General features: G+C 34.4%; 3 protein-coding genes across 3 annotated transcripts in view; all 3 read left to right on the top strand.

The window, feature by feature from the left end:
- Positions 1 to 3237, top strand: part of LOC127546848 (late lactation protein-like) — a 5244-nt gene extending 2007 nt beyond the window's left edge. The window contains exons 4-7 of the mRNA XM_051973778.1: positions 1054 to 1161; positions 2125 to 2226; positions 2437 to 2463; positions 3092 to 3237. Coding sequence (XP_051829738.1) covers positions 1054 to 1161; positions 2125 to 2226; positions 2437 to 2462 — 236 coding nt within the window. The 3' untranslated portion in view covers position 2463; positions 3092 to 3237. The remainder of the gene's footprint in view (positions 1 to 1053; positions 1162 to 2124; positions 2227 to 2436; positions 2464 to 3091) is intronic.
- A 29065-nt stretch (positions 3238 to 32302) lies between these two features.
- On the top strand, positions 32303 to 40870 carry LOC127546847 (lipocalin-1-like). Its single transcript, XM_051973777.1, has 6 exons — positions 32303 to 32362; positions 33083 to 33216; positions 36639 to 36709; positions 38778 to 38885; positions 39820 to 39921; positions 40845 to 40870. Exons 1-6 carry the CDS (start codon positions 32303 to 32305, stop codon positions 40868 to 40870), a joined length of 501 nt encoding a protein of 166 aa, XP_051829737.1.
- Positions 40871 to 47212: 6342 nt separating this feature from the next.
- LOC127547092 (beta-lactoglobulin-like) lies at positions 47213 to 54994 on the top strand. Its single transcript, XM_051973928.1, has 7 exons — positions 47213 to 47412; positions 49134 to 49261; positions 50278 to 50348; positions 51469 to 51585; positions 53041 to 53139; positions 53693 to 53711; positions 54772 to 54994. The coding sequence occupies exons 1-6, from the start codon at positions 47317 to 47319 to the stop codon at positions 53707 to 53709; spliced, it is 528 nt and encodes a 175-aa protein (XP_051829888.1). The 5' UTR covers positions 47213 to 47316; the 3' UTR covers positions 53710 to 53711; positions 54772 to 54994.
- The last annotated feature ends 17095 nt before the right edge of the window (positions 54995 to 72089 follow it).

Genomic DNA, 72089 nt, shown 5'->3' with positions numbered 1-72089 from the left:
AAATTGTGTTACAATTCAATTGAGGTTGCATTTCTCAATGAGAGAGGGACAAATTTCAAATGAATGAGTAAAAAAAAAATTATTAAGTGCTCATTTTGTGCAAAGTACTATGCTAAACTTGGGGCAGGCAAAAAGAAAAGTAAGACAGTACCTGTTCTCAAGGAGCTCATATTCTTCTCTCAACACATAATGAATGGTAAAATCAATATGATTGGTTATAGAACTGAAGCATGGGGAATAATATGATTGGTTGGAAGTTGGGAATGAGGGGCTAGCAACAATCCCTCTTTCCTCCAATGACTAATAATGTTCATTGTTTGGGTCCCCCACAAATGGACCAGACTTTTTTGGATAACTAATCAGATATCCTTGAAGGATATATTGATGATGTATGCATACATACAGATTCACTGGTGTCCATCTATACCTCTCAAGGATAAACGATTTCCTAGAGGCAAGAATAGAATAATGTTTAGAAGGAGAACAGGATTTCTGAACTTAACTCATTACAGACCAACTGAATTTCTGAACTAAGTTCAGAGACAAAGAACCATGACTTAGCCAAGTTATAGAACAACATCAATGAATGGTAAAAAGTATCAATTAAAAGATAATACAGAATCACTGATTGTTTCACTGACTCAAGAATGAATTTCTATGGCTTATAGCATGCCGCCTCTTTGATCTTGGTCAAATTAAATTCTTTGGACTTCAGTTTTCTCATCTGTAAAAAGAAAGATTAGAGACTAGATTTTCTTAAGGTTCCTCTAAATCCAAATCACTAAATCCTGAATTCATTTAATACATAGTAGTCCATAATAATTCCACAAGAAAAATACAAAATGATGTGTTGCATGATGTCCAAGGGGAAGGTCATTTTGCTATGAAGTCATGAAACTATCCTTAGTGATTCCTGGATTATGGTTGCTTTCTGGCCACAGGGTACCTCTGACCAAAATAAGGTTCTCAAGTACTCCTTAGACTCTACTATACAGATATTTTCTAAGAGGATTTAAAATGCTAACAGGGTATCTTCTCAATACTCCTTTATAGACAGATACCTACACTATACCTGTGCCGTAGTAAAAACATCTGAGGAGAATTACTGGATTCTATCCTGTCAAAACAAGTTTCATCAAAGGAGAATGATTGAACTTATGGGTAAGCGATCTGTGATACTGTGAATTGAGAGAAACGTATCTTTCAATAAGTGAGGCAGTTGCTAGAATCTGTCTGTTCAGATTCTCCTTTACATTCTCAAATATAAAATCCCTGAAAATAGTAGGAACAATTGATTTTGCATTTGATACTCATCAAAGTCCAGTGAAATGGATAGTGGACTCTACAAGTCACTTCAAATATTTCTTTAGCTAGGGATTTGATAGTAACACTGCTAACCCATCACATTCTCAGACTGTAAGCATTGAGATAGCTTTTTCTTCATGATTCACTAAGGGGACAGGGAGTATAGTGGATAAAGCACTGGGTTTGGAATCAGAAAAACTCATCTTCCTGAAGTCAAATCCAATCTCAGATACTAGTTTTGTGATCCAAGGTAAATTACTCAATTCTACCTCACTTATTCATCTGTAAAATGAGTTGGGGAAGGAAAAGACAAGTCACTCCAGTATCTTTGACAAGAAAACCCAAAATGGGATCATAAAGAGTCAGATACAACCAAAATGACCATACATACACACACACACACACACACACACACACACACACACACACACACACACACACACACACACACACAGAGATCAGAGTCTTATTTAAACAAAGCAGAAGATGGAGGGTGAGGGTAAACATGTAATGAGTCTTATACTGTATTTCTGGACATTTGAGAGTATTGTTTTAATTCATATTTGGTAGATTTGGATTTTTTTTTCTATATAGCTGAAGGTTTGGGATACATTTGAAATGGAGGTTAAGAAGATTTATTGGAGGGAACTAGTGCTGACTTGTTCAGCCACTACTGAGTTCTCTTCTGATCTTTCATGCTAACAATTAAATTTACTAAGCAGTTAAAATAAGGGACTCTTATAACAGGAAGTGTCTAGCATTAGGAGGCTAATTTTTTTTTCAGATCTCACAATTATCTTTCCTGATCTTTCTCTGCAGGTCCAGATACAAATGAGAACCCAAAAGCCATGCAGGAATTTTACAATTTTATCCACAGAGAAAGATTTGATGAAAACAGAATCATTATCCCCAGACAAATTGGTAATAAAAAGAATTTTAGCTCTTTCTTGCCCTGTCATCTATTCCCTGTGTCCTTATGTCATTTCCTTATTCTTTTTTAATTTTTTAGAATGTTTTACACTAATTTATTAGCAGGTCATCTCTAACCACACAGATTATTGTTCATTTAATGAGTTCTATCACAGGAAATTTTATTGGAAAATGAACTAATATATGTCTTTATTTTTGCAGAGGCCTGTACCCCAGAACGTGTTTAAGGTAGGTGTCCTTTAAAGACTTCCAGAGCATCTTCCAGAAAAATGTAGAAATCTTCAGACTTAAAATGCCATATAGTTCAGAGTTCTGATATTGTTTTCATTGTTTCAAAAAAAATACTGGGAATTTCTGTCCCAGTCTTTAGCACCTTTATATCTTAACAAATGCTTTGGGGCAATTCACTTTATTCTCAGATATTAGAGCATAAGGCCATTGCCCCTTGGGGAGTTCTTTCTGGACCCAGAGAACAACTGGCTAGACTCTATTTCCTTGGAAGAGTATATGACACTGTGGAAAGAGTGATGAACTTGAAGTCAGAAGGCCATGTTTCAAGTTCTGGCTTCAGATATATCTGTTTGATATTGGGAAAGTTATTTTAAGTCTCTGGAGCTTGTCTTTCTATTCTGTAGTATAAATATGTGGAAGGGGAGGACTAGATAATACTAAGGTCTATTCTAGCTCTAAGTCTAGATTGTTCTAAGTCCAATTATCCATTATTGTATTTGAATGCAATGATGAAATTTCTGAATTTTTGCTGTTCTGGAGCTGGGTCTTGCTGGCTCATGTAAAGCTTTTGCTCCTTCCTGAAATCGCAAGTATCATCACTGAATTTCCCTTTTATGTTTTTTAGGAGAAGATGATTCCTTTCAAGTCAAAATTAACATTGTTTAAGAAATTTGAGCCATCTCTTCAGATGACAAGTAATTACCTGCACCTGGATCCAGTGTAACCTCCTCCCTCATCACCTTCACACCACCCTCCAATTTCTAACATTTTATGTGCTACACAAGTGCTACATAAATTTATGAAGCAATCATACTTGGCTAAGTCTCTTTCTTTTAGGTTTTCTAGAGATAGTAAACAAGACATAGGTTACAGCTAAATCAAGTACACATCCCTGAAAGTCCAGGGGCTTTGGAATTCTAAAGATTCACAGGGAACTTATAGCTTCTATAGGGTGTGTTCAAAGGTTACATATATAAGATATTCAGAAAGATATCTTTGGTCAGTTTTTTTTTACTAGTTCTTAAAGTAAGATACAAATCTGGAGAGATAAATTATGATGAAAACTAATAAATTATGGGAAGATGGCAGCATGCTCGCAAGAGCCTGAATCCTTCACAAATGTTTCAGTAAAAATGCACCCAAAACTCTTTAAAGTCAGATAGAAAATTCCTACTCATCCCAGAGCTGCATGGAAATCGGGAATGTAGATAAACTAGAATAGGTAGAAAGACCACTTCAATGGCAATGAGAGAAGGTGCCTAAGTAAAACTCAGCAAGAGTGGTTCCTTGCATCCGTAAGGCAGTAACAGAAAAAACCCTGAGAAGAACTCAGCAAAGGGACAGCCCCAAAGTCAGAAAAAAAATGTTTAAAAAGTCCTACGCTCAGGCCTGTCAGAGAAATGCTTCAGTCACACTGTCTAGGAAAAAAAAAAAGAAAAGAAAGGCCTTAGGAAGATCCTAGTGTTGGAATGGCTTTTAAACTCCATGGTAACTGGGAATAATAATAATTTCAGCATAAAGCAGCACTAGAACTTTGACCACTAAAATAAAAAATATCCTGAGCATCATCTAGGCAGTTCTCTCCTAACCTAGCATCCAGTTTTGCTGGACTTGGGCAGGTAATAAGCTTGAATAATTCCGGAAGAATCTGGGGCCTAGTCTTTACCACAGTACACAGAGTGAAGTAAAGTCTAACTATGAAATCAAGTAGCATAGAAATAAAGTTTGGCCAAACACAAACCTTGGACTGAGGCAGTTGATGTGAGCAAACTAAACAGCAAATTTTATGAAGATATATTTTGGACTGAGAGAGACCCAGGGAAAAAATCCCAAAGAAAAATCTAATCTCAAAAGTTCAAGAAGAATCTCAAAGAAAAATATGTTGGGATATATACACCAAAATATACAAGAGCATCATAAGAGTGACTAGAAGAAATGAAACAAAAAATCCAAAAAGATATAGCTAAGAAGAAAAGAATGGCAAAGAAAATTGAAACTAAAACATATGGTAGAGAGCCTTACCCAAGAATTGAATACCTGAATATTAGCATAGATTATTCAGAAAACAACTAAACAAGACAACAAATATTTTAAAAAACTAACATTGAAAAAGAATGAAGAAAATATAAGGGATATATTATAAAAATATGTGAAACAGGTAAAGGAGAGATGATCTAAGAATTTTCAGTCTATATGAAAATCATGAACAAAAAAGAAACTTGTATGTGATAAATCAATAAATAAAAATGAAATTGTTCAGATCTTAGCACCAGAAATTAAAAAAAAAACATAGTAAGCATTTTCTGAAAGAAAATTACAAAATTGAAAATCTCAGGTAAACCTTAGCCAAGTGTCAGAACTTCTAGGTAAAAAGTACTATAAGCAATCAAAAAGAAAGAGTTCAAACACCAATTAGCCTAGATTGAATAGGAAGGACAAGATAGGTTAAGATAATAGTCATTAGCAAAACAAATTCCCCTGAGTAGAAGATCAAAGAGATTTAAAGGAAAGGAAGAAAGAATAAAATCTGGGAGGAAGGAAAGAATAAAGTAAAGAAAAAAATGACAATAGAGGAAACAGTCAATTTCATTTATAAAGCAGAGTATTAGGAAAACTCTCTCTCTTTTACCACTTTTTTATTTGCAAAGAAGAAAGAGAAAGCAAAGAGAGAAAAAAGTACAAGAGAATTAGACTGTGAGAAATGCACAATTAATTATCATAACCACAAATGTGAATGGTATGATTTCAACTCATAAGAAAAAATGGATTAGAAAACTTAATCCAAAAAAATGTTTATAAGAAACAAAGAGAATCATATACAGTCAAAAATGAGGAAAGAGAGGAAATTCTGTTTTGCTTCAATTGAACTCAAGCAAAGAGATCAGTCATGATTTCAGATAAGGCTACAGTGAATATAGGGAAGGATAAAAAATATGTTTAAATGCACCATTGATGTGAATCAATATAAAACTTCATATATGTATCAAATAATATGGTATTTAAATATTTAAAGGAAAAAAAACTAATTGAATTGTTAGGAGAAAAAGACAGTAAAACTATTTAAATGGGAGATTTCAATGTATCCTTTTCAGATACTAACCAATCTAATCAAATGATAAACAATGAAGAAGATAAAAACCTGGATAGAATTCTTAAAAAATTAGAGATGATGGCTCTCTAGTTATTGCTAGACGGGAACAGAAAAAGGATTTATATATGTATGTGTGTGTGTGTGTGTGTGTGTGTGTATGTATGTATGTATATATATATATATATATATATATATATATATATATATAATTTTCAACCATGAATAGCATATTTACAAAAATTGATCATGTATTGAGACATAAAAATCTGATCAAAAACTCAAAAGTCAGAAATACTAAATATATCACTTAGGATCATAATTCAATAAATGTTACGTTTAACACATGGTTTTTGAAGAAAAGCACATCTGTAGAGTAGACTAAAAAAAAAAAGAATCAGAAATAATGGAATTGATTAATGCAGTATTAGAGAAACCTGAAAAAAAAAACTTTTATTACTTAGGAAATTTTATATATATATATATATATATATATATATATATATATAAAACTAGATTTTTATCCAAATCCAGATTATTTTGCATACTGCTATGCATACCGAAGTTCTGACTTTGAATTAGGAGAAAGAATGCCGCGCAGTACATGATATTGAATACCTGTATATGGGACAGGATTAGTATTAGAGCATATAGTTCCAGATATTCTTCTGGAAGGGAGACAAATAAAAAGACTTTGAAGTTGTGGAAATATAATGAAAGTCAGCTCCTAAAAAGTCCCAGATTTCAATGATATGATAATACATTTATAAAGTCCTAGATCCATCAAAAAATTAATAAACAATAAATTAAATGAACAAATTCTTGAAGTATAAAACAAATAATCAGCATTCCTCTATGTTACCACCAAAATATAACAGAGAGGGAGAGAAAGAAAGAAATTGCATTAAAAAAACACCCAAGACTTCTGTAGGGTTTGGGGGAGTAGAGCAAGGGGTATAGAACTGAGTATAGGTAGAAATAGTCATCTTTGTTTTAGGTCTACTAGATCACCATTCTCCACTTCCCTCTGTTCCTCAATTTTCTAATTGCATACTGTTACAGCATATAGAATGTTGCCACAATATTTCTAGCTGTATTAGATGGTTCAGTGAATAGAGCACTGGACTTGGAGTCAGGAAAACTCATCTTCCTGAGTTCAAATGTGGCCTATTTCCCTCAGTTTCTTCATTTGGAAAAGGAAAGTATAAAGACTCTAGTATTTTTTCCAAGAAAACCTCAAATAGAGTTACAAAGAATCAGATATAACTGAAACCACTCAACAACAAGTCCTAAAAGAACAGTTTTGACTTTTGCTTTCTGAAGCTGTAGGAAGATGAGGGTGAGAAAGGACTTGAGTTTTTGCAAGTCAATATGGGTTAGTTAGTGCAATACTGCCAGAGTAAGGTGGCTGGTTGGGGAGGAATTACAGAATAAGTATAATAGGTCTTAAGAGTTCACCTTCTCTGCTGTTAGTTCATTGGATTCTTACCTTGTTAGAATTATTTGTATCTTAGATTATGGAGACAGTTGAAATTGTTTTTATTTTATGAATATAATTTTTATTCTGGAGAGATTTAAGAGACCAGGAAATTAGAGAGTAGTCAAGTCTTCCATTCTATGGTTTATCCAGAAATAATGCCATTTATTTTTAATGGTACAGTAGGTTGATTATTCGGGATGCTAGGAAAACCATTAATGTTTTAAGGTGCTGATGTTTATTTGTCTTTATGTTGCATAGTTACAAGTTTTAAATTTGGCATAGGTAATTTTTTTACAGGAGACTTTAAAATATTTTGACCCCAAAGAGGAAAACAAAGATGTTTTTGCCTAAGTCTGAGCTATTTTGTGCATTGTTTTATGTGCAGGAGATGTAACTCCAGATTAGGAAAGAGAAAATTGAATGTGACTTGATACTAATTTGTATAAGGAGTTGAATTAGTGCCAGAGCTTCCTTGGGAGATACATGCTTTATTCTATATATTTTCAGGAGGAAGATATGTTTAAAGACTTGGGAAATTCCAGGTACATAGGAGAAACCAGCTTTTCAGTTCAGGCTTGTCTCTCTAGATAATTCAAACTCTTCCCTTGGGTGAGATCAGAGCCTTTCTTTTGATTTGAGATTAAATTTCATCTTATACCCAGCAAAGAAATAATTTCCTATTGGGCATTTTCTAGTATTTTGCAATCTGTATAATTTCTCTGATTTCTGTTACCTTAGGTAAATGAGTTTGCTTACTACCCACTATCTTTTATGGAAGATTTAGTGGGTTAAGCTAGTAAGTATGAGCTAAAAACTAGTACTCAAGAAAGCAGCTTTTGTTTTAAACTCATGAAAATTATACTCTTAGACCAATAATGCATACATATATACATATGTGCATCTATAGTTTTGGGGAGTGGGATGGGTGGAAAATAGAATAATCATTTAGTATTCCTCTTGAACATAGGTGAGAAGAGAAAACAGCTAGGCACAATTCTATTCTAATCTTTCTTAGAAATAGATATTCAGATTCCAGACATATTTTTTCATGCCATTTGCAAGATGAATTTAGACAATCCATAAGGACATACATACCTTACATAAAGATCATACCAAAAACAATTAGAAGAGAGCAGATCATCTCTTTTACAGCTTTGGTTAGTAGGTGAATTTTTAACCAAACAAGGGAGAGAGACATAAACACATGTTATAACAGGTAGTGGATATCAGGGCTTCTTTTTTCCATTTGTAATCTCTTTTCTTGGAGAAATTTTTATGTGATCTGTCAAATCTGAGCTGAGGTATTTCTAATGATATTTGTGCATGCACAGTGAAAAGTGTGTATATTGTATATTTAAAATTAAGACTGCAGTGAAGGTGCATGATGCAACATGGGCAAGGGCTGCTAGAAACAACTCAGATTTATTATGATTTGATTTTTTTATTATAGCTTTTTATTTACAAGATATATGCATAGGTAATTTTTCAGCATTGACAGTTGCAAATCCTTTTTTTCCAACCTTTTCCATCCTTTCCCCCCACCCCTTCCCCCAGATGGCAGGTTGACTAATACATGTTAAATATGTTAAAGTATAAGTTAAATATAATATATGTATACATGTCCAAACAGTTATTTTTCTATACAAAAAGAGTTGGACTTTGAAATAGTATACAATTAGCCTGTGAAGGAAATCAAAAATGCAGATGGATAAAAATAGAGGGATTGGGAATTCTATGTAGTGGTTCATAGTCATCTCCCAGAGTTATGATTTAATTTTGAATGAAATTTTGATCATTTCATTCAGAAACCTTTTGTTGTCAAATTTTTTGTCACTCCCACTAATATGTGACCCCATTTGGTGTTAAGACAGTTTAAGAAGCTTTGTTTTAGATTCCATGAAATTGAAAAGCTTTCACTCTTTAATGCATTTAGAAAAGAAGGAAGTAATTGATGAGGGGGGAATATTCTAAATAGTTTTTTTACATAAGAGTTTGGTATTAAATATATATATATATGTGTGTATATGTATATATATATATTGCATGTATATCATATATATCTACATACATTCACATATCATATATATTTACATATATTCACATATGTATCATATATACATATATACACATATATTCAAAGGCTATTTGGCAATACGGAAGTAGTAAAAAACATGAACAAATAATTCCCTAAACAACTGTAAATTATTAATAATAATGGAGGCAACTAGATAGATTGAGTGCTAAGCCTGGAGTTTGAATGACCTGAGTTCAAATGTGACTTTAGATACTTAACTAGCTGTGTGACCGTAGGCAGGGTTCTTAACCCTGTTTGCCTCAATCCATTAGAGAAGGAAATGCAAAACATTCCAGTATTCTTGCTAAGAAAATCCCAAAGACAATATGGTCCATGAGATCATGAAAAGTTAGACATGACTGAATAATTGAGCAATAACAATTAACAATAATAAGACATAATGTGTCAAATCACCAGTTTAAGTGAAATACACATCAAAATAGCCCTGCAGTTTGGTTGAACTCTTTGAAAACAGGCAAAAGTGGAAAAAATGTAAACAGGAAGGGCTATAGAAAGATAGCCACACTAATGCATTTTTAGTGTGATTTTGGTGATTTTAACCATTCTTGAAAGCAATTTGGAATTATGCAAAGAAGATACCTAAAATATTCATTCTCTTTGATGCAGAGATTCTATTACTAGGTATGTGCTTAGGCAAGTTACTGGAAAAAAAACTGAAAAGAGCCATAAATATCCAAATATTTATTTTATTTTGTGGAAGCAAGGAATTGGAAACAAAGTAGATGTTCATTGATTAGGAAATGGCTAACCAAATTTTCTTATTATGAATGTAGGAGAATATTATTACTGTGCTAAGATGAAGAAATTAGGTTGAGCAGTACTATGCATATGATAAATATAGAGGAACATAGAGAAACTTACATGAACTGATACAAAGTAAAGCAAGCTGAAGTGGAAAAGCATATAAGTTCTAACTATAGTAATATAAGGAAAAATAAACAACCACCAAAAAAGGAGAAAGAAAGAAAGGAACAACAACAAAAAAAAAAAACAGAGGAAGAAGAGAAAAAAGAGCAAAACCAGTGAAATCACTGAGGAAACATTCTGGAGGAAAAAGTATGAAAATAAATACAATTTTCCACTCTTAAAATTTCTGCCTCTGCAGAGGAGTATGGTAAAGTATTTCTCATATTTCTTCTTTGGAGCAGTACTCATTCTTCATAATTTTCCAAATATTAGAGAGATAGAAGATTCACACAGTGTAAAATTGCTTTTATTTTCATACCTTTTCAATATATACATTCTTTTTCTGATTTTTTTTCTCCTCTCACTCTTTTGCAAAGGTGAAGGATCCACCATTGTACAGCACTGCAATATAACATCAGCTTTTAAAATGAATATATTGATTCATTTTGCTGAATTTTTAAAATCTCCCCTTGTTTTTTCTATTTATTTTTTAAAATAATATTTCTTGTTATAAGAAATAGGTTTCTTGTGGTTAATGGGGGAAAGAGAAATCTAGGCAATGTAAAAAACTCAAAAGATATCAACAAAACCTATCAAAATAAATGAAAAACCTCAGAGTTGGGAAATAGCATAGAAGGCATGTACTCTAACTCAAGAAATTCTCTGCATCCATTCTTCAATAAGTCTTCATCTAGCCTTTACATAAGAACTCTTAGTGGGGAAGTGGGGGGAAATCACTGTATCTCAAGGCAACATAGTCCATTTTGGGGCAGTCTGGCAAAGTTCACTAGTTCTGCCTTCAGTGCCAAATACAATTTGTTTAATTCCTTTCCCACATGATATCATTTCAGATACTTGATGACAGATAATATGTCCTCATAAATCTTCTTGTCTCCAGGGTAAGCATGACTAATTCTTTTAACTGATTCTTCATTGGCATAAACTATAGCCTGGCAGTTTTCCATTGGATGAACTCCATCTTGGCATTTCTAAGTAGCACCTAGAATTGAACCTAGATGAGTTCCAGATGAGATTTGAAGAGCCTATGATAAAGTATGAATATCACCTCCCCCTTTCTGGAAATTATGACTCATTAATAGGTCTTAAGATTGTGTTAGCTTTTTCCTTTTTGGCAATGTCACAATTTCGAGCCTTCTTGATTTTGAAGGCAACTGAAAAGTCTCAACCTTTTTCTATTAACTGTTGTATATTCATACTTCCTTGTTTTGTCTTTATGAATTTGACTTTTCAGATTTAAAAGACTTTACTTTTATATTTGATTTATTTCATCTCAATAGATTTGGTCCATAATAACAGTCTGTTAGGATGATGTTGGATTATGAATTTCCTCTGTGTCAGCTATTCCCTTAAGATTAATGTCTTCTGAAAATGTGATAAGATTGTCATTCTTCCTTCTCCTCCTCTTCCTCTTCTTCCTCTTTTCCTTCCTCTTCCTCCTCCTCCTCCTCTTGTTTTTCTTCCTCCTCTCTTCTTCTTTTTCTTCTTCTTCTTCTTCTTCTTCTTCTTCTTCTTCTTCTTCTTCTTCTTCTTCTTCTTCTTCTTCTTCTTCTTCTTCTTCTTCTTCTTCTTCTTCATTCTTTCTTTCTTTCTTTTTTTTTTTTTTTGTATTTCCAGCTCTTAACAGTGCCTGGAATATAATTAATTAATTAATATTTTTGATTAATCGATTGATATACAAATTAGTTATATACATGGGACAAATAAGGAATAATTAATAGGAAAAGGCACCAAAATTAAGGAGAGTTGCTAGAGGCTTCTTATAGAATTGAAATTTTAATTGAAACTTGAAAGAAGCTGGGTAAGCCAGTATGTAGAGATGAAGATGGAGAGAATTCTAGCCTTGCAGAATAGCCAGAAGAAATGCCTAAAGCTGAGAAATGAAGCATCTTATTTTTATAAAAAACAAAAAGGCCATTATCATTGGATTAAAGGAAATAATGTGAAAAAAATGGAAAGATATGTTTCTGTGTAATTATGAAGATCTTTGAAAGATAGAGTCATTCAAAGTTTAGGTACCTTGTATATACTAGATACTTAATAAATGCTTTTTGATTGATTGACTGGCTCTCCAAAATATTATCAACAAGTAAAATAATTGAACTTCAGAAATTCAGGAATTAACTTCAAGAAAAAAACCCACTGATTTCTTAGTGCAGCTGAGGCCTGGTGTCAACCCTGACGGTGGCTCTTAGGGTTGACTTCTGTATTCATACTGATGGATCTGGGTTCCCCAAGTCATGACATTCAATCACATTCTTATAACTCAAATTCTCTTTCAAGGCACTAAAGGTAATCTTGTTGCTTAGAAAACCCTATGAACATTTCTAAAGATGAAGGTCCTTTTCCTAATAATTGTACTGTTCTCCATGTTTTTTTTTTTCTTTCTTATTGGTTGGAGCCATATGAATTAAGGTTGGCATAGGAGATGTTAAATTAGAGATATGGACTAACAAGAAATTATCATAAAAATCCTATAATTTTTTTATGTTGTTTTTTTTCCAGCAAGTTCTGGAACCTTGCAAGACCTTGTTACCTAGCTAAGGGACAATTATTTTAGGTTTAATGTACTCATTTTGGATTGAGTGTATGGGGTGGTGGTGATAGTGATGTGGATATCAGTGCAGGAAATAGATATTAGGTCAAATATTTCATTGCTTTATTGTCTTTGCTTATATTTACTGTGTTTAGAATGAGCTGGCTATGTGATTACAATCATATTAATACTATCCCTGCCATTAAGCACAAATTATGTTCCAAAAGAACTCAATTTCAAAGCTGCTCTTTGTATGCATTCAGTCTATGGACTAAGTGCCAAATTTCTTTGGTTTGGGTTATGAAATATTTGTTTAGGTGCTCATGGTTAGTTCACTTAGGTTTACTGGCTTCTCCCTATAAACTTCCAATTCATAGATGCTGCAAATAGAGCTATAGTGGTATCCAGGTTACTGACTCCTAGATGGTTTGTGTGGTACAAATGAGGCTTATGTTCAGAGATGGGTGTCAAAATCAAGAAGATTAGAAGAGGATATTTATGGATTGTAAGGCCAATTTTTCTGTAATTTTTCCTTTACACCATAGCTACAATTCATAATTCACTTTATGATACTTATTATATAAAGGCAACTATAGGAGACAAGATGTTCTGAGGAGAAGAGTTTTAATGATGTGTTGCCCTTGACCATCACCAACCTCAGCATTGATGAAGTGAAGGCCAAATTTGCCATTAAGTATGTAGCCTAAGTCCTAGCATCCTGTTTCTTTTTATGCAGCCTTTATCCTGGGTCCATAAATAAAACCAGTAAACTCTATATCTCTGCTAATCTAGTAAAACCACAAACCCAAATATAGTAGATGTAAGTTCTCATATCCTTTTGAAGTTTAATATATTTTAGCACAACTGAGTCAAATGTTTCTTTTTTCTTCCAGTGACTTCCTGTTCACATGTAGACTTGAGACTCCTCTTTCTACATTCTTTAGTCTCTATAATATACAGTATAATGCACTGTATAATAGTGCATTATAGAAGTCAACCTAGGTAATATATTGCAGCCTATTCATAGGATGCATATCTATGTATTTCCTTTAAGATCAGCTATGATTTTGAATCCTTAGAAGCCATAGTATTCTGTTATCCTCAAGTCTAAATACTGTTCTAAAGAACATTTCACATTGAAAAGATGGCTGCGAATCACAAGGTTCTTTTGTGAATAGGATTAATCAGAAATTAAAATAGTGCTTTTCTGTGGTGTTCTTTTTTCTCTAAAATATGATGGTTCTCTATGAGCATGTTTCTTGGGAAGGTTTTCTGGAGTCAGCCTTGTTTCAGATCTGAGTAATAATCACTCCAAACGCAGCCAGGAGTTAAAGTACAGTAGTTTATTATTGTCTCTTCCAAAATAGCCCAGTTAGCTTTCTTTGGTTCCAAGAGCTCTCCTTGCTAGTCTTTTGCCTCTGCCAGCTCGTACTCCTGGCTTCTTTTCTCTCCAACTGTCACTTCTCCTCTCTGAATCTTTTCCATTGACCTTCTGACTGAACCTCTGTCAGCTTCTTATATATGATCTCTTAAAGATGTGAACCCAAAGATTGATTCCTCTTCTGAGAGAGTGGGATTGTGGGAGGTGTGAATTCACAAAGTTACAAAGTTAACTTTGTGAATTTCTGGTACTTGTGAACTCCAAAGTGTGAGCTAATGTGTGAACTCTCAAAAGTGTTAACATATACATTGTTTCTATCAATTCTATTGAGTTATCACCTTTGTAACTAATGTGTGAATTCTTAAAGGTGTAAACTTTAAGCATTGTTTCTATCAACTCTGATGAGTTAACACTAGGATTCTAACACTTTTCTTTCTAGTATTCTCTTGTACATAGCCTAGTTGAGAAGTAAATCAACAATGAGGCAATCTAATAACCTTTTGTGAATTTGATGATATATTAATTTCTATCCTGAGTCTTAACCAGAAAAAAATATTTGTATTGCATTGTCCAGGAAAAGAAACAAGTATGAAAAGATTAAAACAACAAAAGACCAAAGAAATGATTTCAGATTATTTAATGTATGTGACTCCCAAGTAGGGTAGACAACTGCTCCTTTAGTTTTCTTTGAGAAATCTTAAGACTTAGTCTCTCTGCCATTTTAAATTGTAGATTAATATTTTCACCATTAATTACTTCACTGCCTAAAAGCATTGTCTCTCAAAGCTTATTCTGAAGATTCATATGTGCTACCTAGAAGATATGGTAGGCAATAGAGTCAAACAGCCAATATAAGTCAGGGGTGGTACTTGAACTCAGTTCCTCTCTACTCCAAATTGCCTCTATAGCCATTAAAATATAGTTAATCTCTGATTTGGGGTAAATTAAATAACTTCTCTGGGCCTCATCTCATCTATAAAATGAGTATGGCAGAAGTGCTGCTCTTAAGTATCTTTCAGATTCTTAATCCTTGGATTATAATATACAATTATTTATGATAAATTTAGAAATGCTCAATGAGGTCCAATGGAAGGTTATATTGCTCAGGGGATCATCTAATTCTCCTCAGTGATTTTTGGATTTTACTTGATTCCTGGGCTTGTTTACAGTTGTATCCCTAAGCCTGCCTCAGCATATTCTTCACAGATATTTTCCAAGAAGATTTAAGACTACTAACGGTATATCTCTCCATCATCCCTCCACCGACAGGAGCTATACCTACATCATTGTCTCATTAAATGCCTATGTGAATGAGCATTAGATTATATCCTGTGGAAGAGAGATTAATGACAGAAAAGCCAGAATGGTCAAACTTCTGTGTGAATAACATATGGTTCTGTAAATCTCACTCAAAGAGTCAAAGATTTAAGCAGTTGTCAGCACCTGCCCATTCAGATTTTCTTTGGCCTTCAGACACTTCCAGATTTTGCATGTCTGGAAGGATCAGGAGGACATACATTTCAAGTATGTTACAAATTAAAGCCCCATAGAATGACCAGTGGATTCCACAGTGTATCTCTAAAATTTTATTGGCTGAAAATTCATTGGAAACACAGATTTTACTAAGCAATTGAATTTTTAGGCTGTGGACATTGACTTAACTTTTCCTTGATAAGGCAGCAAAGGGCAAAACCTTCTTTGAACAAAGCAAGAGAATTATAAATGTGTTTTCATGCTTTATCTCTTTCCTCACCCAAACTTGTGGAGATTTGAGGATATTAGGGGTGTGATTAGTTTCATAGTTAGGGATTTACATGGAATTTTTCTGTAGATTCTGTAGAGAGGTTTGGAAGAGTTTGAGTGTCTGAGAAAAGGAGATTTGTTTGCAGAATATAAAAGGGATGAACTTCTAATCCACTGCTAACCTCTCTTCTGGTATCTCCTTCATTCTATGAATTCAATTTAACAAGGAACTAAACAAGGGACTTTCACCCTAGAGATACAGAGATAAGAACTAGAGAAAGATTGGGTCATATTTAGTTATTATTTTTTTTCCCTAGGCTCTTTCTTTAAGAGAACAAATGCAAATGAGAATGCAGAATTAAAACACTCACACACACACACACACACACACACACACATCACAGGATTTCTTCCTGATTGGTAGGTTTGATAGGATCATCATCTTCAAACAAGCTGGTAACAAGACAGGGTTATATGTTGCCCTGTACTTCCTGAATCTTCACTTCACTTCCTTTCTTTTAGTACCCCTCTCCTTTTCCATAGAAACTAATGTATAGTAAATTATACTGCAGAACATATGTAATTTCTTAAAGTACAGTCTAGGTAATAAGTTCTATGGCAGGAAAAGCTTTTGGCAAATCCAATCTCATGTGTTTGTTTCTGCACCATCCTTTACCTCAGAACTGGCATGGAATCTTTAAAGACTTTCATAACACCTTCTAGAATAATCTAGTATCCTAAAACTTCATTAGAATAGGAGAGGCCACTGGGTTCAGCACATCTACAGGAAGAGGATTTCCCAAATCATCCCAAAGAAATGTCTTTGTTTAATGTATTTCAAACTGATTTCAATCTCCTTTGGGTTTCTATGCTAGTATTTTATACTTTAATTTTAATTTAATTTTTTTAATAAATGAGTTTGTAGGTTTCACTCTATTCCCAGGTATTACACTTTAAGGTCATTGACTTGATTGATTCTTTGTGGAAGAAGAGAAAAAAAAATTTCTAGAATCCATGCCCTAATGAAAGGTAATGTGAAGTAGTCGAAAACATATTGCATTTAGAGCCTTCCTCTCAATATTTGTGTGACTTTGAGGAAGTTATCTAATATTTCTGGGTATTTTCTCTTCCCAAAAATGATTCAGGCTAGATGATCAGTACTAGATGACTCTGAGGATTTCTTCCAGGTCTAATTCTTGAATCTTAATCAAAATCTTAATCATTCCTTAATTCATTTGAAGGCATTAATGAAATTATCCTTCATTCCTCTCCTTGTGGTTCCTTCAATCTAATATTCTCTCAAATATGTGATTCAATTCTCCAAAAACTGATTTTCAAAAAATGTTTCAGGAATATTGACAGCCATTTATCTATGGCTTTGCATGCTTAAGTGCTCACTGTTTATGAACTCATCATTTCCTGACCTGATGTGATCCAAAGTTTGAAGATGATCACCTCATTCAAACCTTCATTTCATAGTTGAAGAAAATGAAGATCCAAAAGTCATATAAATAGTCAAGATTCAAACTTAAGTTTTTTTATTCCAAATCCTATGTCCTTGGATCTGTGTCTTTTTCTGGTCTTTCAAGATCCTGCTACTTTGGTCCTGCTAAATCTTGGGAAGTTCTTGTTTATGCTATTTCATGAAATCTTAAGAAACCATTATTGAATATCCATTTGATTTTTTAATAATAAAATGATTCACTTCAATATCAGAATCAATACTCTCCAGGAAATCTCAGCCATCTTTTCAGATGATCAGCCATTTCATATGACCATATTCTATATAGGATTCTTCCTGTTTTCCCAAACTCCATCTATCATTCATAACTATTTTCTTCCAGTGCTCAAGCTCCTGGAGAGCAGGATAATGTCCAAAAATTTCTATCTCTTAATTCCCTCCGTGGGCTAGTGACCTAGTTTTCCTTTGAAATCACATGCATTTGCCTTTAAAAATGGATTTCAGAATGCATTTTATGCCATTTGTTGTGGATATATATATATATATATGTATATTATTGCTTACCCTGTAATAATTGCTAGTTCTAGTTCTACTAACAACTCTGCCTTCTATTAAAACACACACACACACACACACACACACACACACACACACACACAAAGCCAAAAATAATGAACAAAATAAAACCAGCTTTATTTTCTCTGGAGTCAGCTGAATTTTGTCCTGGATTGATCATATTGGGAGTGGAATAGAAAAGGACTAAAGGTTCTGACATTCACTTGGGAATCTGTGAATAATAGCAGCTGACTCTTACATAATGCTTTGAGGTTTACAGACCTGCTTGAATTTACGTCATTTGAGTCTTACAATAATCCTTTGTATATACTAATGGTATCATTATATCCATTCATTAGTTGAGGAAGTTGAGGACTAGGGAGGTTTAGTAAATGTCAGGATGGAAGATCTAAAGCCAGACTGTCCCATCTCTAGCATTATGCATACTATATCATTATTATTAATAACATGATTGGACCTACTGTTAAGAAGAGAAAGCAGGGATATAGGAGGAGTGAATGTTATGAGATTGACTAGTTCCACCATTATCTGTGATATTTAATTGGTTCAATAATATTTAATGAGTTGTATATTCAGATCTTTACAGATAAGTATGAGACAAAAAAAAATCACTTCTTTGAAATAAACATGTAATCTTATTGTGAGAGAGGACATTTCAACACCATCACTATCATAAAATTGATAGTGTAACTAGTACATGTGGAGATCATGGAAAGTATCATTATTATTGTGAATTTATGACCTTAGATTAGAGTGCTGGTTTAGAAGTATCAATTCACTTAATGCTGATGAGTTAAAAGTGAACAGAAACCTTCAAAATTCAGTAAAAAAAATAGAGTGGTGCTTCACTGACCTTGGAGAAATTTTTAAAAATAGAAATTTAGAAAAATAGAAAAATAGTTATTTCCTTGATATTGTTCTCATATTTAAAAGATGGTGGCAATCATGGGCAAATCAGTCTGATCTGCCAGTCATCTTCTGAATCCCCTAATACATATGGGTGGGAGGAGAAAGTGTGATTTTCCTTTTAAATGAATCTTACTAATAAAGTTAACCCTAGTGAAGGAAAAATGGCCATGTTTCCCCCAGCTTCTTATTTATTGATTCATGTCTTAAAAAGAATTGGACAATCAACAGCAATATCTCTTCTTTTAATATACTACATTCATAATTAAATTTGTTCTAGGCAGTTTTCAGATGAAGAAATTAAATCTATCTATAGTTATATAAAAATGTACCAAATCACTGTTGATTAGAGAAATGCAAGTTAAAATAACTCTGAGGTATCATTTCACACTCATTAGATTGGCTGATATGAAGAAAAGGAAAATGATGTACTGGTGATGTGGGAAAACTGGGACACTAATGAATTATTGGTAGAGTTGTGAATTGATCTAACTATTCTGGAGAGCAATTTGAAATTAAGCTGAAAGGATCATCAAATGGTGCATACCGTTGATTCAGCAGTGCCATTACTAGGTCTATGTTCCAAAAAGATCATATAAAAAAGGAAAAGGACCTACATGTACAAAAATATTTATACCATGTCTTTTTATGGAGGCAAAGAATTGGAAAGTGATGAAATTCCATCAATTGTGGAATAGCTAAACAAGTTGTGGTATACGAATATAATGAAATACTATTGTGGTCTAAGAAATGATGAGCAGTTTTTCAACAATGAGGTAATTCAGGTCAATTTCAATAATCTTCTGATGGAGAGAGCCAACTGCATCCAGAGAGAGGACTGAATGTGGGTCACAATATAGATTTTCACCTTTTTCATTTTTGTTTGTTTACTTTTTTTTCCCTAATTTTCCCCTTTGATCTGATTTTTCTTATGCAGCATAATGAATATGTAAATATGTCTAGAAGAATTACACATGTTTAACCTATATTGGATTATTTGCTGTCTGGGCAAGGGGGAAGAGGAGGAGGGAGAAAAATTTGGAGCACAAGGTTTTGCATGGGTGAATGTGGAAAACTATCTTTATATTTTGAAAAATAAAAAGCTATTACTACAAAGAAAAAAAGGAATAATGAGCAGGTAGGTTTCAGAAAAATTAGGAAAGACTTTCATGAACTGATGCTGAGTGAAGTTAGAAGAACTAGGTGAACATTTTACGTAGTAACAGCAACATTGTGCAATGATTAACTATGATTGATTTAGCTCTTTTCAGCAATATAGTGATCTAAGAGGATTCCACATCCAGAGAAAGAACTATGGAGTCAGAATGCAAATTGAATGCACTATTTTAACTTTTTTTGGTGGCTTTTCCTTTTTGTTCTGTTTTTTCTTTCACATCATGGCTAAAGTAGAAATATGTTTTATATGGTTGCACATATAATCTGTTATGGGCTGTGGTGAGCTTTTTCTTCTCAAAACGCAGCCAGGTGATAAAAGTTCAGATCTTTTATTATTTCCAATATAGCCCGGTTAGCTTAGAGGCCTATCTCTCTGCTTGGTTCCAAGAGCTCTCTCCAAATGTCTTTAAATCCAAAGGTCTGGTCCTTCAGCCTCTGCCTCTGCTTTCTTCAGCCTCCAGCCAGCTCCAGTCTTCATGTCATTCCGGTGAAATCTCGACTTGTAGCGTCTTCCTCTCTGAAGCCCCTCTTCGACTGGCCCATTGGCCTATTTATGCTCCTTCCAGAGAGAGGGATTATGGGTTTTCTCCCATAGTGCTCTCTGGCCCAAAGAGCTTGAACACAAGCCTTGTCTTGATTAGTTCTACTTAGTACCTTGTTTCAGGTTCTGGCCAAAACAACTTCTTGTAAGATTAGATCAACTCTAATTACTTAGCAGTTAGTAAGGATTCCAACAATGGGCCAAAGTTCTTGTATTTAAAACAAGAACTCTTACAAGGTGTTGTCAGTGGAATTGATAAGACAATAGTTCTCTAGTCCAGTATGATTGATTTAATCTTACAACAAATAATGGTTCCCTAGTAATATAATGATTGGTTTATACTCAGTATACCATAAATGATCTAATGACAATAGAGCATATAACTGGGACAAACTCAGCCAGGGTGGGACTGAGACAGATTCATTCCATCATCCACCTTTGTGGTGGCTGGAGGCTAAAGCACAAGGCTGGGGACTCAGAGCCAGATTCATTCACTTCATCCCACACCACCATGGTGGCTGGTCTCCTGCACTTCCCCCACCAAGACCAAGGCTGGTCTGAAAGGCTCTCCAGAAAGTTGCCCAGCTCCAGGCAAGGAGATAATAAGAAATTTGGACTTTATCTAGCTATTCGTTTGGTGGTTATTCTGCTGAAAAGAAAGTTGGTCCAGAGAACTCCAGAAAACCAATCAAGAACATTACAATAACCTATATCAAGTTACTTTTGTGGAGGAAAATTACTTTTGAAAGGGAGGGGGAAAATTTGGAACTCAAAATTCTATAAAAAACAAATGTTGAAAACTACCTTTACAAGTAATTTGAAAAAATAAAATACTATCTACAAAAGAAATGTAAGATTCTTCTGTTGCTGATGCCTCTTTCTTCTTTTTCTAGATTTGTATAATCTTCTTGCACATCTCAATTATGAGAAATAATGAGTTAAACACCTTTCATTTTTATTATAGCTTTTTATTTACAAGATATATGCATGGATAATTTTTCAGCATTGACTCTTGTGAAACTTTCTGTTCCATCTTTTCCCCTCCTTCCCCTTACCCCCTTCCCTCGATGGCAGGTAGACCCATACATGCTAAATATGTTAAATTATATGTTAAATACAATATAAAACACGTTTCTTAGAGTAAGAAAAAAATCTCCTGGTAAACAATGAGTAGAATACTAGCCATGGAGTTGAGAAGATCTAAGCTCAAATTTAGCCTCAAACACTTATTATTTGTTTTATCTTAGGCAAGTCACTAAACCTGTCTGCCTCAATTTTCTTAACTGTAAGATGGAAATTAGCACCTATTTCTCACAGTTTTAGCAAGAATAAAATAAGATAATATTTGTAAAAGCACTTAGCATAGTGCTTGGTTCACCATAGTGGGACTCATGATTTCTCACTGGTTTGTCGAGACAGGACTTGCTACTAGCTTGCTGGGATACTTGCTGTCCTGCTTTGTGCTCTCCTTTCACCTGAGAGAGACACCCAGTGTCTTGCCAATCTTCCAACTTTCATAAGCTAAAAGATTGTCTAATCTCTCTTTTTTTTGCTGGTTTTGCTATGCTAGGATTGTTTGGAGGTGCTATTTTATAGTTGTTTGGAGGTGAATATGGGAGAGTTATGGAAATTTAGTGTTTACTTCTCTATTTTGGGTCCTGGAAGTCAGAAAAAAGTGATATTCATTTTAAAAATTTTGAGTTCCAAATTCTTCCCCATTTTCTTTAAAAAAGTAAGCAGTTTGGTATAGATTATACATATGCATTATCATATGTAGTCAGAGCATCTGGGTTTTAATGAGGGTCTTCCACTCCTAGTTTCATTTATTTATTTGTTTTTTTTGGACTAGGTGAAGAGGAGATTCTTTGCTTCATTTATGATCTATCACTGAAGTGCAGTCTTAATCTAACTGAGACTTGTTGCAGATCTTAGGTTAAAAAAACCAGGGCTTCTCATTTCATCCTTGACCATTTCCAGTTGTCTTGATCTATATCTTGCCACTGCATCCATCACTTACCTCATGTCATGGTCCTATTTGAGAATGAAGGACAAACAAGAAATCACTTAAAATCACATTTACAAAAAGAATAATTTTAAAAGCAGCCACAGTTTGCTAGCATGAAATGGGGAGTGGGAGGCAGGAGCAATGTGACTTACTTCTGCAGCATCCAATTCTCAATTAGGGAATAAATAGAATAAGAAAGAAAACATGATGGAAAATAGGAAAGTGGATCTCAGTTCCTTAAGAATCTTTGGTCTCCAAGGGAGTATCATTAAGAGGCCATTTCCTGTATCTTATATGATTGCTATGGATGGTTTTGGGGTTCTGTCCTCAAATCCTCAGATGTTGATCATCTTTTGGGAAGAGTCATTGCTTGATAAAACATAGCTTGATTCTTAAAGATTTTAGCAAATAGAATCTTTCTGGGATTTTGTTCAGGCTCAACCACTGCCATCCTCCATTGTCTGCCAAACTCAAAGTCTATATCTTGTTTTCTTGGCTTGGCTCCAACATCTTTTATTCACATTTCTTCTCAAAGTCTGGATAGTTTGACCTTAGGTAAAATCTAAAATCCCTTTGGACAATAGAGTACATTGAAAAAGGGAATGCCCACCAGTAGACAACCTTCATATCTTGTCTTGCTCAGCTATCTTCATATTAAAAATTAACATTGTTACCCAAATGAATGGGAGAGTGTTATATCTGCCTAGAAACTTTTTAAATTTAATGTAATCAGAGTTGTTCATTTTGCACTACATAATGTTCTCTTATTCTTCTTTGGCCATAAATTCCTTCTTTCTTCAAAGATCTGATAGGTAAGCTATCCCTTGCTGTCATAATTTGCTTATAGTATTACCCTTTACACCTAAATCATGTACTCATTTTATCTTATTTTGGTATAGAGTGTGAGACATAGGTCTATTCCAGGTTTCTGACATATTTTCCAGTTTTCCCAGAAATTTTTGTAAAACAGTGAGTTCTTATCCTAGAAGCTAGGTTTATCAAATACTAGATAACTGTAGTCATTGATTATTGTGTCATGTACATATAAACTATTCCACTTATCCATCACATTATTTTTTAGTCACTACCATCTGTTTTTGATGACTGTTGCTTTATAATAGAGTTTTAAGTCTGATATTGCTAAGCCACTATCCTTTGTATTTTTCCATTAATTCCTTTGATATTCTTGATATTTTATTCTTCCAGATTGATTTTGTCACTTTTTCCTAGCTCTATAAGATAATTTTTTGGCAGTTTGATTGATGTGGCATTGAACAAGTAGACCAATTTAAGTAGAACTGTTATTTTTAAAATATAAGCTCAGCCTATTCATGAGTAATTGACTTTTTAAAATTGTTTCTATCTGATTTCATTTATGTGAAAAATGTTTTGTAGTTGTGTTCATATGGTTCCTGTATTTGTCTTATTAGGTAAACAACCAAATATTTTATTTTGTCTATAGTTATTTTAAATGGAATTTCTTTTTTTATTATAGCTTTTTATTTACAAGATATATGAATGGGCAATTTTTCAGCATTGACCCAAGCTTGCAAAACCTTCTGTTCCAACTTTCCCCCTCCTTCCCCTACCCTCTCCTCCAGATGGTAGTTAGATCAATACATGTTAAATATGTTAAAGTATATGTTAAATACAACATATGTAAACATATCCATACAGTTATTTTGCTGCACAAGAAGAATTGGATTTTGAAATAATGTAAAATTAACCCGAGAAGGAAATAAAAAATGCAAGTGGACAAAACAGAAGGATTGCAAATGCTATGTTGTTGTGATCTAGTTCAGATGGATCTGAATCAGCCCCACGTTGGGCGCCAAAATGTCGGAGTTCAAATGTTGGAGTTCTTGTTCTTCTCAAAATACAGCCAGTTTAGCTTAGAGCCCTCCGAATATCTCCAAATCCAAAGGTTCTGTTCTTTAGCCTCTGCCTCTGCTTTCTTCAGCCTCCAAGCAGCACAGAGATGGAATGAATCTCTTGTCTCCTTCACTTGGGGCTCGGCTAGCTTTCTGGTGAGTCTTTCAGACCAGCTTGGTCTCAGTGGGGGAAGTGCAGGAGCCCAGCCACCAACTACAGTGGTGTGAGATGAAGATGAATCTGGTTGTCCACTGAACTCTCCACTCGTAGCTTTATCCTCTGAAAACTCTTCTTTTGCCACCAGCCAGCCAAATGGAAAATATTCCCTCTTACCTCAGAGAGAGGACTTCTGGCATAATTCCGCTGAAATCTGTCTGCACCAGAGTGCCTCTCTCCAATGCAGCTGAACTCTCTCCTGCGACCAACCAGCCAAGTGGAATATATTCTGCAATAGCTCTCTCTTCACTGGCCTTATATGTGAATCTTCTGAGAGAATGGGATTATGGGTTTTCTCCCATAGTGCTCTCTGGCCCAAAGAGCTTCAAGGGAGGTGTGAACTCACAAAGTTACAAAGTTTCTGGCATACTTGTGAACTCCGATGAGTAAAGGTGTAAACATAAGCATTGTACTAATTAGTTCTACTTAGTACCTTGTTTCAGGTTCTGGCCCAAAACATCTTCTTGTAAGATCAGATCAACAATCTATCAACTCTAATGAGTTAGCAGTTTGTAAGGATTCCAACACTATGTAGTGGTTTGCACTGATTTCTCAGAGTTCTTTCACTGGGTGTAGCTGGTTCTGTTCATTATTGAACAAATGGAACTGATTTGGTTCATCTCATTGTTGAAGAGAGCCATGTGCATCAGAATTGATTCGCATATAGTATTGTTGTTGAAATATATAATGATCTCCTGGTCCTGCTCATTTCACTCAACATCAGTTCATGTAAGTCTCTACAGGCCTTTCTGAAATCTTCCTGTTGGTCATTTCTTACAAAAAAATAACATTCCATAATATTCATATACTACAATTTATTCAGTCATTCTCCAATTGATGGGCATTCATTCAATTTCCAGTTTCTAGCCACTACAAAGAAGGCTGCCACAAACATTTTTGCACATACAGGTCCCTTTCCCTTCTTTAAGAACTCTTTGGGATATAAACCCAATAGTAACACTGCTGAATCAAAGGGTATGCACAGTTTGATAACTTTTTGAGTATAGTTCCAAATTGCTCTCCACAATGGCTGTATGTATTCACAATTCCACAAGGAACAATGTATCAGTGTCCCAGTTTTCCCACATCCTCTCCAACATTCAGCATTATCTTTTTCTGTCATCCTAGCCAATCTGAGAAGTGTGTAGTGGTATCTCAGAGTTGTCTTAATGTGCATTTCTTTGATTAATAATGACTTGGAGAATCTTTTCACATGGCTAGAAATAGTTTCAATTTCTTCATCTGAAAATTGTCTATTCATATCCTTTGATGATTTATCAATTGGAGAATGGCTTGATTTCTTATAAATTAGAGTCGATTCTCTATATATTTTGGAAATGAGGCCTTTATCAGAACCTTTGACTGTAAAAATATTTTCCAAGTTTATTGTTTCCCTTCTAATCTTGTCTTCATTAGTTTTGTTTGTACAAAATTTGATATAATCAAAATTTTCTAATTTGTGATCAATAAGGATCTCTAGTTCTTCTTTGGTCACAAATTCCTTCCTCTTCCACAGGTCTGAGAGGTAAACTATCCTATGTTCTTCTAATTTATTTATAATCTCATTCTTTATGCCTGGATTGTGAACTCATTTTGACCTTATCTTCGTGGACGGTGTTAAGTGTGGGTCAATGCCTAGTTTCTGTAATACTAATTTCCAATTTTCCCAGCAGTTTTTGTCAAACAGTGAATTCTTATCCCCAAAGCTCGGTCTTTGGGTTTGTTAAATGCTAGATTATTAAAGTTATTGACTATTTTGTCCTGTGAACCTAATCTATTCCACCAATTAACTAGAGTATATCTTAGCCAATACCAAATGGTTTTGGTGACTGCTGCTTTATAATATAATTTTAGATCTGGTACAGCTAGATCACCTTCATTCGAATTTTTTTCATTAGTTCCCTTGAAAGTCTTGATCTTTTGTTCTTCTAGATGAATTTTGTTGTTATTTTTTCTAAGTCATTAAAATAATTTTTGGGAGTCTGATTGGTATAGCACTAAATAAATAGACTAGATTAGGTAGTATTGTCATCTTTATTATATTTGTTCAACCTATACAAGAGCACTTAATATTTTTCCAATTCATTACATATGACTGTGTGGAAAGTGTTTTGTAGTTTTGCTCATATAGTTCCTGACTTTTCCTCGGCAGATAGATTCCCAAATATTTTATACTATTGGCTGTTACTTTAAATGGAATTTTTCTTTGTATCTCTAACTGTTGGATTTTGTTAGTGATATATAAGAATGCTGATGATATAGGTTTATTTTGTATCCTGAAACTTTGCTAAAGGTGTGGATTATTTCTAATAGCTTTTTAGTAGACTCTCTGGGGTTCTCTAAGTATACCATCATATCATCTGCAAAGAGTGATAATTTAGTTTCTTCATTACCTACTCTAATTCCTTTAATCTCTTCTCAACTCTTATTGCTGAAGCTAGCATTTCTAATACAATATTGAATAGTAATGATGATAGTGGGCAACCTTGTTTCACTCCTGATCTAATTGGGAATGGTTCCAGTTTATCCCCATTACATATGATGCTTACTGATGGTTTTAAATAGATGTTCCTGACTATTTTAAGGAAAACTCCATTTATTCTGATCCTCTCAAGTGTTTTTAATAGGAATGGATGTTGGATTTTTATCAAATGCTTTTTCTACATCTATTGAGATGATCATATGGTTTTTGTTAATTTGGTTATTGATATAATCAATTATGCTAATAGTTTTCCTAATATTGAACCTGCCCTGCATTCCTGGTATACATCTTACTTATTCATGGTGAATTATCCTGGGGATGATTTTCTGTAATCTTTTTGTTAATATTTTATTTAAGAGTTTAGCATCAATATTAAGGAGATTGGTCTGTAATTTTCTTTCTCTGTTTTCAACCTACCTGGTTTAGGCATCAGTACCTGTGTCATAAAAGGAATTTGATAGGAGTCCTTCATTCCTTATTTTTAAAAATAGTTTATATAACATTGGAGTTCATTTTCTTTAAATGTTTGGTAGAATTCACATGTAAATCCATCTGATCCTGGGGACTTTTTTTCTTAGGGAGTTGATTTTTTTTATTATTTTTTTATTTTATTTTATTTAATAATAACTTTATATTGACAGAATCCATGCCAGGGTAATTTTTTTTCAACACTAGCACTTGTTTCTGTTCTGATTTTTCCCCTCCTCTAGATGGCAAGCAGTCCTATATATGTTAGATATGTTTCAGTATATCCCAAATACAATTACAATATATGTTTGCAGAACCGAACAGTTCTCTTGTTGCACAGGGAGAATTGGATTCAGAAGGTAAAAATAACCCGGGAAGAAAAACAAAGATGCAGATAGTTCACATTGGTTTCCCAGTGTTCTTTCTTTGGGTGTAGCTGCTTCTGTCCATCATTTATCAATTGAAACTCAGTAAGGTCTCTTTGTCAAAGAAGTCCACTTCCATCAGAATACACCCTTATACAATATCATTGTCGAAGTGTATAATGATCTCCTGGTTCTGCTCATTTCACTTAACATCAGTTCATGTAAGTCTCGTCAAGCGAGACTGTATTCATCCTGCTGGTCATTTCTTACAGAACAATAATATTCCATAACATTCATATACCACAATTTACCCAACCATTCTCCAATTGATGGGCATCCATTCATAAAATGTAAATTATCTCATTGGAAAAACAGCCAATCTGGAAAAAAGATCCAGGAGAGGCAATTTTAAAATTATTGATCTACCTGAAGGCTATGACCAAAATAAGAGCCTGGATAGCATTCTTCAAGAGTTCATCAAGGAAAGATACTGTAATATTCTAGAATCAAACATTGTCATTGAAAGAATCCATCAATCACCTCCAGAAAGAGATCCCACAAGGAAAACTCTGAGAAAAATTGTTGCAAAACTCCAGAACCATAATGTCAAGGAAAAAATACTGCAAGCTACCAGAAAGAAAAAAAAAACAATTCAAGTATTGAGGAGCCACAGTCAGGATTATTCAGAACCTATATGCTTCTACAGTAAAGAATCAGATGGCCCCAAATACCATATTCCAAATGGCAAAGGACCTGGGATTACAACCAAGAATCAACTATCCAACAAAAATGAGCATCATCTTCCAGGGAAAGAGATGGCTCTTCGACGAAGAAAAGGATTTTCAATCATTTTATTGGGAAAAAACAGAACAAAATAAGAATATTTGATTTTCAAACACAGGATTCAAAAGAAAATAGAAAGATAAAGAGGAAAAAAATTTTATTTAAAGGTTAAACTCTTTACTTCCCTGTATGGGAAAATTATATCTATAATTCTTAAAAATTGTATTTTTATAGGGGCAGTTAGAGGAAGAATACATGAACAGAAGGTATGAGTATGATTTGACTATGATGTGATATCAAAGAAAAAGAAAAAAGGTGAACTCTCCCATAAAATGGAAGGGAAAAAAGTAAAAAAAAAAAAAAAAAAAAAAAAAAAGAAGTACCAAAAGGAAAGAAAATGAGCAAGACATGGAAAAGAATTTTGCTTTTAGAAAGCTATTATGGGTCATGTCCTAAGTCCTTGTACCTTGTCCAATCTTATAGCTGCTACACTAGCTCCCTCATTTTCTCTCTTTGGCAGAGACCTCTATCCAATGTTACCTTTTCCTGAAACCAATGGATCTCTGTGTCTCTTTTTTCTTTCCTTCTCCCTTATCTGGAAACCTTTGTGGAGTGCCAAAGCTAAGTAGGAGAGTCACAGTTTCTATCACAATGATGCCATTGTACTTATTTACAACATAAACCCCCCAAACTTGGCATTGGGTTGGGTTCAACTCAAGGTTGTAGGTAGATTTGCTCTTTTAGGATTCAATTGCCAAGTTATTGGTGCTTCAGGAGGCTCACACTTTTGTCACCTTGTCTGAGAAACATGGTCAAGAAAAATTGTAGATTGGGAATGTGAATATCCTATTGATTTCTGAATCCAAATACACCATTTCTCAAGATTATGGGGTCTTAAAAGCAGATGAGGGAATGAGGTCTCTTTATCATCTTTATCTAAGTCTTTTTCATTCAGATCACTCCCCTCTTCCTCAAGGTAGCAACCAATGGCTGAGGTTATTTTAGCCTTCTGAATCTCTCACACTCATGATTATACCATAGTCAACCCTTTGAACTTAAATCTATCTGATGCTACAATTTGTAACTCTATTAAACTTGTCCTGAGGGAGGGAAGTGACAGGTTGGCGGCTGAGTAGTAACAGCATGAATCATGAAGTCAGAAGGATCTGATTTTAAATCTGACCTCAGACACTTGCTAATTGTGTGACCTGGGCAAGTCACTTAATCCCAATTGCCTCACTAAAAAAAAAGTTTCCAAGAAATGATACAACTTTATGTTTAAGCTTCAATTTAGGGAAGGGAGAAGCTGAATCTCTGAGACCTAGTTTTACCTTCTTAATTTGGTAACAAATCTCTGTGATCTTTGGTGGGCCATTTGGTTACATTTCTCTTATTTGTCAAACAGGACAAAGGATGACCACTATGAGGTTGTTAGTATCTAAGTGAAAAGCTCTTTTCAGATGTGAAATGAAGAATCTTGTTCATGGTGAAACTTTTAGAAGAGCTGTGACTCATCTTATATCCTTCCTCTACATCAAAATTCAAGAATTTTAAAGTCATTAATATATACCAGGGAGAGGCAATGTATGATAGAGAATTGAAAGCTAACTTCAGAGCCAGGAAGACCAAAGTTCAAGTGTCTTGACAGATACTGGCTGTATAATCCTGGGCAAGTTACAAACCCACAAAACACAAACAATGCTCTAGAAAACTGTTAAAGACAGTATAGAGCAGAGATAGCTCCAACTGTATTGGGAGAGTCCATTTGGGAGTTCCATGTACCAATGAAGAACTGGTTTTTATCTTATGTGCTACTTTGTTAATTTAAAAAGGAAGATGATCTATAGGTTCACATACCCACACACATATGTATGTAAATATGTAAAACAAATAAGTATAAAGTAATTTTTGGGGAAAACACTAGGAACTGGGGAGGTCATGTAGGAGGTGATGCTAGAGCTGAGTTTGAAGGAAATAAGGGATTCTAAGAGGTTGAGGTAAAGAGGGAATATAGTCCAAGGATTGGGAATTCTTCTATGAAGGTATGAAAGACTGTGTGAGAGGACCAGTAAAAAGGCCAGTTTGAATGGGAGTTTAGAGTCCATGAAGACATGCATAAAAATCTTTAATCTGTCTGAAAAACCTTGAGAAATCATGTGACAATTCTTTCTTCTTCCCTCTGTTCCTTCTTTTCCTTCCTTTCTCCCTTCCTTCCTTCCCTCTCTTCCTCCTTCCTTTTTTAGTCCTTTTCTTTCTTTTTTCTTTCCTCCCTCCCTCCTTCCTTCCCTCTTTCCCTCTCTTCTTCTCTCCCTTCTTCCCTCCTTTCCTCCCTCCCTCCCTTCTTTTCCTTCCTTCCTTTCTCCTTTCCTCCCTCCCTCTGTCTCTTTCTCTCTTTCTTTTTAAGCTTCTTTCTTTCTTTCTTTCTTTCTTTCTTTCTTTCTTTCTTTCTTTCTTTCTTTCTTTCTTTCTTTCTTTCTTTCTTCCTCCCCCCTGCTTGTCTTTCATCCCCACTCCTGCTCTTCCTCTTTCCTTCCCTCCTTCCATCCCTCTCCCCTTCCTTTCTTTCTCACTCTCCTTCAGTGTTCTTGCGAAAATTGACTAATTTGAAAATGTTTTACATGATTGTACATGTATAATTTATATTTGATTGCTGGCTGCTTTAAGAAAGGAAGGGAAATAGAATTTGGAACTCAAAACTTAAAAAAAAATCTGAATGTTAGAAATTATTTTATATGTAATTAAGGGAAAATAAAATACTATTTTGAAAAAATCATATATAGCAAGAGGGTAAGGCAAGGGAGTGGGTAAGAATGAAATGAAACCATTGATATACAGGATCTTTGAAAGCTTTCCTTTCTGATAACAATATGCCTTCCACTAATGAAAGTATCAATTGTGTGAAGTTATAAAGTTTTCAGGTATTCAAAAAAATGTTGTTGATTCTCAGGGTGAATTTTAATGAACTATCATTAAATAATCATATCCTATCCATTTGCTTCCAAAAATAATGATATTTTTCTCTCCCTTTTTAAAAGACTGACTGGGGCATTGTGTATGAGGGGGATCAGTTTTCAGGGCTTTTGGATATGATAGGGTTCTAAATAAAGAAGGCGGCTCAATGTGAGGAAAGGCACAGTCTTTTCAATTTATACAACCAGACTCTCTAGTGAGAGGCCAGTGTATAGCTCTCTGAAGATGAAGATACTATTCTTAATATTTTTGATCTCAGTTATCCATGCCTGGACACTTGTTCCTTTTGATAATGACCTTCCAAAGGTGAGGTTACATTCTTGGGAGGGAAAAAGGATGGGAGAGATTACACTAGCAAGATGATGCCATTGTCAGCCTAAGGACCCCCTCGATCTGTTTCCAGGCTGGTCTACAAATAAGAAAGCTTCTTATTTTAGAACTCAGTCAGAAGATAGAAATTATAGAAGGTCAGAGAGGAAAATATAAGTTCTACAGTGAGAATTTCCCACTTGGTTCTAAGTCTACTGTGACCAAACTGAGTTGGGAGCTGAGGATTGTGATATTAATTATTCTCTTACTGCTTATGGCTAGTTAGAATTATTCATATCCTTAAATGTGGGTCACAAGCTGTTATTTTCTTTGAACCAGCTAATTGACTCAGGGGACTTTAGAACTTCAATTCCACTTGGGCTATGTGATAATTACTTTGGTTTTGTAGATTTGCTTTAGAAACATTAGTTTACCAGAATCTAGTTATTCTTTGAAGCATGTGTGTGGGGTATGTTGCCACAGTGACCATGATGCCATCTTATAGATCCTACGATAAGGTGAGGGCATAGTTATTAGCAGTCCTCAGGAAATTTTAATTAGTGTTGGTTTAATGAGAAGTGATAAATGAAGAGGCACTTAAGAAGGTAAGAGGAAGGATCAGTTTCATTTGGGACAATTCTTCCATTATTCTTAGAGCCTTCTTTTTCTGTTATGGCACAGACCTCCATAGCTACTATGGGAATTCTCTGAAGAGGGCCATTGACCAACCCTTTGAAACTTGCGGTGCATTGTTTAAAGCCCTTGAAGATAGGTTCTGTTTATTTTGTCTACAGAAGAAAAAAGTTAGATTTCATCAATTTAATCAAAGATATGCTATTACATTATTTTTTATTTTTTTTTACACCTCTAATAATCTCTCTCAGAAATGACTACAATCTGGTTATGTCATCCCTAAACATATGAACCTCCTTCCCCAAAACTAAGAAGAGTCAGGTATTGTTCTGCAGAGTTTTGATTTTGGAACCTTCATGAGAGAAGAAACAGGTACTATGCTCTATTGTTGCTGGCATGTTTTAGCAGCAGCTCAGAGATCTTGAATCTAGGTCTGGCTATAATTCCTCCCCTTTCTAGTCCTTTTCTGGACTTATGAACATAGTCAGATTCCCTTCTTGATTCCATTGCCATTTCCTCTGTCTCCTTTCTGTCTCATGATTCTCAGTGTCTATATATTCAGAATTCTTGTAGTCTGAATCTTCCTTATCTATTTTTTTTTCTAGATATATGGCAAGTGGTATACAAATGCCTGGATGGGAAATGTGGACATTCCCAATGATAAGAAAAATCAGAAAATGCCTCCCTTCGTTATCAAACCTATTTCTGCAAATAAAATAGAGGCCAAATTAAATCTTAAGTAAGTGTATTTTATATGGGAATAGCCTATAAATCTTTATCATGCTTTTCTAGTCTTTTCCTGAAAGCAATAGAATTGTTTTTGGTAAATGTAGTTGAGCTTTCAGCTAGATCCAGTCATTTGAAAGATGTGATAACTTGCTTTAAATAGCCTTACCACTTCATTAACATTTTAAAAACGAATTTGCTGAACAAATTACTACAGTAACAATTCAGTTACCTAGGAGGGAAGTTTATGATCAAATTGAATATCTAGACCAGGGCTAATTCCAGAAAACAAGCAACCAACCAAAGTATTCCAGGAAGTGGTATGGCATCTTTTGAGTATCAAACAACAAGAAAAGTACCTGGAAGAAGCCACATGGCATAGTGGATAGAGTGCTGAGCTTGAATCAGAAAGATCTGAGTTCAAATCCCATCTCAGATACTAGTCATAAACGATTCTGGGCAAATGACTCAATCTCTCTAGGCCTCAGTTTTCTCATCCGTAAAATAAAGGAGTTGATTTTGATCTCTAAGATGTCTTCTAGCTCCTAATCTTAACAATGTTGTTTTTTTGGTATGAACCAAAGTCTCTGAAGATTATATCTAATTATTTTACTAAATAGGGACAAAGATATGTAGTGTACATTCACTGTAGCAATGGCTATGACAGCCACAATGTTTAATGGTGAAGGTGAGAATAATGGGCATAGTAGAGAACTTGAGAAGACAAAGAGGAAAAACAAAAATGGAGGGAGGGGAGTGGTGACCTTCAAATAGAGGTGCAGCATGAGCAATGGTGATGATTAGAAGCAGTAAGAAGTCCCTGAAATAAAGAAAGAACACTAGACTTAGAGTCAAGAGAGACATAGTTATTATTCTGGTCTCCACTACCTGTGTGACTATAGGCAGATAACTTTTTAAGTATCAGTTTTCTCATCTGTAAAATGGAGGCAATAATAATCCATAGTATTAACTTGGCAGAGTTGTTGTGAAGGTCAAATGAGAACAGAAATGTAAAATGGTCCACTAACCTAAAGAGTGCTCTATATGGCAACTCTTATATGTTATGACTATGAGGGTTATGAGCAAAAATAATTCTTACAAGTACAAGGAAGTTAAAAAGAGGCTGGGTCTGCAGTGTGAGTAAAATAAGTTTCTATCCCCTAGTGGTTAGAAAAAATATCATGATGTCTCATAATTCTGGGGATGAGGGGACACATTTCCTGAAAGATCTAATAACTTTAGATCCTTTTCCTCTTTTTTTGATCTCACTGGGGTAAGTAGCAGTATTGATAGGTGGAAGGGTATGCACCTAATTCCAAATTATTTTTCTCAATGGTTAGATCAATTCACAGCTCTGCCAGTAGTGTCTTAGTAGGCCTATTTTTAGTGGAAATCATTTTAGAAAGGTTTGTTGAACTTTGATTGAAGAATTTTTAAAAACTGAAAATTGAAATTGAATCATAGAATGGAACAATCGAAGTGAATGTGACATTTCTCATAAGAATTGAAAATTCTCAATGTGATATTTCTCACAAGACATTTCTCAGGAGCTTAGATAATTTTTAATTATCCCTCTATGAGAAAGGGACAAAATCATAAAAACAACAATAATAATACATAGAATTTTATGTATTATTTCATTGTATCCTTACAACAACCCTCAAGGATAGGTGCTATTATGATTTTCATTAACAGATATGGAAACCAAGGCAAAGAAAGCACTTGACCAGAATCACATATATAATAAGTATCTAAGGCTGAAATTGAACCCAGATCTTCTTACTCCAGGTCTAGTACTTTATCCACTATGCCACCTTAGTGATATTTTCAAGTTATCATTTCTAGGACAGCTTCTGGAATTAGTTTCTATTTAGTACCATGTCCAATATGATATCTATTTGTTTATGCTTCTGAAGTTACAGCTAGATCTAAAGCAGAGCTTAATAATACATATTCATAATGATATCAATAAGGCATGAAGAAAGGGACAGATGATGTTCAATGTGATCATAGGGGGAAGCAAAGGTGTTGTTCAAGACAGAAAGAATTTCATCTGAAGCAAATGTTAAATAATATTTTAGTTAATGAATAAATTCATAAATGAGTTAATGAATAAAAGGTTAAAATGAAGCAAAATGTTAAAAGCAAAGAATAATCACTATTTATACAGTGCTTACTATATACCAGACACTGTGTGAAGTACTTTCCAATTATTACCTTATTTGATTGTCACAACAACCATGGCAGATAGGTGCTATTATCCCCATTTTATAGATAAGAAAATAGACAAGCAGAGATTAAGTGACTCATATGGTTAGTAAGTGTCCAAGTTTAATTTGAACTCACATCTTTCTGACTCCAGCATCAGCACTCTATCTACTATACCATCTGGTTGTCCCATGTAAAACTGTTGCATGATCACAGATGACCTTTCCTGGGTCCAAATGATTGCTTCACTGACATGTCGTATTAGAAACCAAGTGAGAAAATTTCAGTGGTTCCATGTCCCAAATCTCTACTTCTCAGAAAAAAACAACAGCAAGAATCATAAAAACTCAAGACATGGAAAGAGGGTTGTCTAAGGAGTCAAGCAAACCTGGCTTTAAACCCATTTTTCTTATATATGAGTATGGGTAATTAAAATATTATGGACTGATTGAAGCAATGATTTGCCAGTGCTTGGTTGCCATGAGAGGCATGTGAAGAACAATGAAATGAAACCACTCATTACTATTTTGGTGACAAATTAGTTGCCATGCCCTAGCATGTTCAGAGACTAGTGTATTTTACTTTAGACACATGTCAAGTCCTCAATACATGGTATTCATTAAATTGAACTAAAGGTTTCATACTTTTTGGAGAGACACCATTGCAGCATTTCTGGAAGCAGAATCAGTAGATCTGGATTTAAGCAATGGACCAGCCTCTTATTAATGATATGGCCATGAACAAGTGATCTCAACTGCTCATCATATCAACACTGATATTGCACTATTGAGATTGTAGTTGTAGGTACAGAAAACAAGCTGTAGTTTCCACTTCTGAAAAATGGCTTATGATTTTTAGGTTGTAGAGAAGAGAGAAATTTGTAAATTTTGTAATTTACAATTAAAATTGTAATTGTTAAAAAAACAGACAATAAGTATTTATTATCCACTGACTATGTGCCAGTCTCTCTACTAAGGTCTGGGCTTATAAATAAAGGTAAAAGATTGTCTTTGTTCTCAAGGAGGTTACAATCTAACTAGTAGAAGAGACAAAATATAAACAACTATGTACAAAAATGATACATACAGGATAAATTGGAAATAAGAGCATGAAGGCACTAGCATTAAGCACTATATAATTTGAGCTTTAGTTATTATTATAATTATTCTTTGATAAAGAAAACACATTTTATCTAGAAATATCATTATTGGGTATTTTGTTTTCCAGAAAGAATGGCCGATGTGAAGAAATTAAATTAATTCTACAGACAACAAATGAACCTGGGAAAATGGTCACCTGTAAGTGACTCAAATATACCAGATTAAAGGGCCAAAGTCAGAAATCCCAGCCTGAGCTCAAGCTCCCACAAATGTAATCTTTCTGATTTAGGGTTAAGACAAAACTTGTGATTCCATACCTAATTGTGATTAAGAACTAAGATCCACAGTATAGTTGATGGTTTCCATGGAATGTACTGAATTGTCCACTGGGTCTGACTTCTGAGAAATGGGAGGAGGTGGTATTTTCTGTAGTATTTCCCTGTGGTCTTACGCAGAAAGAGCTTTGCCAAGTGTAAAACAAGCATTCTATTACCATTTATTGAAGAAGAAACTGGTACTACAAAGATAAATGATCCATGGGGATTCTGTTTTCAGAAAGAATATTTGTTGTGAAGAAGTTATATTGTGATACCTGTCAGGTAGGTTTGTGAGATAGGTCTGACAAAATCACTGGGCATGGGGTACGGAGAGAGCATTAATAAGGTAGGTAGGCACTCCCATAATACACTTTGAGGAATAAAAACAAAAACCTCTCCCTATCTAACCCTAATGTCTTTAGTGTTCTCCCCCAGATCTTTAAATTTCCAGCCTTAAAGCACATCATTGAGTGAAGCATTGGCCCTTGAAAGCCAATCTTAAGATGTAGCTGTGGAATTGCAACTAGGCTGGAGTGATGGGGCTTTGCTCCAAAGTGTTAACACGATGGTCTGATCCCCAGGTCCCACAGTCCTCCTCTAGCTCCATACCATCTAGAACTACTGCATAGTCTCTGAAGATTCCTGATTGCTCTCTATGCAAAATAAAATCCTAAGGCTTTCACATACCACCAGCTGAGTTTTCCCTCCTTAATGCCTCTCTGATCCCTCCCTTCCAAAACTTTTCCAGGTTAGATTTCCTTCAAGGTTTCATCCTTGGAAGTGGTCAAATAGTCTTTTTCTTTTCTGTGGAGTAGATTCTTGGAATCTCTTTCTGTAAGAGAATTTGAGTTCCAAGATCTTTTCCCAGTCCCCTGGTCTAGGGGCAAGTCACAGGTACTGAAATTCGTGTTTCTATCTTTGCAAAACATTAACTCTCAAATAGAGCTGAAACAATACCCATAAACAAATTAATGGTGCTTTAGACACATCCCAAAAGTTGTTTAAAATTAAAATTATTTTATAAAAACGAATTATACTTTAATTGCACCAGAGAAACTTGATCATTAGAGGCATGCTTTTATGAAAATATTTTAAAGAGTTAAAAAGGATGGACTGGAACTGTTCTTTTGTTGGTACAGGCAACTCCCAAGTGAGGAAACTCTATCAAAGCAGATTGCTACCTTCTCTTCAATCTTAGTCTTAGTGTATAGTACAGTCTTAGACAATAGTGTAGAAAAGTGAAAATAATTTGCTTGGGCTCATAAAACCTCGCAGGTCTTATACCTAGGTCTTTTTGATTCCAAGATTAATTGTCTAGCTTTGATTCCAAACTGTCTCTGAAACAAATCAGAAATGCTAAATGAATATTTAAAAAAAATTCTAAGAGCTCAATATCATAGAAATAGATCAAGTTTTTTCAGAGAAAATTTCTAAATACTAAATATGCTCCGTGTTGCTTTGCTGAACTGGAGCCTATTCTCTGATGGACATTTTTTTTTCATCTGAATGTAGTGTACAGAATCCCTCTGGTTTTTTGGCTGTAATCTTGTGTCTCACCTTTAGCACCCATGTTTAAGGAAATAGAGCCAAAAAGATAAATATGCTTTTCCCATGGCTATCTCTAATTTACTCTGTGTGAATATCTCAGTTTTTGCACACTCTCTTTTGTCTTCTAGAACATCCTTAAAAGACTTCTGAATGGCCTTTTATCCTAGAGGCAAATGACTTATCTCAGCCTAATTCCTTAAAATTCTTATTTTTTAAAACTATTTGACAGTTTGACTTCTTAAAAGGCTAGATCAACTTTTTCAGCAAAGTCAGAGGTTGTCACAAATGAGATATAACTTTAAACATTTGTCATGTACCTATTAAGTATAAGGAGGTATGCACATGCTCTGACTATACATTGTATAAATATAAAATAGATGTGTTTTTTTTTCCCTTCATAGGGGGAAAGCAGATTGTTGGCTTACTGAACATGAAAGTAAAAGACAACATGATTATATATATGGAAGGCAAGATGAATGGGAAAAACATCATAATGATGCAGCTTCTAGGTATGTATTACAGTAGCCTTTGAATACTTCTGAAAGAACAAAGTTCAAAGAAATAGCTATTGGAATTAGGTTGAATTAAGTTCACAGTTTTAAAGAGTCTATTCTGAGTAGACATTTAGACTCTGTCAGAATAAATAAATGTAGATCTTCAATTATTTCTTGACTACAATTTAATTTCACTAGATATAGTCTTGATGATGATTTTGCCACAAGAGTATGTCAGAGTCTCTTCCAGTGACTTGGAAACCCTATGGAGTATCTAAAAGCTTTAATTAGGCTAATATTTGATTGACATAAACAAATGACTAAGAATCTTCTTTTCCTACTCTGCTTACAATAAGTCACTTCAGAGCATAGACCCAGGGAAAGATCTGGCTATTTGGGAACATTAATTACAGAGAAATGATCATAACCAGATCACAAGAACTTTTTTTCTCTCTAGATAACACAAGGAGATACAGAGACACCTTCCTGAAAAAGTATCTTTCATGGAAATAACATTTACTCTAGTAGAATTTAAATACAGATTATCACATTTGTAAAATGAGGATAATATATTGCTGAAAGTTGAGCCCTAAATAAGATTTTCTCTTGAGGTCCCTCCAAAATTTATTATTGTATATTATTATTATATTGTTATTTATGATGCTAGTGATGTTGAATTTAGAGCATTGCCAAGCAACTTTCTGTCCTGAAAGGGTTAAAAAAGCTTCTTCATTGCAGTAACAATCCCAGCTATTTATCCTTAAATAATGGGGAGGCAGAAGAGGGAGAGACTATGAATTCCTTAAATTCCTGGGTATGCTCTTGAGGCTCCTCCAAGAGAATGTAGAAATAATATTTAGAGATAAATTGTCTTATTTCTTTCCTGATCAGAATACTGCCTAGAGGTAGCAGTGTTGCAGTCATTCATTCTGTCTTGTTATTATTACAGGTCGAAATTCAGATGTTAATCCTGAAGCTTTCGAAATATTTGAAGAATTTGTCAGGAGCAAAGGACAAGATGTGACCAAAATCATCAAGCCTGAAGTAGAGGGTAACAAAGATAGATTTTCTAATATCTCTTGCCTTATGATTTCTTCATTTCTATTTTGTGGTAATATGGTATGGTCCAAAGTTCATCAAATTCAAATACCTATCCTGCTACTTATTTAACTTTGAACATGAATAGAAGATAGAGTGGAAAGAGGTCTGGTCTTGGAGTCAGGAAGACCCGAGTTCAAATTTTATACATTTATTAGCTATCAATTAATCTCTTTTTTGGCCTCAGTTTCCTCAACTGTAAAATGGGGTCAACAGTACCTACTTCCCAAAGTTATGTGAATTTGTAAATTTGTAAAGCACTTAGCATACTATCTGGCAGATAGTAGGTGCTATAAAAACACTTGCTAAAAGGATGATGATGTTGTCATTTAACATCTGAATATCAGTTTTTTCATCTATAAAATCTGGATCTCAGCTTCTTCATCTTTAATATGGAAGAATTGGATTTGATGACTCCTATGATTTTTTTCACCTCTAAAATATATGATACCATATCCTCTCTGAATCTTTCCGAGTCAATTTCCTCATCTCTATAATGAGGATAATAGCTATGCTAACCATCATGCAGAATTTTTTTAAAAGCTTTTTATTTTTAAAAGATATGCATTCATTCACTCTTTTGACATTCACTCTTGCAAAATCTTGTATTCCAAATTTTTTCTCCCTCCTTTCCCCTACCCTCTTCCTTAGAGAAGTGATCCAGTATATGTTAAATATATGCAATTTTTCTGATCACATTTCCACAATAATCATGCCATGTAGAATTGTTGAATTTTTAAAGTGCTCTGTAAATATAATCCACCAGTAAAATTTAAGCCATTATTAGTCTCATACTTGAAATGTTGACTGTTTGAGGAGATGTGTTGTACTAAGTACACTTGGTAGATGTATTTTTTTGTTCTTCTGTTTCTGCAGCTGACTGTATTCCAGGACGATCATAAGCTAAGTGGCCTTTGAGGATTTCAAGTGAATCTTTTATATAAAGGTAAAGTGGAAGTCAGCTTGGCTTATTGGATAGTGTTAGATTTGAAATCAAGAAATGAATCCCAGCTTGGCATGCATGACCACTGACAATGTTTTTCATCGTTATTGTTGTTGTCTTGCCTCTTTGAAATTTAATTTTTAAACTAAACTGAAAATTTTGATATTTACATTAAAAAACCTCACACCAATGAACTTAATAGAATCTTATGAGAAGAGCACTTGGTAAACCTTAAAGGACTAGAGAAATGTCAATAATCATAGAATTCTAGAAATTAACACTTCAAGAGGTCTTAGTTCTTATCCTTAATTACATGAATCCCCAAACAATGACAAACAGAATATATTGTGATCTGACACTTTACTTCTCCCCTAAGATTTCTAGTCCCTCTGTTTTGTGTCTAACTGAACTCCCACGTGGAGTTCAATCCACTATAAATTGCATCTTATCAGTAACATATACTTAAGTGCTCAGCAAGGGTTGATCACTGACTTATTTCTAAAAGTCTTCCCATAGTATGAATGTCCAGTGTCCTGGGGTTGCCTTGGGAAAAGTCCCATATCCTGTTCTTTTGTACAATACCATTAACCCATCACTAATTTTTGTTTACTATTTTCTAGGAGAAGCTGATTCTTTCACTTGACCTCAGTCTCATACTCAACCCAACATATGAAATCCTTGGTCCTCTCTTCCTTTGAGAAGCATTTTTTCTCTTTGCTTGGACTCTGAATATGCTTCTCTTCCCTGCCATCTTCTTACCTTCTTCCTAACACTTTTTCCAGATGTTACATAAACTATGCAGCAATTCTACTTGGCTCAGTCTATTTGTCGAAATTTCCTTTGGTGAGGGAAGAAACTGTGACAACTAGCTCAGAAACACTTTTTTCTTCATTTAAATTATTATTTTATCATATGTTTATCATTATACAAGATCTTCCCTATTTCCACTGTTAGGGAGGAGATCATACATAGGGCAATAGGTTGGGAGCTATAAGGATCCCAGTAATGATACCTTCTACTCTGCTGGACAGTTGAGAAACAGGAGACTTTCTCTTGTCTAAAGTTTTACAGAAAGTCAGTGGCAAAGCTGTAATTCAAATTAAGGTCCTTTAATTCCAAATTAGGCCACTTTACTTCTGTTTCCTTATTTGATAGGCTACAGCAAAATGTGGTGCATAGAGAGCTAGCTGTGAGATCAGAAGGTTTGGAAGTTTTAAGTGTTGCTTCTGACCAATTGTCTTGTGATCCTTAGTTAAGTTGTTGTCCAAGTCTCTCATTTTCCAATACATCTCTCTGAGACTATATATAAGTTACAGGGCTGTCTTGGGTATCTCCACACTGATGTGATCATGAATCTGATTTTTAAAAAAATTAAACACCATCAAAAAGAAAGAATCAAATAGGTGTGCACATGAAAAATAAAATTGTACATAAAACTTTTCTATAATATACCATACATTTGAACAAAAGAAGACAAAAGAAATGAACAAAGAATAAACTTTGTTTCCCTATTTGAGTTTTCCAGTTTTAATTTTATTACTTTCCATTTGGTTTCTTAGATAGGTTTCTATGGGATTCCTAGAGATTTAGACTTTCAGTGGTTGAGAGATGATAGTGGTACCTCTATGATATCACTGAAAACTATACCTCTCTGCTATTTACACAGCTAGAAAAAGGGAAAATTGAGCCAATCTTTTATTTTAGAGTAGAGGTATCAAACTTGAGGTCAGCTGGTAGAGGCCCACAATATGCTTGAGTATCACTCAAAGCAGATTAAAATGTAATTGGAGAAAATTTAATAAAATAAAATGTAACAAAACATAGATAATATTAATGTGTGGTTTCCTAAATAAAGATATGACTAACAGAGACCCTTACATATAGTTTAGTGACTTTGACACTACTGATCTTAGGGACATGAATTTAAAGCCAAAAGGTACCTTAGACATCATCCCATTCATTGAAAAGATAAAGGAGACTAAGACACTCAGAGAGATTCAATCATTTGGTTGAAGTCACAGCTCATGAGTAATAAAGTCAAGATTTGATACTGCATCTTGCAGAGCCACATCCTACACTTTTATTACTATAAAGCATAGTAGCAAGATGCATTGCTGCCACCTAAAGGCCATTTATTTCAGAGAAAATACATGTCATAATATTATACATTGTGTTTTCATAGGTACCCATTGACATTACAATACTTGGATGCATCATTTTTACTTTTAAATTTTAGTTGCTTGGTTTTAAAGTAAGAATGGAATTCTGTTGCAGGACAAAAATAGGCAATAAGTATAGGAATGTAGTCTTTCAAACCCAAAGACCCCAGCTTTTGGGATAAAAACTCACTATTTGATAAAAAGTGCTGGGAAAATTGGAAAATAGGATGGCAGAAACAAGGCATTGACTCACAGTCAACACTGTATACCACGATAAGGTTGAAATGGGTTCATGATTTAGAAATAAAGAGTGATATTATAAGCAAATTAGAAGAACATAGGATAGTTTACTTCTCAGATGTGTGAAGGAAAGAATCTGTGTCCAAAGAAGAACAAGAGATCATTATTGAACACTAAATACATAATTTTGATTATATTAAATTAAAAAGTTTTTGTATAAGCAAAACTAATACAGACAAGATTAGAAGGGAAGCAATAAACTGGGAAAACATTTTTACAGTCAAAGGTTCTGTTAAAGGCCTCACTTCTAAAATATATAGAGAATTGACTCAAATTTATAAGAATTCAAGCCATTCTCCAATTGATAAATGATCAAAAGATATGAACAGACAATTTTCAATTAAAGATATTAAAACTTCTTCTAATCATATGAAAAGATGCTTTGAATCACTATTGATCAGGGAAATACAAATTAAGACAACTCTGTGACACCACTACACACATCTGAAATTGGCTAATGACAGGAAAAGATAATAACAAATGTTGGAGGGGATGTGGGAAAACTGGGACACTGTTACATTGTTGGTGGAATTGTGAATATATCCAGCCATTCTGGAGAGCAATTTGGAACTATACTCAAAAAGTTATCAAACTGTGCATACCCTTTGACCCAGCAGTGCTACTCCTGGGCTTATACCCCAAAGAGATCTTAAAGGAGGAAAAGGGACCCACAAGTGCAAAAATGTTTGTGGCAGCCTTTTTTGTACTGGCTAGAACTGGAAACTGAGTGGATGCCCATCAATTGGAGAATGGCTGAATAAATTGTGGTATATGAATGCTATGCAATATTACCGTTATATAAGAAATGATCAGGAGGATGATTTCAGAGATTTGGGGAGACTTACATGATTTGATGCAAAGTGAAATGGCAGAACCAGGAGATAGTTGTACAGGGCAACATCAATATTATACAATGATAAATTCTGATGGACGTGACTTTATAGAAGCGAGATGATTGATGCCAGTTCCAATGATCTTGTGATGAAGAGAACCATCTACACCCAGAGACAGGACTGTGAGAACTGAATGGGGATCACAACATAATATTCTGATTCTTTTTCATGTTATTCATTTACATTTTGTTTTCTTATTTATTTTCTTTCCTTTTTGATCTGATTTTTTTGTGCAACAAGAGAATTGTATAAATGGTTACACATATTGGATTTAACATATATTTTAACATGTATAACATATATTGGGTTGCTTGCCATCTAGGGAAAGAGGTAGGAGGAAGGAGGGGAAAATCTAAAACACAAAGCTATGCAAGGGTTAATGTTGAAAAATTATCCATGCATATGTTTTAAAAATAAATGCTTTTAAAAAAAGAATAGGATCCTAAACTGGCCTTTTCTTGCATTTTGATTTGACTTCTGGCTTTTTCTGCAATGAAAAAGGGCTAAACTAAACTCAACTTTTTTTTTCTTGTCCCCACCCAGGGAATCTAAATTCCAAGTAAAAAGGAGAGCTACCAGAACAAAGGTGTTATGATTTCCAGTGAGAGAGAAAAAGATAATCTACCTAGAAGAGGCTCACAAGTTAAGTCTGAGGGAATGAATATACTGCCTTATAATCCTTAATCATATCCTGGGTCTAATCCTAAAATAGGAAGGAAGAAGGGGAAAAATAAAGAAGTTGTTATTATAATGATTGCTAGGATGGAAACTTGTCAGAAGAAAGGTTTAGAAACTCTAGAAGTGATCTCCTATGATTTCATTTATTATCAGGTCATGCTGAGGGATCAAGAGAAGTGTTAAATTCTACATGTACATGCATGGTAGCAGTCCAGAGAGCTGCAGATGTCAGATAACTTCTCTCAGAAGTCCAAAGTCATATAGCTAATGTATAGTTGTGTTCATGAGCTATATTATATTACAACCAGTGAGAAACAATAAACCGTATGAGTGACTTTAAAAAAAACACAATTATTATTTATATACCAAGATGAAGCTCTCAACTCACTGTCAATAATATATTCACTTATTTCTCCTTCTATGGGAATGGATATTAGAATTATTCACATTCTCCTGCCTGAGTGCATTCAGAATCAACAGCATTTGTAAATTGATTGGTTATATCTAGAGTGATTTTCTGAGGCCATGGGAAAGTTTTTTTCAATACTATTTTGTGGATAATGATCCCACAATCCTGGACTTACTCTAATAGGTTTCTAATCATATAAAGAAATTTGGAAAATCAAAATGTTTCTCTACATAGGATATTGTATGTTTTATTCCCTAAAGAAACATATAAGTCAAGAAATAGGACAAACATAGATAAACCTGTGGGGTTTCTCTAAGTCTAGAGCAAAGTACCATAAGTAGGATTGAAACATGTATAAAAAGCACATGCTTTAAGTCAATGTGGTAATAAGTACTGCACAAATTTGAGAGCAAAATTATTTGTCTTCTCTACATAATAGAAATAGACTGGATCATCTTTCCATGAATCAACTGGGCCAGTTCCCAGGGAGCCATTCCACCAGGGAATGTCTAGAAGCTCAAGTCCTTACCTCTAAGGACTTGTTACCTCTAAGAAAAGACACAATATACAAATTAATTTTCAGGTCTTGATTATCTTCTGAGACATTTGAATCTGTCTATGGAAAATGAATTGTGATTTGATATTCAGACAATAACCATTTATTAAGCACTATGTGCCAAGCACTATGCTAAATTTTGGGGATTCAAAGAAGGCAAAAGTCAGTTCCTGCTTCAAGAAGCTTACAGTCAAATGAGGGAGATAACATGTAGATATTTTGGACAAACAAATATATACAGGATAAATTGGAGATAATCAACAAATTGAAAGTACTAGTCTTAGGGACTAATATTAAGGGGGGACAAGCAAGTCTTTTTTGTAGAAGGTGGGATTTTAGCTAGGGCTTGAAGGTAGCCAGGGAAGTCAGGTCAGGAGATAGAGATGAGGAGGGAGAAAATTCCAGGCATTTGGGACGGTGCCTGAAGATACTTTGACTTTGAAAATGTATTGACTTGTGCAAAGAGTGGTAAGGAGGTTAATGTCATAAAAAACATGGTTCTTGCTCTCAAGGAACTTAGACTAAAGAGGGACAAGACACAAACAGAGAAACAAAATAAACTTAACTTGGAAAAGAAAAATTGGATAAATTCAAATTACAGTAAAGAAAGCTGCATATAAATGTAGGGAAACAATGTAATGGCATGGCTGGAATGGGATGGAAACATAATAAATTTATTGGGGGAGGGTTTACTAGGAGGGAAATCTGAAGATTTAATTTTACTAGGAGGGAAAGCTTAATGATTTAAGAGGATTGTATATGTCCCTTGTGTTTCTCATTGATCCAAATCAGGTCTTTTGGGATGAAAGCTAAAGATTTTTGGCAGTAATCAAATAGCATGCTTCTAAATAATATTGGTTACTGTAGTATGCCTTCCTTGTACTTGTTTGGGGCATCTATCTAAGAGCTCTTTTGCTCTCTCTGTCTTTCTCTCCTTGTCTGTCTGTTTGATTGTCTGTCTCTCTCTCTCTGTCTCTCATCACGTGTATGATATTTCACAATGCTTAAGCTCATAGAAATCTAGTTATTTTTTTTGCCACCTTGGCACCAGTCCAATCTCCCCCTCCAAGTACATCTTCTACCAAGAATTTGATCAGGGATCTATTCTGTAAGACTGCAAGTTTCATTCTTCCATGTCTGACCATGGAATCTCTTTCTTGTTAGGGACTTAAAGGAAAATGAGTGTCATTCTCTTTGGAAGGAACTTTTGTTTTCCTGGGTGACGATGCCATCTAAACCTTGCCAAGTGGACCATTTGAACTTCGAGGAATCAGGCTTGTGGGTGGAGAGGGCGGTACTGTCCTGGTATAAGGGGCAAGCTTCTGTCCTATAAATAAGACTGTCCTGAGGTGATTCATCCATCATCACTTTCTTCAGAGCTCAGAGAAGTGAGATCCAACAGCTGTCATCATGAAATTCCTTCTGCTCACTGTTGGATTGGCCCTTGTTGGTGCTATCCAGGCCTTTGAAAACATCCCCTTCAAGAAACATTTGGATGTTGAAAAGGTAAGAGGAGGTGGAGATAGATTTAAATGGCATAGTTTGGGCTAGTGTTACTCTTAGTCATGGGTCAGGAAGAGGGTGACAAGGTAAATCAAATTTCTAGGGTACAATGTTTGTTGTATATGAGGCTAACAAATCCTTTTGTCTATTATAGGGATTTATCCCTTTCCTATCCATTAAAGTCAAATTTGGTCTTACAGTTAGGATGTATTCCATAGTTCAATATACTGATTCTGGAGGTAGAGAGCTGCCTCTCTTTGGAGTTCTTCAAAGAAAGGCCCAGTGACCACTTAAGGGATACCTTGTATCTGTCTCTCTTGGCCTCTGAATTATCATCCAATTTAAGATTATACATTTCTGTGATTCTGTGACAGTCTTCCCATTTCATTTTTGGAATTTTTTTTGCCTCAGTTGGCAAATTTTATCTCCTAACTGGAATTCGATTAAAAAAAAACTTGCTTTAATAGGAAGAGATTTTCTATTTTCTAAGATGATTGTGAGGAATTTTATAAAAATTTCCTTTCTTTGTGGAGTGAGCATACTAGAAATGGGAAGGAAGAGCATGTTTAGAAATACTTTCTTTATGGGCAGAACTGATTACAGGAGAGAAGAGCACAACATCACAGAAATGGCAGTTGTTCCTGGGAAAACTACAATTGTTCCCAGAACAGGAGTTCATATCAGAAGGACCTTTTATTATTCTCTTTTTAAACTCTCTTTTCTTTCTGTCATTCTTCCTTATAGGCTCCTCTTTTTTGCCACTTTCTATAATACTAAGCCTTTAGACCAAGCCCAGGGGTTCTTGAAGATGTGACTTTCCAAATCAAATCATAGTTTTCTAGGGCCATTGAAGCAGGTTTGTGCAAATGGGACTGTTTTTTCAGAAGAACAGTTTTCATTCTTGCCTGTCCCTTTCAGAGAATGTCTGTGCCATAGATATGATATAGCTGGAATAAATAACTTCCCTGAGAGCAATATAGAAGGGGCCACTTTTTTCAACAATCTCTGTTTTCCACACTTGGATGCTCACTTTTCTTTTATTCTTTTCCCTTTGTTTCTTGTGTAAAGCATGAATATTTATACATTTCCTCCAAAATTATACTATGATAATAGCAATATTCTAGCAAGTTTGGTAGCACACAAAGGTACTTATTATTTTCCAGTATTTAGTAAGTCTGTAATTAATATAGGAATTCGTCCATCATCACAGGCTATCTCTGTTTTCTCATCTTACATTATTCTTGTTCCATATTCTCCCATAGAATTTCTATGAGGCTAGGGGAGGGGTCTCACTCTGGCTTTTTTTTTTTTTTTTTTTTTACAATTTTTGGGTCCTTGTGCAGCACTTTTCTTATCCCTCACTTTCTTTATATGATTGACCCACATCCTTTTTCTGTTGTATAAATTTTTGAATGTTATTATCATACCACAGATTTCTCAATAGAGTTAACATGACAGAGATACTTTCATATGGGTTGATTCTATAAATCGAAGGGGATAGAACTGCTTATGTATTTGACCACAACTATGGTGTATACCTCACTTGGATGAGAGTTAATTGGAGTCTCCCTATTTGTAGCTTTAATTTTTGTAGACTCAGGCCGATACCTTAGAGTTAAAAATCTTCAGGGCCAGTGAACAAAATGGTAAAAGGAATGGGAAAGAGGTCAGCTTTGCTTGGGAACCCTGAAGTAGAGTTTCATGAGTATATATATTCTCTACAGATTAGAGGACCATGGCTTCTCAGACAAGAGGTAATGGCCATGAACTTCTCAGTCTCCTTGTTGGACATGGACATTAAGGAAATGAACCTGACTCCCGAAGGCAACATGAAACTGGTTGTATTAGAGAGGTAAGTATTACATCCTCCAAAGATGACCAAAGAAAGTAATGATTTGGGGGGACATGGAATTATAGCTTTGAGGGAAATTTTGAAGGAAATTAGTTGAACAAGAAACCATACCTTGTTTTTTAGCAACGAAGGTTATGAAGAGCAGACACCACGGCACAAACTACTAAAGTACAATTTGGTCCTGAGAGGGTAAAAGCTTGTTCCCCGAAATAGGGTTTTAGGAGCTCCTTCTTAAGTCTCTGGCAATTTCTCTTGGTTATAGTAAAGGTCCTTATCTAAATGATGAAAGCATCAGAATGCAAATAGTGAATGTAAGGTTTCTTTACTGTCTCAACAGAGGACAATTTAACTTCTAGGACCTAATTTTAGGTGGTATAAAAAGAAATCAGTGCAAAGAGTCATTTAGTTAAAATTGGTAGGATTCAAAAACTGGTGCTTGGTTCATCTAAGTAGAAACACCTCCTCCCCGCAAAGGAAGTGACCTTGAGACTGTGGGCATAGTCTTAGTACCTTCAGAATTGGAATTTCACTTTCATAGCTGGCAGACAGTACCTGGGAAGAAGTAGGGAACTTTATGTCCCAAAACTGCATCCCCTAAAGTATAGAATATCCTACATCAGATATGGTCTCAGATTACTGCTTCAGATGATTTATTTTTCATTAAGTCTCTATTTACACATATACAGTTTTCTGACTAAATGGATTATCATTTCTTTTTATCAAGAAAGGAATAGTTGAATTCAATCAAAGCACTAGGGATGTAGCCTTGTGAAAGGTTAACCATTAATAGTTGTTCAAATCAGAATTGATTTGAATCAAACAATTAACTGATCGTTTTCTCCTGGTGATGAAAATCACTAGGTTCCCTCTTAGATTTTCCTTACTTTCCAAATGATTCAAGTGTGGTGTGAACTTTACAAACTACCTTTGTTATTTTCCTCTTCAGGCTTTGTACTTGGTGGATAAAAAAAAAGTGTGTTTTGAGAAAAGACTTACAAATCTGATTGGCTTTTCAGGACTGACAAGTGTGTTGAGAAGATGTTTCTTCTAAAGAAAACTGAGAAACCCACTGAATTTGAGATCTACAGTAGGTATCACAAAATCATGGTTCCAAATATAGGGCCCTCATATGGTGGTCCAGAAAAGAAACATACTCCCCAATACTTGATAAAAGATGAAAGGGGATATTTCTTACTTTTTTTTTTGAGAGTCCAATTTAATCCAATGACTGGATTCTTTTTACAAGGCAAAGAGAAATGATAGTTTCTTATCAATTTAAAATTGACATTAAAATTGTTTTAAAGTTTAAAAAAAACATTTCTTAAAGTAATAAACAATAAAGTGAGAAAGGTGGCATATTATGTAACCATCCACACAAGCCTCATTACCTCAGTATGTATTGGGGTTGGGAATGAGATAAAGAATGAAGGGGAGCTTGTTTTTACAAATAGAAAGATAAAAGATGTGGAAAATATGCTATGGGGGAGAGGTCCTTGTAATAATTATTGAACTTTGGATCTCAAACATAGAAATTGATTACAAATTTAAAACGAGAATAGATTTTTCTTGCCACAGAGCAGGGAAATAAAATATTGAGGTTTTTTTCTAGCTAGAGCTGTGATATTTACTTATCTGTGATATTATTATCAGTATAGGGTAGCAGAAAGAATTATTCCAGAGACTCAGACTCTGAGGAATTCTATTGATATCTCTGGCCTGCTATTTAATTACTGTACTTGGGACAGTCATTTTATGTAGGCCTCAGTTTAATTATCTATAAAATGATAAGATTGGATAACTACTAAAGGTTTCTTTCAGCTCAAAATCTTATGAAATTCGGATCTATTGAAGATAATTATTTCAAGCCTTGGGAGCACTGACCCAGAAGTCTGGTATAAGCAGGAGTATTAAGGGGTAGGACCAGTCAGGAAATATTTGTTTGGGCTTCTAATTCCTGGTTTATGACTGTTAGGAGGCATTGTTGAATTAACAGCAGATAAGGGAACTACAAGCCTAGGAGAGGGCCCAATAGTGGGAATAAAGAGAATAAGAACCAAAGAGAGTTTTCCTTTATAATCCTTAATGAGGTATTGCTTCTTCTTATGGATTTGATGAAAGCAGGGAGAAATTGGAATGATTTTAGGTATTTCATATTGCTTTCAATTTTGAAAGAAAATTTAGACTTTCCCTTATGGTTTCTTTCTTAGTTCCTTCAGAGTCTGCCTCATACACATTCTCTATGATGGCAACTGATTATAATAACTACATCCTCGTTTGCTTGGAGAACATTAATTCCCAGGAGAAAATGGCATGTGCCCACTATGGTATGTACCTTATTCACTAAAAGTTTGAAAGATATGACAACAAATTATTATTAATAACATATATTGTCAAGAAACTGTCAACAACCAGAACAAGTATTTATTAAGCATTTAATATGTGATAGGCACTGTGTTAAGGACTGGAGATAAAAAGAAAGGCATTAAAAGAGTCCTTTCCTTTAAAGAGCTTACATGCAAATGGGAAAGACAACATGCATAAAATATATACTGAATAGATAGAAGGTGCTCTCAGAGAGAAGGCACTAACAGCAATCATGGAACTGTCTGAAGTTCTGGGGACAGTTCAGAGTCCAGTGGGAATCAGAAAATTAATAATCATCTAGTCAACAAATGAATACAAGTTGACCCTACCTATTTTTTCTCTCCCCCTAAAGTGTTTAAATATATATTCACATATAAATAATATACATGTATATAGGTATTATATATAGTATATGCAGGGCTACTGGTTGGTACATTGCGTGGTGTTTTGGGTCTGGAATCAGGCAGATTTATCTTTCTGAATTCAAATCTGCTCTCAATCTCAGACTAACTATAGCCATGGGCAAGTTACTTAACCCTGTTTGCCTCAGTTCATCATCAATAAAATTAGCTGAAGAAGGAAAGTGTGGTCACAAAGACATGGCTATTATTGAAAAAATCACTGAAAAATATGAGAGGAAGATAGTATGAGAGTGTGAGATAGAGAAGGAGAGTAAAAGAAAGAAAGAGAATGTGATAGAGAAAGAGAGAAAAGAGAGAGAGAGAGAGACACTAATTAAGAGATTGCAATTAGTTTGGAATAGGAATATAAGGCCACAGGTGCTTGAAGTAGTTTGTGAAGTAGATAATTAACAATATGTTACAGAAATTGCTATAGTCATATTAATAGAAATAGATGACATGTATAGAGAATTTTATGGGTTGCAAAGCCCTTTATATATCCTTATCTCATCTAGATTAATAGTTTAACTCATAACTAATGGAGAATGATGTGTATCAAGGATAACAAAGTAGGGACTAAATATAATTTTAAACATATAACATGAAAAAATGTACACATGTGTCCTTGTGTAAAGTCTGTATTTTCTTGTTAGTTTATTAGCCAGTATGATTGAGTTAACCAAATTAATCAGTCAAATAATTTGTTTGACTGACTTTTCCCTCCACTGAATTGCCTAAACGAAGCTACATATATGAAATTCCTCTAAAAATTTCAACATGCTAGGCAACATAACATTATTATGATTACTATTATTATTTTTATTATTACTACATTATTAATAATGACAGTAATGGACCAGTTTCTTGATAACCTGCATAGGGATTATAGAGATTCTGGTATGTAGGTTTGTATGTATGACCTAAGAAATTCTTCATATGGAAAAATATTTTCTTGACATTTTCATCCAAGTTTTGGAAAAATAAATAAAACAACTTTAATTTTTAACTCAACAGTCAGAAGAATTGAGAAAGACAACAAAGGCGTAGAAGAATTCAAGGCTATTTTCAGGACTTTCCCCATGCCCTACACAATGATTGAAGTCCGTACAAATGGTAGGTTTCTTCAATTTCAGCTTAATGTTCAGAAAATAGATAACTGAAGGCTGGGTCTCTACTTAAATTGAAATGATTCTTATTAATCTCCAATAAATAAGGAAACCAATGCTTTCTCTAAAGAGAATCACCTTGCTTTTGATATCTTACATATCCCCATGATCCTCTTTGGCTTATCTGTGAATGAATTTGAGTCCATATAAAATATAACCCAGAGAGATAAGGTCAGAAATCTTCATTCTTACTCAAATATAGTTCATTTATTATACTTATCAACAATGAAACTTAATTGTTTTGGTGTTGTATTTTAACTAGGAAAAGCCTCAGTGATACTTAGCCATATTCTTTCCCCTGTTCATTGGCGGGAATGTATGTGTGGATACCAGAGGAAATCCTCTCTGGGTTATATAAAGATGAGAGAATTTGCCACCTTACCCTTTGCAGGAATAATTTTGCTTATGCGATTTTAGTTGTAGTGATTTTGCTCCCAAAGGCAATTTATTTTTTTTCACCAAATGATGTAACTTAAATGTTTTTTTTTCTCTTCTCACAGATCTGTGCCGTGTTTAGAGGTAAGTTTATGTTTCATTTATTTCTGTTGGGGAAAGCATTTTGTCTCATTTCTCCCTATAGCCTTATACACACACACACACACACACACATATACATACATGTTATACACACACACATACACACACATATATTTATCTAGATAGATAGATAGATAGATAGATATGAAATTTCAGCATATGGGGATTCCTATATGGTATATATACCTTTCTCCTGTTTCTTGGAAGCTAAAGAGGCCATGTTTGTAATATAATTCTCCATGTCCTCATAGCCTGTCTGGAGGACTGAGACATGAGTATATTTAAGGCTATGATTCAGATGATCTGCCCTGTTAGCCCTAAAATTCATTGATTAGTTTTGCCTCATTTTGGGCATGTTCTTCACACAGGCAATATTTAAATTATTCTTGACATGGTCATTTCCTTGACATGGAAAGCCAGGAAACTCAAGTTTCCTATTGGGAAAGGGAATACCTTGTGAAAATAAGGTAAAAGACAATCACATCTCCTAAGCTGTGAAAGAAACCCTAGGAATCACCGAATAAAGCCTCTCCATTTACAGATGGGAAAACAGTCCCAGAGAAGGGAATGGACATGCTCATTGTTATGCAGTGTGAGAATTGGGACTAGAATCCAACTCTTCTGACTTGGAGTGTTTTTCTACTGGAATACTTGACCCTTTGGATTCTGTATAATCTTGTTTTCAATTGTATTCTACCCTCAGCTGTGCAGTGTAGCTCAATGAAAGATGGGGCTCATAGGTGTTTGCTGTGTTCAGAGACAGGGGACATCTGGGGGTGGGTGGGAAGAGAATCAATTCTATCCTCCGGCCAAATGGTTAATTAGCAATTCCCCCCTCCAAATTTCATGCAAAATATGTGAAATAACTTTTGGTTTCAATTACAATTTTCTTAACTGGTAAGAGGAAATAACTAAACAATGCTAAATGTATTATATGGCAAATTGTGTTCCAAGTAAGAAGTTGACAAGTTGACATCCCTTGGTACATCCCTTTTTGTCTACTTAAGTAATTTGTAACTTTGTCACTTTTCATTATCCACAGGAAAAGCAGAGGAAGTATCTCCCTCCAAGATCACCTCTCAGTGTGACAGAATTTATGGCAGTTTCTAGTCTGAAGTCACTAATATACTAAAAATCAAGAATACCATTTAATTCTTTCACTTTCTTCTTTTTATTCAAGAAAGTGATGCCTATTATGTTTCTGTCTTGAGCAACTTTTGCTTCCTTTATGAGAGGCTTCTCTTTTTGTAGTAAATAAATGTATTCAGCAATTACTCTTGAGGACTCTGTGTATTGATTTGGAGGGTAATTTGGGTCAAATTATTAAAAGAGCTTAGTTGGCTATAGGCCATTTAAATAGAGGTTTTAAAATTTTAGTGTACTGTATGCTAACTGAGCTATTCAAGAATTCTACCTTGATGTGCTACAAAATGAACAGTCAAATTAACAAGCATTTATTAAGTGCCTTCTATGTGCTAGGCATTTTGCTGAACATACATCGGATTCTGTCTTGGGCTCTTTTCTCTTTTTTCTCTGTAACACTTTAGTTGGTGTTCTCATCAGTTCCCATGGATTTAATTAGCATCTCATTGCTGATGATTCTCGAATCCACCTTTCCTGCCCCAACCTTTATATGAGTCTCTAAACTTGCATCTCTGCCTTTTAAACATCTCTAGCTGGATGTCCAGTATATGTTTTAAAATAAATGTCCCCTAATTAAACTCTATATTTCTCTTTAATATTTTGTTTAAGAGAAACACATTTACTACCTTTTCTATTACTATAAAGGATAATACCAACCTCCCAGTCCCTCAGACTCATAATACAAGAGTGATCCTGGATTCTTCACTATCTCTTGACCCCCAACTCCCATCCCTCATGTCCAAACTGTTGCCAAGATTTATCAATCTCATCTTTGTGATAATTTTCATTTATGTTCTCTTCTCTCCTCTGACACTGACACCATTCTGGTGCTGTCACTTATCACCTCATACCTAGATTACTGTCATAGATTGCTGGTGCGTCTGCCTGCCTCAGGTATCTATCTTCCCACTCCAATCCATTCTCTAGTAAGCCACTAAAGCAATTTTCCTAAAGTACAAGTTTGACCATGTAATGTTCCATGAAATTAATTCCAGTTACTCTGTATTCCTTATAAGATCAAATGTAAAATTCTCTGACATACAAAGCCTTTTACAATCCAGTCTTCTCCTACCTTCCCTAGGATTTCTACTTCTAATTCCCTACTATGTGCTCTTCACTTGTCTCCTTCCAGTTCCATGAACAAAACATTCTATCTTATAGCTCTGAGTATTTTCTTAAGCTGTCCCCTCTGTCTGGAATATTCTCCCTCCTTATCTTCATCTATCGGCTTCCCTAGCTTCCTTTAAATCCAAACTAAAATCCCACTTTTACTAGAGGTCTTTCCAAATTGCCCTTAATTCTAGTCTCTTTTCTCTTTTAATCATTTCCTATTTATCTGGTATATGAGTAGTTTGTACATATTTGTTTGCTTGTTGCATTAGATTGTGATCTCTTTGAGAAAATAGACTGTCTTTTCACACACACACACACACACACACACACACACACACACACACACTCCTCCTCCCTCTCTCTCTTTTTCTCTCTCTTTTAGCACATTGCTTGAAATATAGTGGACACTTAAATGTTTAGAGACTATTGAAAAGATTCTGGACAGAAGAATAGTGGGGGGAAATTAGTTTTGTTTGGAGAGGGAGCTAATAAAATTAGAATGGGAAGGAATGTCAGTGACCATATAGTCCAATTCCCTCACAATGCAAATTAGGAAACTGAAGTCAGAGATTCTAAAGGAATTGCATAAGTTCACTTGGAGGAAAAAAAATGGCTAAAATGAGACTAGAACCCAGAACTTCTGTGCTCAGTAGAGGATACTCCAGAGCAGAACTAAGTGAAAAAACAGTTCCTTTTGGAGCTTTGAATATAGGAGAGCCTATGCAAGACTGGTTCTCCTAGTAGAATTATGAATTTAAAGCTGGAAAAGAAGCCATTGATCATCTGGTTCAATTCTTTTGTTTTTTTTAAATTAAAGTTTTTTTCAAAAACAAAAATCCACTTTTTCTCTCCCCCTTTTTAACAGAAAAAGAAAAACAACATTTCCATGACAAACAAATAGTCAAACAAAACAAATTACTCTAATGATCATCTGCAACAAAACAAAACAAAATGTCCATACTCTATCATCTACCTCTCTTTCTACCATCCATCTGGAGCTAGATAACATGTTTCATCATGAGTCATCTGAAAATGAAATTGATCATTGAATTCCTACATCTTTCAAAATTGTTTATCTTTAAAATATCATTATTGTATAATTTGCTTCCATAGTTCTGCTCTCACACTATATGAATTCATAAAAGCTTCCTGGATTTCTCTGAAATTATACTCTTCATCATTTTTTAAACAACATAATAGCATTCTACTACATTCAAATACCAAAATTTTTCAGTCACTCTCCAATTGATGGATACCCCTTTACTTTCCCAATATTTTTTGCTACCAAATAGTGATTATAAACAAATGAATAAATAAATATTAATGTTCTTAGAGTTGTTTGTTTATTTAGAAGTAATACTTTTTCTTTATTTACTCTCTTTCCAATACACTGTTCTCCATTTTCCCTTATTTTCCTGTTGAGTAAAATGTATTTCTGAACCCAACTGGGTGTATGTGCATGTGTGTGTGTATGTGTGTGTCTGTGTATTCTTCCTCTTTTGACCAGTTTCAGATCAGAGGAAAGTTCATGTGTCACTTACTCCCCTCTTCTTTTCTTCTTGTTTTTATAGACTTATCCTTTTGTACCCCAATTAGATGAAGCAGATTTCCATTATGCCTCCAGAGTATTCTTCTTTCTTTCTTTTCCCATTCTTCTTCTAAGCTCATCAAAACATGTCAGAACTTACTGCCAGGCCCTCCATCTAATTAGACTTCCTCTATGATCCTTGATAGTGGATTTGAGTGTTTTGAGGGGATATATCACCTTTCTGTATTAGAATAAGGCAATTTATTCTATTTAGTCCCTTATGACTGTTAGCACATGATTAATTTAAAAAAATATTTCTCTTGACTTTTGCTTGTTCTCCAAAATGTCTATGTAGCTCTCATATTTTAATCAGGTATGTTAAGAAGTTCTTTATTTTTATTAAAAGTCTATTTTTTTCCTCTGTAGGATTATACTTATTTTTATTGGATAAATTATTCTTGCTTATAAGTCTATATTCTTTGCCTTCTGGAATATTACATTCCAAGATCTCTGCTCATTTAAATGGTAGCTCCTTGGTAATTGAATTCTTTTTGAATGTTTGCAGATTATTTCTTTGATCTAGAAGCATTGGTTTTTGCTTATAAAATTCTTGAAATTTTCATTAGTTCCTTTTAGGAGATGATAGGTGGGTTCTATCTATTTATACTTTGTCCTCTGGTTTTAAGAGATTTGGGCATTTTAATATTGAAATATGATATCTAGTTTTCTTTTTTTTATTTAGGTTTTCAGGTAGTTCAATTACTCTTGTCTCCTTAATTTCTTCTAGCCTGGTCATTTTTGCTATGAGAGACCTTAAATTTTTTTCAATATTTTTAGTTTTTGAACTTTGTTTTAATATTTGTTGTCTCATGGAATCACTGACTTCTGTTTGGTTTATTCTAATTTTCAGGTCATTTGCTGCTTGGATGTGGTTCTGTACCTCTTATTCCAAGATGCCAATTCCCTTTTCATTTTTTTCTTTCGCAACTCTCATTTATTATCCATTTTTAGCATTTACAAAAAAAATTATAACTATTTTTTTCTTAGCTCTTGCTTCATCTTTTCCAGAAATTCTAATTGAATTTGTATCTAAGATCTATTTCTCTTTATCTGTAGCTGTTTTGGAATCTTTTTAAGTTTGTGTTTTGAATGCTGCTGTCATTATAGTAATTCATTAAGTATGATTTTTCTTTTTACATTTTTATGTTTTGAACCTATTTCCTGAGTTTGGACTTCAAGTTAGTGCCAAGCTTTTTATGCTTCTAGAGGGAAGGTCTAGGATGAGCTTGTATCCTCCAGGGTCCTTCTACTGTATTCTTATGAGTATTGAATGTAATATGATTCCTATGGATCTAAGGAAAATTTTGATTTCTCCCCCAGCCCCTGTCTTCCCCCTCATGTTCCTACCATCTCCAGTCTGAGCTCTGAAAGTTTTTAACCATGCTTGAAAATGTGTAACTAGCTGGTCTCTAGTTGAAAAAAAGCCCTTTTTGATTGCTTCTAGACTCAGCCACTCTCTAACAGCTGGGAAGTTGAGCAGATTTAGAGTGACAAATAGACATTAACAAGTAATTCCCAATTTATCTGTCAATAATATAAAAAGGAATTGTCTGTAGATAATGTTTCCAACTTGGTTTTTGAGGTATGGAGTAGCTTGAAGTATCTTGAGGTATCTTAGATAGTGTTAATCTGAGGTCAATGAAAAGGGGAAGGACAGTATAAGAACTGGGAAGTAGGATCTCTCTTAGTACTCCTGTGACCACAAAACTAGAATATTCGCCTAATCTTCATTCACAAACTAACAGATCTCCCTTCTTTCCATCTTATCCCTTGCCCCTTCAGGGTTCTATGGAGGGCACAGATTTAATCTGATGCAATCATTATACTTATTTTTAATCAATTTGCTTTGCTGCTCTCCAGAGGCCAGGAGGACTTTATTGTCTTAGTAGCTCTGGACATACTCAGAGGTAAAGACATAGTTATGGTTTATGACAATGGGCATCAGGTCTGGGGTTCCTAGTGATGAGGTTAGTATCCCCTCGATTTCTGGTGGTGATGAGGTTAGTGGCAATAAGAGTGATGTTACAATCTCCTTCCTAGCAGTCACAGGTTTAAAGTGAAAGAATTCACTAATCCCAAAACATTAATGGCAAAAATGGAAGTTTATTGTTGGATAGAAACCAGTTTGCTAAGAGACTGACTTCTATAGTGGCAAAGTCCTATTAGAGAAATGGAGTCTGGCACTGAGAAGAGAATGCTTTGTCAGTAGGCAGGGTCCTGGCAAGCTGCTTGGGCCTCTGCAAGGAGTGAGCCCAGAAACTGCTCTTTAAAAGGAGTCCTGAGGCTTCAGGAAGCCAAGATTCCCAGTCTGGATGCTTATCAGTTTCCAGCCCAGATCTTCTATTGGAATTAACAACACTTCAAAGGGCTGCTTTTTGACCAGCATTTCTAACTAAATCAAAGGGTCTGGCATCCCTGAAAGGTAACTTATCTGGGGGGATTTGCCTTCCCCAAAAGGGGCTTAGACTCCAAAAGGGATCACAGATCAACAGAGAACACAGTTTTAGAGTGATAATCTTAGAGGGAACAGTTCAGTAAAGGGAACAGTTTCTCTCCCCCTTCACTAGGACTGGGTTCTCATAGCTACAGATCCTCTTATAGCTGGTACAGGGGAGTACTAAAAATGCTAACATTTCTCCACAGATTAGGAAAGACCAACCTGTAGACCAATTGGCAAAAAGCCTAAATGTCACCCATGTGTCCCACAATCTGAGGTTAAAGAGGCTGTAGCTTGACTCCAAAAGGATATAGGATAGGGCATTTGGAGGATGGGAAGATAGATCGCATCTTAGACCACCAGCAATAGCCAATTGTTCAATTTGTCAACAATTCAACCACACCCACCCTTTTCCAATAAGAACATCTACTCTTCCCTCTTCTACTCTACAAACTCCCAACTTCATTTCTGAGGCAGGAATAAGCCTTTCAAGGGACTTGTAACCTAATACTCAGATACTCACAGCGTAGCTTACAAAATAACATTGAGAAAATTCCTTTCTCCTTCCAATATACCTACTCTCTAATGTGGCAAGTATCCCTTGGAGAGGAGAGGAAGTTTGCACTCTTGTGGCCAAGATAGGTAAGAACTCCATTTCTATTTTTAATTTTTTTGTTTTATTTTGTTTTGTTTTTGTTTTGAGGGAAACAAGAGTGAGTCACACTGGATAAGTAGGCATTGAGTCAAAATCCTGATTTCATTCCCTCATCTTTCCACCAAAATCTATCCCTCTTCCAAACTTCTCTATTTCTTTTGAGAGCACCGCCATCTTTCTCATCACCTGGGTTAATAATTTTAGTATCATCCTTTATTCTTCACTTATCCTCTCCCTACATATCCAATCAATTGCCAATTCTTGCCACTTTTTCTTTTGTATCTTTCCCTTCTGTCTTTTCTCCAGTCAAACAATCACCAACCTAGTGCTAGACCTTAACACCTTTTTCTTGGACTGTTTCAGTAGCCTTCTGGTTCATTTCCCTGCCCCAAGCCTCTTCCTTTCAATCTAGGTTCTACTCATTGGACAAATTGGTTATCAAAAGCTCAGGTTTGAATACTTAATATTCTAGTGACTACTAATTGACTCTAATATTAAATATTATTTCAAGTTTTTCTCATCTTTTTACATTTCTTTTTTTTTGTTTAAGTTTTATAATGTATATTATTATTGTAGCATGATGGCTGCTAGGGGTGGTGCATTGTATAGAAGGCCAGGCCCGGGGTGAGCAAGATCAGCATTCAGATTTGGTGTCAGAAACTTGCTAGCTGTGTGACATTTGAGCAAGTCACTTAATCCTGTTTGTCTTAGCATCCTCATCTGTAAAATGGTCTAGAAAAGGAAATGGCAAACTATGCTAGTATTTTTGTCAAGAAAACCCTAGATGGGATTATGAAAAGTAGGACCCAATTGAGATGACACAATAGCAATAACATGTATATTTTTTGTGAATAAGTAAATTTACATACATTATGTATATATTTATATATACATATATCAGATGAATGTTTTTTTTAAATGATAAGGATATACAAACAAACAGCTTGGAAATGACTGTTCTACTCTTTCTTCTCATTTCCAAAAATCCTTCCCATGCCATTTAAAGCTACAATTCATTTAATTTTAATTAAACTCAATTCTATTCAGTTCAACTCAATTCAACAGCCAATTATTGAGGAGGTGGGTTGGTCATAAATCTAGAAAGGAAGAATAGATGATGTACTGGTATTCATCAGATACAAAAAAATAAGAGAGAAGATATGGCTAAAATTATCATAGAAGGAAATGGCATAGAAGGAGGATAGGATTCAACTTGGTGGACACAGTATACCTATCAATGAAATCAATTGAATTCCTATAAGACATTGAGGTCAGTGCATCTTTCTGTAACCCTACCCAATTTCTCCCATGACTGTACCCTCTTAACATTTTGTTTGTGTCTAAAAAGGTTGAGTTTCCTGTCTGACAGAGGATTCTCTGTCAGGTGAAAGCCTCTCATCTAAATAGAACTGGTTCCAGCATTCATAAGAACTTTCAGAAAATCCTAGTTCTCTCTGAACATGCAGTGCTCTGCTCTTTCTTAGAAAATGTTGCCCCTCCCTATTACCAGATTGAAAACTGTAGTAATTGTATGGAAAGGAAGTTAGAAACCCTTGAGATTTATACAGAGGATCATTCAGGATTATGGGAAATATTTTCTGATTTTAACTAGGGCAAGACATATTATCATATACTGACAAACTGTGCTAAGATTAGGACTAAGGCATTCGAATTTCACTTTTTTGCATATAGGACTTAGACTAATATAATAATTTAAGACATACCTTTCTGGAATTGCTTTACATAAACAGTTTTCTAAGCTGGCTGCCAGAAACCCTTGGTGAAATTTACCCCAGCAATAAACTTCTGGTTGCTATAGACAACTTAATTTATTTTGAGGAAACAAAGAACACTGGGTGATTTCAATGAGAATATAAGCATTTCCTTCTCAGAGGAAATTCAGAGAAATTATTCTTTAATCTCTACTTCTTGTCTCTTGGAATAAATAGAAGTAAGTAGAAGGAGGAAGAGAAATAATAAGAACAGTGTCCAAAAGCTGGAGTGGTTATGATCTCTTTCCCTAGTAGTCTTGCTAAGGGAAAAATGGCACAAATCATGCATAGTTAGTGAGATCACCAAGAAAAAATAATTTTTTAAATAACAGGTGCAATCATGTCATAATAAGCACTACAGGGATAAGACCCTCCAGGACTTGTTCATGACTCCCTTTCTATTTAGATGTTGTCTTTAAAATTTTCTATTAAAATCCTATTTTATGCCTCAGATTGGCTTGAGAGTGACCTAGGTTTTGCAAAGCTATGTGGGAGATTCATAAGAATTGGAAACTTCTACCAAGTTGGAAACACTTTGCTTATAGACCCAGTTGCAGATTTTAGCAGTACAGCTTAATTTTGATAGATTCACTGCCAGAAATTTAGCTCCCCAGATGACTGAGTAATGGCTTTAGTTCCAGCACCCTATGCAACTAAGACATATAGCAGTATTCTGGATATTGGAAATTCCCTTTTTGATCATAAATTTAGAACTGGAAGGGATATTAGTGATCATCTAGTTCAACCTCCTCAATTTACATCATTGCTGAAAGTAGGAGGTACAGAGGGCTTGAGTCCTTTGTGAGATTGAAATAGAGCCCTAGGAGCAGAACCTATATTTTAACCCGAATTCTCTACTGCAAATCCAGTGCTTTTTCAATATCATTATGCTTTCTTTCTTAAATTGATTTAATAATGAGGAACTGAGTTCTGCTCTACTTCTCCCCCTATTCCATCTTTTTGTCCAGAACGCCTCAGGCCAGAGTTCAAAGCCAACAATTCTTTCCTCCAGAGGAAGTACCATGATAACTGTATCATCAGGACCATGAAAGCCTAAAAATAGAACTAGCAGGCTGAGACATAATTTTGAATTTTCTGGAAAAAAACAAACAAATCATAAGTAACAAATTCTTGACGTTGCAGCAGTTGTAGAGAAATTATGAATCTTCTAGTCATAAATCTTCCTTGATGCCTTATTTAGAGTTATATCAAAATGGTGCAAATAACGCAAAGTACTGAATAATGAAATATTTATATTTTGCTTTCTTGTGTTATTTTGATCAAAAGAGTTATACTCCATTGTAAAACTGGCTGAGGCTGAAATCAAAATGAATTTGCCTTCCTTGGGCAAACCCTGACTGAATTATGCTAGGTGAACAGGAAAAGACAGATGAGATTCAAAATTGTTCAGACACAGGAAATACACTAGAATATTGTTCTTGATGGATAAAAGCTATAATTTCTACCTTTCCATATTATTTATCATGATTTTCCTTTACATACTTTACATGCCAATCAAACTAACCTTTTATGCTGTTCCCTGGACTTGGAATTCTATCTTCTTTCATGTTAATGGAGCAGGCTGTGCCTCTTTTCTAGAATACATTCCCTCTTCACCTCCAGCTCTCAGAATACTTAATATCCTTCAAGGTTCATCTTAGGTGCCATCTCTTATCCCATAAAATCCATGCTGATGCCCCCATGATTATGAGTACTCTCCTTCTCTCATGATTTTATATTTGATACATGGTCAATGATATCCTTCTGAAACTTGTTGATAACAGCCTTATTGTTCAGTTTGCCTTTGTAGTTTCAGAGTCTAGCATAATTCTTGGTGCATAGCAGGTGCTTAATAAATGTTTATTGAAATATACATATATATATACATATATAGTTATATTATATACATATGCATATGTGTATATGTATATTCAATCAATATTTTAAAAATCAAAATGAATTTTAGAGCTGGTATCTACTGGAGGATAACATCCTTTCCTCACTCCTGCCCCCCCATATAAACTTTCTATATTAAGGTTTAATTTATACACACACACACACACACACACACACACACACACACATATATATATATATATATAAAACACATATATATGCATATATATGCTACTTTACGGAAACAATAAGCATATGCATATATATATATATGTATTTTATTACTTTAAGGTAACAATAAGAACTAATTAGTTATAGCTGGGGAAAATTCAGTTAACAGGGTGAAAGAAGTGGGCAGGGCACTATAGTAATCTAGGAAGTAGTACAAAAAGAAAGAGACAGGAAGACATAGATTAATTTATAATCAGAATTGGTTGTACTCACCTGTCCTACAGTGAAAAGGTATCACTTTTGCCATTGACAGTTGTCTGGGCTGGAACAGTTTGTCTTTCATGTTGGATGCAATTGAACCAGTCAAATCAGGAAATCTGGGCTATTGACCTTATAGAAACTGGGAGAGAAGGTAGCCTCCAGGAGAAATTTGCTTCCAAATAACACTCTGGGATTGCAGTGGGGTGAGTGCACCCTGGCTCTTTATAAGAGCCTCAGGGTATGGCTCCATACTCTCCCTCCGAATAGACTCCAATTCTAAGCACCCCGAATAAGAGAAAAATCCAGATTTTATAAGAAAATTTGGAGAAAAGAAAGGAAATAAGTATCTTATTCGATCACTCAACTCAAGTTCTGAAAGAAAACTGAGTTAATTTAAACATTGACTTGATTTATTAAAAACAACAATTAAAAACACATTTTTTTTTATTTTTAAAATTTATTATTTTAATTTTTTTCTTCTTAAATTTTGAGTTCTGAATTTTCTCCTTATCTCCCACACCCTCACTCACTGAGAAGGTAAATAATATAATATCAATTATACCTGTGAAATAATGCAAAACATATTTCCATATTAGCCATATTTCAAAAAGAGCAAGAAAAATAAAGTTAGAAAATTATTCTTCAATTTGTACTCAGAGTTAATAAGTTCTCTCTCTGGAAATATGTAGCCCTTTTTTCATCATGAATCTTGGGTCATTGTATTGATTGGCGTAGCCAAGTCTATTGATTTAGAACATTTTTATATGACTAGAGATAGCTTTGATTTCATTTTCTGAAAGCTTCCTATTTATATCCTTTAACTGTTTATCAATTGGGGAATGGCTCTTATTTTTATAAATCTGACTCAGTTTTCTATGCAGTATATCTCTCAAAATCAGACCTTTATCAGAAAAAACTTGTAAAAGTTTTTGGTACTACTTCATTTTCTATATCTTTTAGCAAAAGATAGTTTCTCTGACAATCCCTTTTAATTAGGTCCATTTTTGCTTTTTTCTAGATCATGATTACTATCTCTACTTTTTTTTGTTTACATGAAGCATATTAAATTCTGCTCTAGAACTTTATTTTAACTCTGTATCTTTCTATTTTAAGTGTACCTCTTATAAATACCATATTGTTGAATTTTTGTTTCCAACCCATTCTGCTATTCATTTCCATTTTTATGGGTGAACTTATTTTATTCACATTTACAGTTATAATTATTAACTGTGCTTTCTCCTCCATCTCATCTTTTCTTCCTCCCTCCCTCCTTCCCTCCCTCCCTTCCTTTCTTCCTCCCTTCCTTCCTTCCTTTTTTCTTTCTTTCTTTCTTTCTTTCTTTCTTTCTTTCTTTCTTTCTTTCTTTCTTTCTTTCTTTCTTTCTTTCTCTTTTGTCCTTCTTCAAATATCTGTTTTGCTTTAAATCATTGTTTCCCTTAATCTGTCCTCCCTTTTATCTTCAGCCCTTTTTCTTTGTCCCTTTTCCTTTTTATTTCTCTATTGAGTAAGTTATATTTCTATATACAACTGAGTTTGTATACTTATTTTTCTTCTTTGAACCAATTTTGTTAAGAGTGAGATTCATCTATTTCCATTTTCCTCTCTATTACAAAAGCTATTCCTTGTGTACTTCTTTTAAAATAGAAAATATCTTCATTCTACTTTTTCCTTTACCCTTCTCCCAATGCATCCCTCTTTCTAAATATTTCATTTTGGCGGGGCGGGTTTAACATTTTAACATAATTGACATTATATTCATGTTCTCTGTATATGCCAATTTCCTGCCGTAACAATAAAAATTATTTGAAGTTACATATATCATTTTCCCATGTAGAAATATAAATAGTTAGTTGATGCCCTTATGATTACTATTTCATGTTTACTTTTTAATAGTTCTCTTGAGTCTTGTGTTTAATGTCAAATTTTCTATTCAGTCCTGGCTTTTCATCAAAAATGTTTGAAAATCCTCTATTTCATTAACTGTTCAGTTTTCTCATGATGAATACTCAGTTTTGTTGGGAAGTTTTTTTCTTGGTTGTAGCCCTAGCTCTTTTGCCTTTCAGAATATCATATTCCAAGTATTGTGTTCTTTTAATGTGGATGTTGCTAAATCTTGTGTAATGTTGACTCCCGTGGTATTTGAATGATTTCTTTCTGATCACTTGAAGTATTTTCTCTTTGATCTGGGAGCCAAAATTTGATAATATCTCTAAAGTTTTAATTTTGGGATCTCTTTCAGGAAGTGGTAGGTGGATTTTTCAATTTTTATTTTATGCCCTGTATTTAAGATACTGGGACACTTTTCTTTGATAATTTCTTTGGTCTTGGCTTTCAGGTAGTTCAACAATTTTCTCTCCTGGATCTATTTTTTAGATCAACTTTTTCTGATAAGTCATTTGATGTTCTCTTCTCTTTTTTTCATTCTTTTGATTTTGTTTTATTGTTTTTAATATGTCATGGAATTGTTAGCTTCTATTTGACTAATATTTCTTCAGGGAGATTTAGTACCTTTTTCCATTTGGTAAATTCTGTTTTAAAGAGAGTTCTTTAGTGAATTTTTATGTTTTTTTTTTTTAACCATTAGACCAATTCTGATTTTTAAGTTATTTTCTTCAATATCTTTTACCTAGCATTATTTTTCTTTTCCTAATTTTCATACATCATTTTTATTTTTTTTCCTAGTTTTTCCTCAACTACTCATCTATTTAACTCTCCTGGGACTCCTTCTTACCTTGGATCCAATTAGCAACATTTTTTAGACTTTGTAGCTGTTTATTCACATTGTTGTTTTCTTCTAAGTTTATATCTTGGTCCTCATTTCCACTATCATAGCTTTTTATGGTCAAATTATTTTTGTTTGTTTGTTTGCTCATTTTCCCTATTTTTTGACTTTGAACTTTATGTTAAGTTAGGCTCTGTTCACTGGAGGATGAGAAGACATGCTCCAAAACTTCGGGCTTTTTCACACTGCTCTTTTCAGAGCTAGTTCTGGGGCTCTGCAAGTTTCCAGTGCTTTCAAGGGTGTGTGTAGTGAGGAAAGTTGTGATTATTGCTCTCCAAATTTGTGCTTTGCTCTTTCTTCTGATAGGGCCTCTCCCTTTTCCCCTGCAGTGACAAGTGATAGTGTTTCTCTTTGTCTTGGAACTGTGACTAGGTTCTCTGCTCTTTTGTGACTGACCACTAGCACTCTTTTTGGCCCTAGAACTGTGATCAAGAATTGCTTATCAGTGCCATCTGTACTCAGTACTAGAAAGGAGTTTCCTTACTAGTTCCCTGTCATCTCTATTCGATCATTTTCTGACTCTTTACCATCTATGGGATGAGTGCTCTTGAAGCAGTTGCTGCAGACATTGTTATTGCTACTGAATATGTGGACTCTGGACAGGCTTCCATGTAGGTGTCACAAATTTATCCTGCCAACCTCGCAATTTTTCTTAGGTGACAAATGTCTTACCCTGACCTTTTGTTGTCTCTACCATAGTATAAGTTGATTTGAAGCATTATTTTAAGTTGTTTGGAGGGCGATATTCAAAGAGTTCAGGTCGGTTGCCTCTAATCTACCATCTAGGCTTCAATATTAAACTCTTAAAATCTTATTTCCCTCTGAACCTAATATAGACCTCTGTACACAGTAGACAGTTAATAATTTTTAATGATTTCTATACATATATTTTAAATCTATCTCTATCACAAACCAATACATGAATAAGTAGTTAAGTCTAAGTTGATCCAGGTTGTAACTAAATTCCTGGTGCAACAGGACACTTAAAAGATTTTCAGAGAAACACTATTTCCCTGTTCTTTCCCTTCATTAGTGATTTGGAACAAGTGATAGGCTTGATAGGGCAATGAGAGGTTCCTTATTCCTGTTTGCCCCAACAGCCACAGCAGGATCCAAAGACAATAGCTTGGAGAATATTTTCCTAAGTACTTTGTGTTCTTAATTACCTTGTTGACCTTCTCAAAGGAAGTATCATTTCTTTTGTAGGTCCTAGTTTATTTTTGTTGATTTTCTTTGAGAATTCTGAGGTCGTCAGAGAAGTCCAAAGCTTCATTATCCTTCTAGGCTACTCCTTGTCATTCCCTCCTTTGGAATGAGGTAGAGAATAAAAACATCCAAGACCTGGCATGTCAATTATGATGTTTGAAATGTTCTCCAATGTGCTAGGAAAATATAATTCCTGCCTATCCCCTTAATCCAGAGACTAGATAAATCTGAAGGCACATTTAAAATAATATATAACCAGAATTGGCCTAAACCAGTTGGCATTTGAAAGAATGGGGCTAAGATAAAAAGCTACACAGTCTCTGACACTTTCAATTTTCCTTTTTTGTGTAGACCAAGTAGATTCAAGATAAACAGTGGACTCTATCTGTGCACTTGAAAGCATAAAAATACAGAAGTGCCAATCAAGTTAGTCACCATCAGGCACAGCAGACTTCTTAGATACCTCAGTACACCAAAGAATTTGTAATCTTATTGGTGGGAAATACTGATTTTTTTTACAAAGACTACAGAAAAGACAATAATAATTCTCAACTCATACCTATTCTTGCATTTCTATAAAATGAATGCAGGAGTTAACCTTTGATAAATTCAGAGATATTAGTGACTGGGAGAAGGTCTCACTATTCAACAAAATCTATTGAGATAACAAAGATTTGATGTAGACAAACATCTTACACCAAATATCATGGAAAGCTCCAAATGAATTCATGATTTAGATATAAAACATAACATCATAAATTAAAAAAAAATTAGCTCTATCTATAGATTGAGAAAGACTTTGTGCCTATTCAAGGCAAAGAGAGTAGAACAAGAAAATCAGAAATCATTTTGATGATATAAAATTTAAAAAGTTTTTGCACAAACACCACCAATGCAGCTAAAATTAAAAAGGAAATAGATATTTGGGAAAGAATGCTTGCTGTAAGTTTCTTTGATTAAAACATTATATCTAATATACATACATACATACATGCATGTATGAAACGTTCAAATATTTAAGAACAAGAATATTAATCAAAGGATAGATAGTTTTCAAAGAAAGAAATCTAAGCTGTTAGTGATTATAAGAAACAAATATTCCACATCACTAATAATAAGAGAGACCAAATTAAAGCGGCTCTGAAGTTTTGCCTCACACCCATGAGATTGGCTAAAATGACAAAAAGGAAAACTGAAAAGCAGGGACACTAATGCATTATTAACAAAGCTGTGAATTGGTACAATTTTTCTTGAAAAATATTGTGGAATTATGGACAAAAAGTCACTTTTTTGTTCACATACCCAGAAATATAGAAATATCAGTACTAGATCTATATTCCAAATAGATAAAATAAAAAGACAAAACAGCCCATATGTACAATATATATGTATATAGCAGCTCTTTTTTAAATATGTTAAATAATTGAGAATAAGGGATGACCCATTATTAAAAGAATGGAGTATTATTGTGTTGTAGGAAATGACAAAAGATAGTTTCCTTGAAAAAAACATTTTAAATTTGCTAACAAAGATCTTCTTTCCCCACTCTTACCAACCCATTTTAACAAATAAGAGAAACATCCCCCATTATAAATATGTATAGTTAAGGAAGACAAATTCTCACATTGGATTAGTCAAACCATATAATCTTCAACCTGCACTTTGAATCCTTTAATCTCTTTATTAGGAAGCACTATATTTGGCTATGAGTTTTCTGGAATTGGGGTTGATCATTTTGTTGACCAGAGTCCCAAATCTTTTAATATTGGTCTAGAGCAATTTTTTCTTGTTCTTCTTCTCATACTCTGTTTAGTTCATATAAGTCTTCCCAAGTTTCTGTGAAACTGACTTTTCAAAAATTTTTTAAATATGAAGGCATTCCATGATATTTCTGTCATAACTTATTCAGCAATTACAAAGTGGATCAGTATGCCTTAATTTCCTATTCTTTGTCACTTCCAAATAACCTTATATACATTTTTTTTATATTTTGGAGCTTTTTCTCTTTCTTTAATCTCTTTAGGGTATAGATATAGTAGCCTACATAGGGGTCAAAGAATATTTACAGTTTAGTAGGGTTTTTTGGATCATAGTTTCAAATCACTTTCTAAAATGGCTTGACAATTTTATTCTTTTATCTACAATTCATTAATGTACTTATTTTCCCACAGCTCCTCTAGAATGTGTAAATTTTTTTAAATTTTTGTCAGTTTTTCTTATCTTATGGGTTTGAGAAAATGTTTGAAGTTAATTTAAATTTACATTTCTCTTAGTAAATATGAACATTTTTATACATGTGATAGCTTGAGTTTCTTTCTCTGGGGAAAAACACCTGTTCATATCTTTTGACTATTTAATAATTGGGGATTAGCTCTTATACTTCTACATTGAATCATTTCCATATAAATCTTAGCAATAAGACCTTTATCAAATAGATTTTCTGTAAATATTTTTCCCATTTACTTGATTTCTTTTCCCTTTAATTTTAATTATTGTATTTGCTTTTGTATCAACTTCTCAATTTGTGTAATGAAAATTGTCTGTTTTATCTTCTGTAATTCCCTGTATCTCTTGTTTGGTTTTGAGCCCTGTTGCTGTTCAATCATTTCAGTCATGGCCAATTCTCTGTGATCCTATTTTGGGATTTTCTTGACAAAGATACTAGATACTTTTCTAAGTTTAAATCACCATAAAATTAGTTAAGTATCTGAGGCTAGATTTAAACTCATGAAGATGAATCTATTTAATTCCAATCTCAGTGCTTTATCCACTGTACTACCCAGTTGTTATTCATGTACTCCACACCATCTATAGATGTAGCAGGCAATAAATATCATCCTTGCTTTTCTCATTTGTTTATGATATAACCCTTTTAAAATCACATACCTATTGGAGCTTATCTTGGTGTGTTTGTGAGATCTTGAGCTACATGTAGGTAATGGAAAATTGCTTTGAAGTATTACCATCAGTTTATTTATTTTGGTCAAATGGTGAGTTCATCCCCAGTGCATGGGATTTGTGAGTTTATCAAACATTAAATTGTTGATGATATTTGGTCATTTTTCAGCTGTGTCTTCATGACCCCATTTGAGGTTTTGTTGATAAAAAAAACTGGAATGGTTTTCCATTTCATACTGAATATTCCATTTCAGGAAGACTCACCTTCCTGAGTTCAAATCTGGCCTCAGATACTTACTAGCTATATGAACTCAGGCAAGTAACTTAATCTTGATGGCGTCAGCTTCCTTATTAATAAAATGAGCTGGAGAAGGAAATGGAATATTTTTTGCCAAATTTATTTTATTTAAAGAAACAGGATGAGAAAAAAAAGAAAAA

This window comes from Antechinus flavipes, chromosome 2 (assembly GCF_016432865.1).
Source record: "Antechinus flavipes isolate AdamAnt ecotype Samford, QLD, Australia chromosome 2, AdamAnt_v2, whole genome shotgun sequence".
Classification (NCBI taxonomy): Eukaryota; Metazoa; Chordata; class Mammalia; order Dasyuromorphia; family Dasyuridae; genus Antechinus; species Antechinus flavipes.
Note: the sequence above shows the minus strand (reverse complement) of the source record. Positions and strands in the feature narration are given on the sequence as shown.

Excerpts from the sequence above, each read along its gene's own strand:
- LOC127546847 (XM_051973777.1), top strand. The coding sequence starts at position 32,303 with ATGTGTGTGGGGTATGTTGCCACAGTGACCATGATGCCATCTTATAGA. Across the intron at positions 38,886-39,819 it reads CATAATGATGCAGCTTCTAG|GTCGAAATTCAGATGTTAAT; the intron begins GTATGTATTACA and ends TTATTATTACAG. Across the intron at positions 39,922-40,844 it reads CATCAAGCCTGAAGTAGAGG|CTGACTGTATTCCAGGACGA; the intron begins GTAACAAAGATA and ends CTGTTTCTGCAG.
- LOC127547092 (XM_051973928.1), top strand. The coding sequence starts at position 47,317 with ATGAAATTCCTTCTGCTCACTGTTGGATTGGCCCTTGTTGGTGCTATC. Across the intron at positions 47,413-49,133 it reads AACATTTGGATGTTGAAAAG|ATTAGAGGACCATGGCTTCT; the intron begins GTAAGAGGAGGT and ends TATTCTCTACAG. Across the intron at positions 51,586-53,040 it reads AATGGCATGTGCCCACTATG|TCAGAAGAATTGAGAAAGAC; the intron begins GTATGTACCTTA and ends TTAACTCAACAG.